Source organism: Zingiber officinale, chromosome 6B (genome assembly GCF_018446385.1).
Source record: "Zingiber officinale cultivar Zhangliang chromosome 6B, Zo_v1.1, whole genome shotgun sequence".
NCBI classification, from domain to species: Eukaryota; Viridiplantae; Streptophyta; class Magnoliopsida; order Zingiberales; family Zingiberaceae; genus Zingiber; species Zingiber officinale.
Genome location: NC_055996.1, coordinates 110,089,162 through 110,152,150, shown reverse-complemented (window position 1 = coordinate 110,152,150; position 62,989 = coordinate 110,089,162). Strand labels below are relative to the sequence as shown.

The following is a 62,989-nucleotide window of genomic DNA, read 5'->3' as shown; positions in this document are numbered from 1 at the left end:
ATAGCACTATTCCTCGATACAGAATGATTTTGTAAGTTTTATTTTGGGGGTGCAGTCGACTGCATGTTCCAACAGTCGACTAGTGCCCTCAATTCTATATATGGCGCGCTTGATTGGGCGGCGGCAGAAACCCTAGTTTTTCGTCGTCGCCCACTGTTCTTCGTCGATTACTCCTGTTCCCCGGCTCCTCCGACCTCATTTTGTCTCCTAAGCCTCTCCAAACCCTCAGATCTACTCTCCTTTCTCCTTTGTCACCCACCCCTCCTCTCCATTCTAGATTCACAGCCACTCTGAGTCTAGGGTCGAGTTTCGCACCGCCGTATCTTCACTCTGCTGATCAGAGGCATATGGAGTGACGGTAATGCATTCTTTCATCTTGAATCTTCAAAATTTTGGTTGATTCATGTCTATACTCTTATATGACTATTTTTTCTTCTTGTTTGGCTCAAAATGGGCACCTGTTTTACCCTTAAATGGTTTAGGGTTAGGCAAAGACGTCATGTCGGTGAGGGTACCTCTCGGCAGCCTCAACCACCACCTTTCGGGGGTCAGTTTCCATCCGAGACTAGCCGGCAACGCTTTGAGAATATCGATTTTCAGATGATGAGTTGTCGGTATTTCAATCGTGTGTATTTTACTAGGATTGCCCCCGACATCATAGATATTGGTGTGCATTATGGTTTAGACAAGTTGTTTTATTGCATGACTACGATTAATATTGATCTCTGTAAGGAATTCTATAATAATTTGAGTCCTTGTCAAATCGGTGGTCAAGCATATGTCACTACAGTTGGTGGGACATCCATTGAGTTCACACCTAATGTATTGAGGTCATTCTTAAGGTGTAGGCGGTCGACTAGCACATTCAAGTGTTTTCCTCAGATTGTTGAGCCCCTCACTGAGTCACTTTCTCATGTCTCCATAGATATGATTCATCAGCATTACTTTCATGCTCCAAGGGCTCCACTTAAATGCATTTTTGATGCGACATGTATGTCAGCCCCTAGTTACATTTTCTATAAGGTTGTCATTGTCTATCTCCTTCCTATCGTAAGTAAAGGGCAAGCCAAGATTAGACTCCCTCATTTAGTCATGATGTATGCCTTGGAGCAGCGTCTTGATATTGATATTGCCCTTCAGGTATATGAGTCCATCATCCACTTCTCTAGACTAGTTCAAGGGAAGTTATATATGTCATTCTGTCACGTCTTGATATCATTTTTCATAACCAAAGGGATAGGTGTCACTAGGGGTGCATTGCATCAGTTGTCAAAGGACTTTGGCTAGTTAGGGCCTCGACAGCTCTCCTTAGCCCAAATTGAGCAGCGTGAGGGTGTCATGGTGTGGCGTCGTCGACCTGGCCAGGATAATTCTGATTCGGATGATGATACGGAGGAGGTCCCTTCCCCTGCTCCAGAGGCAGTGCGTGCGTCCCTAAGGGAGCGAGTCTTTCACTTGGAGGAGTTTGTTTGTGAGGAGTTTCGAAGTGTCCACCGGCAGCATATAGAGATGTTTGACATGATGCGGCGCTGGGATCTTGCCTACAAGGGCCCTCCTCCTCCTCCTCCTCCTCCTCCTCCTCCTTCCCATGATGATGCTTCAGCGCAGTGTCTGTGTTCTGTTACTTAGTGTCGAGTGCATCTGTGGCTTCGACTTGTTTCTTATCTATCACCTCGAACACCGTTGATGTTGTTGTTGGCTGTTGTTGTCTCTTTTGGGTATATCTCTTGAGGACTTTGCATATCTATCTATGCATGACTGCTATGCTTCTTTATGTGACATTTAGTACTATTTCTTATATGCTTATGTTTTACTATCAGTCTATATTTGTGTGCGCATATGTTTTCATAGTCTTATGTCTATTTTGTACAGGGTTTATATGATTGATTATTTGGAAAGTATCCTGTGTTTTTAGGCACTAGTTTCACTTATTTTTGGATTAAAGGGCACAATGGAATTGTTGCTTTCTATTTTCTGATGTTTATCAAAGGGGGAGGATGAGACAAGTTTAAGTTAGAAGACAAGCTTAAGTTAGAACAAGTATGATAGAGCATAGGTTAAGGGGGAGTGTGGATCATGTGTTTCATGATTAAGTGATAGAGCTAAGGGGGAGTTTGGATTTCATGATTTCTACTTCATGATTACAATTCTCAAAGTTATGGATTTTATGCTTCATGATAATAATTCTCAAAGTTATGAATGTTATGGTTCATATTTACACTATGTTTATAATTTTCAAAGCTATTATTATGCCTAACTTAAACATATTGTCACACATCAAAAAAGGGGGAGATTGTTGATACAATCGACCTAGGATTAATTGGACGATCATGTTTTTGATGTGTGTGTCGAAGAATTTAAGTTAGGTTTTATATTGTTCTAATATGTACTTAAGTGGTGCAGGAATTGACAAAAGTACACAAGCTTGGAAAGTCTCATCTTATGGCTCAGGTCCTTCAAGATTGGTGAAGGATGGTGCATCTGAGGGACCACGGACAAGGAGCAACGGAGTGAAGGGAAGTAAACCTCAAGGCAACGTGAAGGATGGCACGAAGAAGAGCTGCAGGCTTGAGTGCATCTGAGGGACAAGGGCTGAGGAGGAAGACTTCAAGGAAAACTCCGGAGAGGATGACAAGGAGCAACGGAGTGAAGGGAAGTAAATCTCAAGGCAACATGAAGGATGGCACGAAGAAGAGCTGCAGGCTTGAGTGCATCTGAGGGACAAGGGCTGAGGAGAAAGGCTTCAAGGAAAACTCCGGAGAGGATGAGCGGGAGTGTGAAACATTATGTTCGCTCACAGATACCAGTCAACTGTATGTTTTACCAGCCGACTGGTATAATACCGTTAGGATGATGACGCACAGAATCCTCACAGATTTGAACACAGTAGCCGTTGCGTACTACCAGCCGATTGCATGTTTCATCAGTCGACTAGTATCGCGATTTTCAGCAACCTGTATATAAGATTAGAAGCTTGGAGAGACAAATGTAACTGATGCAAAAATACTGTTAAGCTCTCTAACCGACCCCAAGTCTTAAAAACATCCATTCTCTTCTTCCTAAACTCATTCTAAATCTTGTGAGAGGAAGAGATCATTTTGTAAAGGTTTCTTCACCTTCGTTCTTAGATCGAAAAGGAGAAGTTCTTAGTGAAGCTTGATTGGATTTGTGCGTGTCTTGAATTAGTCACCTTAAGGAGGTGGAGACCAAGTAAATCAAGGAGTTAGCCTTGTCTTCTTATTGTTTTTCAATTTCATTCCTATTGTGCTTCCACTAACAAATTGTAGGTCACAAATTGAAAGAAAGGCTATTCACCCCCCCTCTAGCCGAACGCAAAGGCCCTATCAGTTAAGTCATGATATGTTTACGTAATGACTTTTTGATAGTTCACACTTCACATTTATTATCAATATGCAGCATTATAATTACCTTTTCTCAAGCTTCATAGAGCCAAAAAAAAAAAAAAAAAGCCTCCGAGATAAGGTTGAATTGGCTAGTATAGAATAAACTTGCTATAATATGGCAAGAGTTCTAATCTCGGCAAAGTCGAGAAAAAAAACTCTCCTCCGCACTAGCCAATTACAACTTCTTGGTTTACCTCCTCACAAATGGTGGAGTAATACAATAAAAATGACTTCGACAAATTTAAATAATGGTGAAGTTAAAGAAAACATTTACTATATCACAGTTAAAATTTGTGAAGTTGTTCATATAAATTACTTCGTTAAATCAAAATTTTATTGCAGTAAAATATTATCAATTACTTCTACATTACAAATAAATGGTGTAGTAATACATTACAAATGACTTTGATCAATTTAAATAGTGATGAAGTTAAAGCAAATATTTACCACACCATAATTAAAAAAATTATGAAGTCGTATAGATAATTTACTTCATCAATTAATATAATATGTGAAGTCATATATGATCAACTACTTCAGCATATTTACAAGGTCGATGAACAAGGACAGATCCAAGAATTAGATATGGACTAGGATAATTTTGTGTTGATCGAGTCTGTCGTAAAATAAGTCTGAATTTACTTCGCACTAGCATGCTACCATCTCACCTTTTATATATATATATATATTTCATCTAATTTTAAATTTTTATTGAATGATTTTTTTATTATTTATAAAATTATTAAGTTGATTTACCGGTACTCATTTTTAATTTGTAAATGTTGAAAATATAGAAATCATGGCCAAAGGCCCAGCCGCTGACGCTGTAGATGTAAAGTAAGCGATACACAAACACAGCACGACACCATGACAAGGGAGCAGATCTCCTGGTCCGCAAATTGCGGACCAGGGGATGGTTCACTACATGTGGACCTTTGATTTGAATAAACCCCACTTATTCAAAGATGGGGTCCATTCAAATCAAAGGTCCAGATCAATGGACCATCCCCTGATCCGCAATTTGTGGACCAAGAGATCCCTGCTGCCATGACAACCTTAATCCAGGACAGCCTTGCCCAAAATTTGTCCCATATTCAAGTCAAAGGATCTCAACTACAGAGCATTTACGAATCTAGTACTCATTTATTAGATCATGTTTGGTATCTGATTAGATTATTTTTTACTTTAAAAAATCCAATGGCAATTATTACTCATGTTCGGCGGTGCTCCTCTTGCTTGGGAGCATGCATCGGCTGACGCAAGTGGTCGCGGCCATACAGGACTGCAAAAGGCAACGGTTCTTGTGGAGCCTCCGGAGCTTGTCTCCTCCAGCGTTGGACCCCTTTCCGTAGGGATTCGAGGAGCAGATGCATGACACAGGCTTAGTCTGCCAGATTGGGTGTCAAAGAAGGTAGTGTTGGCACACCTAGTGGTGGGTGGTTTCGTGCTGGACCAGAGGTGGAACTCGTGTGTGGAGAGCATGCGCAATGGCGTTCCAGAGGGGCACATGAATGCGTTTGAGCTGGTAAAGCAATTGAGCGTGGCTGCGGGCCTACGGAGATAAGGGTGGAGAGAAAATTTCGTGGCAAGTGAGGAGCGGAGAGAGGGCTGTTGTGCTTGACTTGGAGAGGATGAAGAGGGAAAAAGGGTGAGAGTAATGCTGCCGGAACTGAGCACGAAAGAAGGAAGGGTGTCATGGGTTAATCTGGCATCTAGCGAGGGCGACAAAGGAGATGGGCAGCACATGGATGCATAGAATAAAGGGCTGGGCTACAGCCCAGGACAGCTCCTACGTGCATCTGTCTCTGCCGATGAAGTAAACAAACTTTTTAACTTCATAAATGATTCAATTTCAAACTGGTTTAGACCGGACAAAGACTTCACCACAAAGTGATGAAGTAATAACCTGATCATTTTACTTCATGTTTCTATACTTCGATGATTATCAACTTATTACTTCGTTGAATATCTGAAGTCTATCATCAAAATTCACATAATGTACTCAATTTGCCCTTGTAACATTTTATAAGAGGCCAATGCATAAGTGTATAGTGGGCCACACATCTAGTGGATTAGTGCGATAATTAATCACTCTTTGTTTGATTCAACATTAATTACATTATCAAGAGAATCGCAAACAATCTAGTTTGCACAAAGATAAATTATTCTAGTTTGTTGCATTGGAGAGAAAGAGAGCTTCATGTACTAATTAGAGTGCACCGAAAGGAGATGTAGCGGAAGAGTTTTTTTTTAAACTATCAATTGATGTTTTTGTCCTTTAAATAATTTTCAAAATAGGACCCTTGTTAATAATCTGCATGAAAGAAGAAGAAAAAAAAAATACATTGCTATAATTTTTTTGTAAATATTTTTTAATTGCAAAATGCATATTTTTTTTATGCTTGGTAAAGTATGGTAAACGTCACTTTTCCTTCTGTTTTTCCAAGTGGTTTAAGTTAAATCAAACAGATTGATACAGCAAGATCAGATCAGTGTATCTTAAAAAAGTGACAGTGATGAAAGGGACTGCACTGAAATGCACATGAAAGGAAAATTACACTTCCTCTTTTTTTTTTTTGGTTTTTTTAATAAAGTGCTATCATAGTTTCAATACTGTCGAACACAAAAACTATAAAATCTGGATCCGGACAGCATCTTACAAAATTGAAAACTATGAGAAATACTAATTTGCAAACAAAGAGTCATCAATCTAAGCAGTCGATTCAGACAACCTCAAATTAATGCTCTCTGAAGATTAGGGCAGTTGTACCTCATTGGATCTTTGCAGTTGGAAGAACATATGCACTGACTTCTTCTCATCACATCTCTTGCTCCCGCCATTGCCATGATGAAAGAGAGCTCGGACGTCGAGCACGAGAAGAGCAGTGGCTTATTTTCACTTCAATTCCAGTAGTAAAAAGATGAGAGCTTTAGCCTTTACCACCTAAGAAAATCGCTTCTTTTGGGCCTGCAAATTGCAATCGTAAATCGTAATATGGTAAAAATCAAAAGTAACCTTATGTGGAAAGATAAAAATCAAAAAGCTGCTTTTTGGACAAGTCTCGTTTGCCATAGGATCTCCTGGTCCCTTACAATCAATCTTCTCGATGAAGTAAAAAAGAAAGTTGTCAGAGGTCAAAACGACAACTACGTTGCAATAATGAACTCTCCTTCTCAGTAAAATAACCAGCAAATTATCTGTCACTCCCCTGTTTTGAAGACACTGATTCATGAGCACGAAGTACACGGCCTAATTACTCATGAATGCCTCCAGCATTCTCTAGCTCAGTGACATAGAGACGCCAAACACGGTAGATATTTGCTCTGCGGAGCTGCAAAGGCTTCACGGCAGTGCAGCTCAATCCTCTGTTCTGCTGAATCAAGCTAGGCCTACCAGGGAGGAACACTGCTTGCAGCAGGTCTGAGAAAAGAGAAGATGACTCGAAGGAGAAAACGCAGAAGCAAGCAGAAGATCAATCTAAAAATCTCCAAGTCATGGACTAAGTAAATTTATAATCCTTTAACACTTGTTTAAATCCAATAATACTGGGTGTTAATGATCCAATCCCAACATAAACCAAACCAATATCTAAAATTACACATACACCAAAAATACATGGATTTCAACTTTGCAAGCCAAAACCTCACTAACAATTCCAATCCATTTTTTCTTCCTTCTTTTTTTTTCTGAGGAAAAAAAAACTTATTCACTAAAAGTTAAAACGTACTTTTCCAAAACCGAACAGTCAATACACAAATTAAGGTTTCAAAGTTGAAGAGCTCCGCTTGGAGTTGACAAGCTTTCATGTTTAATTTGACTCATTCTGCTGATCATGATCCATAGATTGTGCCTGTATATATACAAGAACAAAGAGCTGTTATTACTTCATAGAAATTAATTTAAACCTCTTGAAATCTACTAATTGATTTTTCGTTTTTGTAGAATTATTATTAAACAGAATTAATGATGGATATTCCATACATACTGACTTATACATTAATTTTCTTAATAATTACCATACAGCTAAAATTACCTGACTTAATTCTTGAGTTAGAATATTATGGAATTTGGAATTTTGTTGAAACCAGTAAGGTAGCTTGCCACTGCCTTCTCCATATGGATGCTGTTCTCTGCATAATATGATTGAACAAAAAATAAAATTTACATCGAGAGTTAAATGTCGATAACATATATAATGCAATTAATCATAGTTCTAGATTAAAGAAACGCATGCCAGGATTCAGAAAATAATTAATTAATTATAAAAGATAACTACAAAATATAATTCGTGCTTAATTAATTTACTATGATATTTATGCAAACGGGTTTTCGTCCACCAACAAACTCTATGTAATCCCAAATCTTCCATTATACTTTATTTGAAAACCATAATATATTAGTTACATGTAGTCATTTAGTATGGTTATATATAACAATGTATCCATTCAAGTACTGTAGTTTGGAGTTCTATTATCCTCTGTGAAGTGAAGTGAGAGTTTTAAGAACGTAATCTGTGTTAGTAACTATATAATTAATCCCTCTTTCTAATATATAATTAGCATATATACTCATACTGTTCGCAGTTGCAGACAATAATAATCCTCCAGGACCAAGACCACGGCTATGATTTCTTGCCCTGACACGGCTGTGCGTGCACTGCATGCATGCACGAAGGTTTCGGCTTACACCCAAGCACAAATTTCAAGGTATAACACATGATAACTCTGCATCCTGGAACAGGAAGGAAAGAGAAGACACAGACCTAGAAGAGTTGTTTGGTGCTGCTACTGCAGTTGCACTCGATGGCCATGGTGGTGGGGTTGTTGATGAGATGTGAGAAACATAAGGAGTAGGGTTCAGGAAGTCATGATCTCCAGCTTTATCACCTGCTGCCACCAGTACCACTCCTCCTTCCTCCACTTCCCCACTCTTGCAATTCATGAGTACCCCTGCAAATCTCAATTCAATTTTAATTTATTGATGCAATTGAAGTTTGGCTAGCTTCATGCAGTGTGCTAATTAGTTAATTAGATAGTTTATCTGTATAAAGAAAGTCCAAATCCCAACCTGCTCCTCTGTTATTGCTGTTCTTCACTGTCCTATACATCTGCGTCGTAGAAAAAATAATTAATCTTAAAACTTTTCTAGCTAACAAAACGCTAACCCTAGCTAGCAGACGAGTGTCAATTAATTATTGTTATTATTACCTGCAGATGACTCTTGACATGAGCTAGAGTGAGATCCTTCACGTTCATCAGTTCCAAGACAGATTTGGGTGTTGCTCCTGCAGAATCCAAACCCAGATCCGAGAAGAATCTTTAGTTTGAGTGTTCACTAGCTACTGGTCAAAGAATCTGCGACGAGTTAATTCATCGATCGCTTACTCTCATGCCCACCGAGGAGCTCCACGGCATGGACAAAATGGGCGTGGAGGCTGGAAGTCCACCGCATTCTCGGGGCCCGGAGGCTCCTCCTCCCGCTGCTCAGCCGCGAGATCCTACGCTTGGCTCTCTGCTCCTTACCAGCTGTAGCCACCGGGACAGCGTCGGTTCCCAATCTCAACGAAGGTTCGACGAGCTCCTCCTTGCCATGGTGCTCACAGCTCATTTGGCCTATGTCACTGCTGTTGACTTGTGCCCATGGCCGTGATGAGGGTTTGGGGATGGGGGGCGTTCTGATATGGAGGGAGAGATCAGGAAATGGGGCTTCCATGCATTTGGCTTGATTGATCTCAATATTGTGACAAAATGGTAATCATAAATGCCTAATCAATCGTGCTGAATGACACAAGCTCTAGGGTTTCATCGACAGGAGCCCTTGTGAGATGATGAAGAGCGACAAGAAACATACATATAAAAAAAAAGGCAGTGACAAGTTGTTGGGAGAGAGAAGCAGTGGGAGAAAGTGATGGATGATAAGGGAGAGAGTCTGATTGGCGAATAAATTGAAGTGAGTTCGTGATTAGGTCATGAAATTGTTTAATATATATCAATGATGATAACCATAAAGGAATGAGAATCTTTGCCTATATATTTTCTATTTTTTCTCCTTGTCTATCTTGGTGATAATGAGATCATGTATGCTTGGTGGAGACAGTGAAAAGAAGAAAGGAGTGATGCGGGAGAGACATGGTGTAGAGAGGATGCACGGCATCTATGGAAATGTGAGCATATTGTTCATAAGGTAGATATATTAATTTTCTAGATATACGAAGAAGACTCGAGCATTACTTAGCTTAAAAATGTCCATGAAGTAGGAGACTATTAATTAACCTCATTTAATAGGTTATTAGTGATATGTTTCCCATACTAAATATGAAATAACCATTCTAAGTTCAAATATAAATTACTCGGGTAGAAATTGAGAAGAAGAAAATGAAAAATACTAAATTGTCTAAAAGCTATAAACAAATAAATATATATAATCTAACATTCCTTCAAACTCACGATGCTATAGTTAAAACATTAAAAGTTTGTTAAACAAAAAACGTAAGCGTGAAATGGAATGTGCCTTAGTAAACATTTCAACAATATGTAAATTTTAAGGAATGAATGAAAATGTAATGGTGTCAAGCTGAAGATGATGACGAGTAATGTAACAATCAATTTCAATATGTTTTATTCGCTCATAAAAAACTGAATTGCGTGCAATTTAAATAACACTCTGATTATGAATATATAACGGAGTAAATTGATAAAGAGATACACATATCCGCAAATAATTAGCACAACCAAACTATCTCACAAGTAGTTAAAGTCATGGCATGGTAATCGGTTTCTGTAGAAGATCTAGAAATAACATCTTATTTCTTCCAAGAAATGAGGAAATCATCAAGAAAAACGCAGAAGACAGTGGTAGATTTATGACCCATAGGATCACTAGCCCAATCAATATCAGAGTATGCATGCAGCTGTAGAGATGAAATAGAAGAAAATAAAAAGCTTTGAAATTGAGTGCCCGAAGATATTTGAGAATACGAATAACAATAACCCAATGAACTATAATTGGTACAATAACACATTGATTAACCACATGAACAACATGCACATTATCTAACCAAGTCATGATGAGATAAATCAAACACCTAATAATAGTTCAGTACAAACTAGGATTCAACAAATGTGGGTCATCAGATGGAGAATGCCTACTATTAGTTTCAATAGGAGTATCAACGACTTATTACAAGTAAGATGTGCATGCTCAAATAAATTAAATATATACTTTGACTTGCATAAAAAATAATCTTTTGAGGAATAGGTAACCTCAATGTCGAAAAAATAGTGTAGTATACTGATTAGAATACTTCTAATTGTATCCAATGGCACAAATTTCTCCTACAAGATAAAATGCACAATTTTAAGTAAAAAACCATACAGATAGGATGAATTATAATAAAGCACATAATATGAATTCAAATCAATAAACATGTAAGAATCAACAATTAATCATATGAGAGGATTAAAACATGAAAATTAAGGGCTAAAATTATGCGACAAAATGATAGATCAATTCTCCCACACTTATTCTTGCACGTCTCGGCCAAGTAAAGAAAAACTCAAATAAAGCATAAGTCATCTCCAAATTAATTTTCTCGTAATACTTAAAAGATAGTAAAAGGTAATTAACTAATATCATCTAAAAAGATTGAAACAATCATGAAAACAATCCTACATTGATCAATTAGCATAGTGATCTCATCCATTTGAAAAATCAAGAATGGTGCAACCTCACAAGATAGGTGTACCTATTCTAACTCTCACACTCAAATATGGAAGTAGGGGTTCACTTAATGTCATTCACAATATTTTATTACTATATGTTTGCTTGTTTTCTAATTCTCCATCACCATAAAAGCATAGTATGCATCAATCAAAAGGATTTATTCAAGAATTGAAATAGAGTTAAAAAGTACTAAGTGAAGTGAGCAAAATGGACAAAAGAAAGAGAATAAATGAAGAAGAGTTTGGAAGAATAAACCTGATAAATTTATCAATTTATTTATGTAGGGGAATGTTTCCGTATAAACTTCACTATGAATCAATGATGAATGATGTTTTTTCAACATTTCTTGTTTCAAAATCACAGCAATCCGAACTTGTTAAATGTTGAAAATTACAGCTTCCAACTAGTTTAAAACATGACACTTGCACCACATACTTCAAACATTCAGAGATCAATTTCAGACTCAAATATGTCATACGTGAAAACAGATTTAGGATTCAAGTTCAGTGTTAGTTCTGTGCACTCTGATAGCTCTTGCCTTAAGCTAATTTAGCATTCAGATTCACCCTCACTGCCTAAGGAAATCAAGTTGAGCTACCCCCGATTTTAAAGTTATCAGAAACTTGAGCAAATCAATCAGATTTGGATAAGTACCAGAGAATTATGGTGCTTTACAGATTCGTAAATTCTATGAATCATTTCCATATTAGCATTTGTACTACTCTGAACTTGTTTTTTTTATTTAGATTAGGATTCAATCATGCAATTCAGATTCTAAGTTGAGACAAATCTGCATTTATGGAAGCAAATAAAAAATTATAACTTTCCAAATTCATCCGGATCATATGGACTTTTCTCCTTAACAGGTCTTTCAATTTTGTCTTCAAAAATTCACTTCCAATACTTTCATTAGTTAGGGAGCTTTTTCAGATGGAATTCCTATTTGCATTTCAACAGCTCAACAATAAGGCTCAGAAACCAGTTTCATAAATCAGATTCTAAAACAACAGATGTTCAAAAAATCAGTTCAAGGATTCAGGAATTCGATTCAAGGTAGTTGCAGATCTTGAATCTTGACAAGATTAGAAATGTTGAATACCAATCGACAACGAAAAATAGGAACTTCTCTTGATGTCGTCCCTGATTAGTAACCTGCCACCAAGATTGACACGCAACAATTTCAGACATCAAGTTCAAAAATTAGATTCAATAGTCATGCCAAGAAGAAAGTCTTGAAATAAAATTGATTTCAGAACTATGGATATCCAGATTTCAGTCCCATACTTTATAATTCAATGTGATTCAACTCAACTTTTCAACAGCACAAATTCCAGTGTTCAAGAGTTGAAGTGAATTCAGCTTTACCAAAGGATAGTAATTAGTCTCAGAAACTTGGATTTCAGAGGTCTGTATGCCTGATTATTCCCTTGAATCTGCTGAATGATTACAGGACTCTCCAAAGTCTCTCATATTCAACTTCAGGAATTCTATTCCAATACTTCTGACAACCAAGGAACTCTCTAAAATGGAATTAGTTCCTGTATTTGTCAATTCAGAATTCAGCTCAGGGATTAAGATTGACACTCTGATTTCTAGATATTCCAGATTTTTATTCACTAGAGACTTGGGAAGAGGGAATACCAAATAGCAATGAGAGATCAAAACTTCACTTGGACTTCTCACTTATCAGATATCTGCAAACAAACTTAGCAACCAAACAGATTCCTTCAGATTTTTTTTCTTCTTTTTATTTTCTTTAATGTAATTCTCTGCATTCACAATTTCCGGTATCTAATGACTCCATTGTCTATCACGTTCACTTCGTTGGAAAGAAGATTTAAAGCTCATCATAGATGTTAGGCGCACAACTAATATTTCAAAACTCTCTTATCAACAGCAGCAGCCATTATTTCCAATTTTATTATATGAATTCATTAACCTTGGGTAACTAATATAAGTTTGTTATTTCTCTTGACTTCAGTGTCAAAGTCTCAACTGAAGCAAGAGCCGATGGAAGTTAATGAGCTAAGATAATTTCCCAAAGTCCACCATTCCTTAATTTTTTTTTTTCTTTCAATGCACTCAGAAATTCTAGTTCTTGTGAAAATTTCTTGTTTCCAAATTCAGAGTCCTCAACTTCTCTCAACAGAATGGTAAAACAACACACGATTCTTTTGAACTTATTTCTGGTCAAAGTTCTGCAGATTGAATCTGTGTGTTTCTAGCAACTCATGAACTAAGGACTGATGAAATGGTGCAACTATGGTTTCAATGGTAGTACATCTCAATTCCCATTATCTTCAAATAGCAACAAAGCTAACACACTACAATTTGACAGTAGCAACAATATCTTGATCAACACTTAATCAAGTCTATCACTCAACCAGTCACAAAGAAATCCAAAGAATGTCCTTTTACTCCATTTGCATAATATCATAAACATGACTGAAATTTCTGTTAGTTAGAGCCCTAGAGTCAATCATTTGATGATTGTTGTATGGACTCATTGTATCATATTTCTTATATATATAAAGACATTTGTTTATGGTTATTATGCTTATTTGTATTGGTGCCAAATAACTAAGTATAATAGCGTCCTTGAGTAGAAGGTTCTTACCTATATCAATCGATTGGTTGAATCGATAGTGAGATGATATAGGGAACACTACTCTTAATCATTCCTAGTCAAGTATTAACATTCAGGGACAATGTTAATGCGACGAGACTAGCATGTAGGTCAACTCGATGACTTGATCTCACAAGTCATGGATATAGAGATATCAAATTGACACATGGGTATGCATTGGAGAATGTATACTGAATGACCCGCCATGAGAAAGTATCATGGATCGTTATATGAGTGTCATATACTTTCTCATGTGGCTATTAGTATGACTATTAGTCCTTGGACCTGAAGTCACCATGGTTCCCTACATAATGAGTTACATACTTTGGCTTCGTCAAATGTCATCCGTAACTGGGTGGACTATAAAGGCGATTATTGGGTATGTAACAAATTATACGGAGGGATGTGAGTGATGTAGATGAGATCTATCCCTCCTATATGACAGAAGTGACATTATTATTCTTGATAGAGTACTGAGACCACTAAGTGCATGGCCATGCCCAAATGAGTCAATATGAGATGTTGAGCTTATTTGATTGAGTGAGTCTACTTGGGATTCAAGATTTAGATTTATTAAAGGATGACACGGTCTATGCCTCATATTGATCAATCTAGATGTCAAGGATAGAAGGACACTTGTCATATATTGTAAAGAGTCACAATTAGTAGTCACAAGGTGATGTTGGATCTCAACATTCTTGTAACTTGGGTAGTAATGATGTGTTGCTAGATACCGCTCATTACTTATGCTTCTAAAAGGGTTTAGGAGCATTGCCAACATTACAAGAACCTATAGGGTCACACACAAAGGGCAATTAGATGAAGATTATGTTCATTTGATGAACCAAGAGGATTAGGTTCATGTGATGAACCAAATTGGATTAAGAGTAATCCAAAGTAAACTAATTGAGTTGGACTCAATTTGGTTCATGTGTTAAATGATTCTAATTTGGACTTAGACTCATTGAGCCAATTTAATTCAATGAATAGATATTCATTAAATTAAAATTGACTTGAACCAATGGTTAGATTTGATAAACCATGGAAGAGAAGTGGTCAAGTTTGACTTGACTAGAGCGGAAGATGAAAGGTCAAGTTTGACTTGACCATTGCCACCTCATTTGTGAGTTGGCATTAAGTGGGCCAATGATGATGTTCCACATCATCAAGGTTGGCTTATGTGTGTGCCACATCATGAGGGAGATCAAGAGTTGTGACTCTTGATATCCCATGGGGTTTAAAAGCCCCTTCTTGAAGTGGCCGGCCACTTTAACACAAGTGAGAGTTTCATTTTTGTTTTGTGTAACCTCCATCTTCTTCCTTGCTTCTTCTCTCCCTCTCCTCCTCCTTGGCCGAGACCTTCAAAGGTGCTAGCACACCTTTTGTTTGATTTCTCCATCTTTTGTTCGTGTAGATACACATAAAGGGTTGTACACTTGACAACCTTGAGATCCGGCGAACCTTGGACGAGCGGGATACGCGAAGGGTTTCGCTACAAAGGTATAAGTCTCTTCCTTGTAGATTTAGTGTAGATCTAGGCTAGAAAACATGTACACGAAGTTTTTACGAAATTTTATAACTTCGCACGGATCCGGTGGCATGGGATTCGGGGTTTCCGCAACGCAAAAAGCGGTTTTTGCGGCCCGAAAATCCCAACAGTGGTATCAGAGCCACGTGCGAAGCGTGTACGTGTTTTATTTGTATTTTTATGAAAAATATCAGTTCTGTAACTTTCTGTAAATTTATGATTTTTATGTATTTTATGGGTATTTTTCTCGTAGAAGCGAAGCAACAAGTGTTTGAACACTTGTAGACTTCGGCTACCGAGAAACACCTTCCGAATCTGCAAGGTCTCGTCCAAAATGATTTGGGACAGCGGGCTAAGGCGCTGTAGAATTGCTAAAGAACACTTGCGATGATTATATTGCAAGTAGGGGTGCTGCCCCTAACCCCGCAAGGGGCTTCGTTCCGCGATTGCGCCCGAAAATCACTAATTGGGACCGCTAGGAAGTTGTGATTCATAAAATCGTAAAAATATTAGAAAAATTACAGAAATTTATGGAAATCACATAATTTAGAATTATGTATCATTTTGTGATAGTCATGGCCCAAAGAACCCAATTTGATTGGAAATATGTGTTGTAATTCATAATATGGCCTGCGCGTCATTTTGTGTGTTTGTGCGTGTTGTACTTGATTCACGACCTGCGCGTCGTGCCCTTCTATTTATATTCTTGTTGTAAAATAGTTTTTAGACTCGAATGTAACTCGAGTTTCACCTTTTGTAATGTACAAAATTGGAGCAGTGGAAGGTCCACTCGAGACGGAGTTACAAGGAGGGTGCGAGCAACACATGACGGTCAAAGGGAGGAGCTTGAGGAAGCATTTGACCCTAGGTTGACCAACCGATCTTCTCATTGGCTTGAGAAGATAGTAGTAGGGCCATGACTAATCACAAAATTTAATTAATTGCTTGTGTGTGTGTATGTGATGCATGTTAGATTAGTAATTAATTAATGTCTTAACGATTAGATTAGATCTAAATCGCGCACTTGATGGACCTCCACGATTAGATTAGATCTAAATCGCGTATATGATACACATCGTCGATTAGATTAGATCTCAATCGCGTCAACTCGAAATGCCTACCATGCCGTGATACCCATCACTACCTCGATCACATGTTGTTGTTGAATCTGCCAAAGCAGATCAACGCATATTATCTTGGTAGGGTGCGGAGGGACAATCTTGGTTCCGCCTATCAACGCATGGGTGAGTACAACTCAATTAGATTGAGTAACTAGTTAGCTCAATTGGATCGAGTTTAACTATAGACATTTTCTAATGGTTGGTAGATAGGTCAAAATCACATTTATATTAATTCTTGGGTGATTTAGCCAAAGCTAACTCAAGTTTTAATATATATGCGGATCTTGATCCTATAAACAAGAGTTGCATAGAGATGTAATTGGTAATTAGTTACCTACTGATCATACTAAGTCTTGGGCGATTTAGCCAAAGCTAACTCAAGGCGTAGTATGATGTGGATCTTGTCCCACTTGAATTATAGAATTCAGTGGGAGCATCATTTAATTAAAGGCCTAATTAGATGATTAATTGGAATATGATATTTATTTTTCTGCATTTTTCTGTTGTAGATTACCATGTCGTTAAACTCCTTCTCCCTGCGTTCTGTCCTCGATAAGGACAAGATCAGTGGAGCACTACAACAAAATCGCTCATAGACATCAGTGGAACAACAACGGTTTTAGGCTAAAACCGATGTCTTTGAGTATTTTACACCGGTTTTTCTAAAAACCGATGTCTATGAGGGCAGATTTTAGCTCATAGACATCGGTTTTTTAGGCGATGTCTATGAGCGCCCTTTTTTTGGTTAATAGACACCGATTTTAACATCGGTTTTTAAAATCCGATGTTAATGAACCCAAATAATATTTTAATTTTTCCCCACAAGCCAAAATCTGCACACTGTGAATTCCCTCCAAACCTAAATCTTTATCCCGCCCTTCCTCCGCGTGACATCTCTCTCGCAATAACCTAAACCTCCGACCATCCGACCATCCGACCATCCGACCATCTCTCTCAGCCTAAACCTAAACCTCCGACCATCTCTCTCAACCTCATCTCCCTCTTCCCCCCTTCCTAGATCCTCTCCCGATCAGGATCAAGACACGACGAACTTGCTTCTCCGTCCAACCACACCGCATCTCCTCCAACTCCTCCATTTGGTTGAGAAGAGGAGGCCTTGGTAGCGTACAACATTCCCACCCGCGCGTCCAGAGCCACCGGCACCACCTCCTCCGCCACCTCCGCGAACAGCGGGCTGAACCGCAGCAGGTACGGCTCCTGGCACGTCGTCCCCTCCGGGCACACCGCCAGGCCCCCCTCCACCGCCAGCAGCCGCCGCATTGTCGCCGCGTCTCGTCCCCTGTCCCGGGTCAGCCGCACAGTCCGCATCGACGCCAACGCCTCCGACACCCGGCTCAGGCTGTACGTCACGGCCGGCACCGTCCTCTCCAGCGCCGAGCACAGCATCACCGGGTCCAACAGCGTCCGGTGCGTGCACACGTACACCACCCCCTTCTTCTCCCCGTTTGCTTTCCCATCTCCGGCCCTCCGGAATCGGATTCCGGTGACGGCGGCGATGAAGATGGATATTTTATAAGGGAAAACGATCCCCATCGCGATCCTGAACACGGCCAAAGGGATTGCCACGGGTATCCACATGAAGAACGCCATCATCTCGCATGGCGTCGGGAGAAAAGCCAGTCTTCCGTCATGGAACACAAGTGGCTTCGGGTACTTGTTTCTCGGCATTTTGCTGCTCTCACTCCTTGATTCCTCCTCTCCCATGACATAAATTTTCTGAAAAATAAAACAATCACTTTTAACTCATATCTTTGATTGACTAACGTGGAATCGAAAGAAATGCAGGTCCAACCTTGGCCGAGAGTTGGTGGTGGTGGACGTTGGAGAGGTTCACAATGGCCACACCGGCCTTGACCATGTCCCTGAGAGCTCTCTGTTTGTCAGGCCAAGAGATGACCCCCGTGAAGTAGCAGCCCTTCACCACCTGCAGCTCCGCCCCCACCACCTCCCCCACCTCTAAGTACTCCTTCAAGAATCCCTCCACCATGAGCCTCGGCAAGGTGGTGAGCACAACAGCTCGCCTCCCTTTCAGCACCTCGCATGCATGCAGATGGAGGTTCTCCAAGAAAATTTTCGGCAGCACAGTCCTAGCGATCAGCCGCAGGTCCCCCGTCCTCAGCCCACAGAAGGTCACGAAGGCCATGATCCTCATCCCAAACTCGTGCTTCCCCAAGAGACACAAGGCAGGGGAGAGCGCGAGGAGGAGGAATTAGTATAGCCAATCCTCTCGTTTCAGAGTAATATGATTATAACTTTCTTTTTGTTTGAGGTTCACATCCTTACTGTATAAATAATTTTTTGATGATATTGTATATTTATGACTTATCTGATTATTTCTTTCAACTTGCTACTGTGGACCAGGTATGTTCCTTCTCATTTGCACCTAATGGTCTTTGAGTTAGTAAAAAACTCTCTGCGTGCGGTTCAAGAATGTTTTATGAATTCTGATAAGAATGCCCCTCCTGTTAGAATTATTGTCGCTGATGGGATTGAAGATGTTACAATAAAGGTATGATACCAATAAATACTTAATCTTCAATTACTGTTATTCTGCTTGGTAAGCAAGATTGCAATACTTCAAGAATAAGAAAGGATTAGTTAAAAATTCATGCTGTCTTGGCAAGTTGCAGAATTTGAATTTAACACAGAATACTAGGTACTCTAGAAAATAGAAACTAGATGTAGTGAAGATGAAAAATATGAATTTAAATTATATTTTCTTTGGGAATTCTTGACAGTTACTAATGTCTTGCAGGCATTTTTTATTTCTTGAAAAGTGTTGATACTGCAGAACCACCAGATGTAGATTTGCAAGACAGAGAACAATTATACATTGAAGAACATAATTGGACTAACTCCTCACTCTTTAAAGTGGTTAATCAGATTTATCAGAAAACTATTACAAATGAAAGTTAGGGAAATTCTCAAATATTTCATGAATTTGGGGCTCATTGCTACTGGTTATTTTTAAACCAGACAATGATTATGTGAAATCCAAGAGTCTTCCACTTTGTCTATATCTGACTATATGCATACAAGAATACGTCAGAGCCTGTTGAAAATCTTTTACTGCCAACATGTATATCAACATCTGCTGTTGATACAAGTATAACACCTGGATAAATGCAAAAAAATTCTAATTTTTGTAATTTATCTTCTTCTTAATATCATTAAATTATATCTTATGGCATTTCTCTGTTTGTTAATACTCATGGTTCGAGGAATTTCTTGTTACATATCAATCATCTAGTTTTTCTAGCTTTGGAATACTGATCTTGATATGCTATCAATTATTTCAGATATCAGATGAAGGGGGTGGCATACCAAGAAGTGGTCTTCCAAAGATTTCCACATATCTCTATAGCACTGCTAAAAATCCACTCGAGGAAAACGATGAAGGAAGCTCAGATGGAGTAATTATGGCCGGTTATGGTTATGGGCTTCCAATTAGTCGTCTCTATGCTCACTATTTTGGTGGTGATTTACAAATTATCTCTATGGAAGGATATGGTAAATCCAATTCTGTCTTTATGCAATACTTAATCTCAAGTTCAATTTGTCCTGCTTGAATTCCAATATGGCTCATTCATTGCCTATTATGTTGCCAATACTTATTCGTGATTTACAAACTCGTGCTTGCTATGATTTTTTGATACAAACCGGATGCTATGCTTTTGTTACAATGATTTTTTTTATACAAACCGAATGCTATGCTTTTGTTACAAACCATATACTAGTTGGAGACTAAATGATTGCCTAAGAAGAAAGGAATTAGAGATTAGGAGATGCAGTGAGTAGAGTGGCTGGATAAGCTATCTTAAATGGTAACCTTAGGATTAAAGGATTGATACTCGAATTTAACCTAACCTATTAAGATAAATGGGTAATCAATACTAATCCTTATTTTGATTGTTTAAATGTTGGGCTCCTGTTTCATAGCAAAAGGTTCATTTTGTGACTCTAAACTAAGTTTTTTTTTATTGTTTAAGTGTATTTTCTGAATTTTGAGAACCAATTTTTTTTTGTACATCTACCATCAAGTATGACCCTACTTAACCAGATATACACTTTTAGACCCCCATCTTCATGCACATGGCTAACTGTAACCCGCGAGGTCTTCTGACTTTGTGTTTTTCAGTTCAGGGTCTACTAGTTTACTTATCTCTTGTGGGTTTTGAAGATACTTTGTGGCCTGTATAACATAGAAGAACAATGAGCCGTGGATATATAGCATGAATCTACTAATATGAATCACAAACTGTTGGATCAAGAAGGATATATCTTGAGACTAGCGAACCCAAAGGGCAAACAATGTTATGTCTTTTCCAACTAATGAATCTCCAAAGGGAAGATAATGTTGAAAGAAACTTGTGATTTGCAGCGAGGCTATGGTTTCCTCAGTTGGGATGTGATAAGGTAGCTAAATAGAGGTAATACAACCTTTAACTTACCCTGACTATTGTATGAACTGATTAGAGGGCTTGTTGAGAATTAAGCTTCTAAACTACATGGAACAAATGATTATCGGAAGTTTGTAGGAAATAAGAACAAATTTTGGTTTATGCCCTCAGTATCTGTTACAAGAAGCTGATGCTGTTTTTGAGTATCAAATATTTTCAAATATGCATCTTACCCAATTTATCAGACACCCTCTTTCCTTGCAATATGGAGGTCTTCCACTGATTATTTCCAGTAAAACTACTCCAAAAGCAAAGATGTTAGCTTGAATTTCCATTTCTTGTTGCTCTCGAGGAACATGGGCGGCCGATTTAACCCTAAGAAAGGCATGGCGTTTGAGGGTTCTATCTTCGACGCCGGGCCGATTTTTGAGTCCTATGGCGTAGCTCACGGATAGGCAGGTCGATTGCTCGATTTTTGAGTTGGCCATCATCATCATCTCCCTGTTGCTGGAGAAGGGACTTCATCATGTCCGGGAGGTGAGTCAGAGTTTCACTTTGTCTGATATGTGTTTGGGTATTTTTCTTGACAGGAAAGTTGTCCGGGAGGTGATTCTTTGTTTTTTTGTCCCAGATTTGCATCCTTGGATCCTAGTTTGAGTGGTAAAAGTGCAGAACCAATATATCGTGATGCAAAAGGTTTGAGTTCTCTGACACAGCATTGAATTTGAAATTTTTTCATGTACATTTGGAAGCCCAGATTCTACCGGTTTTGTAGTTTTATATTTGCATGTTTCTGACTGCTGAGTGACTGAATTATTTTCTGCAGGGAAAGCTATTTCAAAGGAAGAGCTACTGAAACCAAAGGAGGAAGAGAAACCAAAGGTATTTTTCACACACTTCATCTTTGATTTGGTGGTCATGTTTACCATACGTGTCAGTTAATTCCCAAGAGCTATATTTTTTTGTTTCACTTTTATTGTTAGCTATATGAGCACAACATGCTATGCTTTTGATTTATTATTACAGCTATTTATCAGAAAGGAGAATTATTGGTACACTTTTGATTGTTTAATTATAGGCTCTCTTAGTTGGAAGCAAGTGTAGTGCTGATTGTGTAGGAGTGATTTGTAACCCTTATTATTATTTATTAGTTTTTGCACAATTTTTTATGTTGGATCCATTGCTGTCTAGTTGATTTTTATTTGCTCTTTTTGTTTCTTTAAGTTCACTTCCATTTGCAATCTCTTCATATATTAGTGACTAATGGTTGGTTGCTGTTCCTGGATTTGTTATAGCGCTATTGGTTGTTTCTACTAAAGAAAGTTAACTTTTATCAGGAATATTCTTCTGTGATCTTCCTACACAATTGGGAGACTTTGTAAAACCAAAGTAACTAATTTATTAGGTTGAAATGATAGATAGATGAGTGATCTCAGTTTTGGCATGACTAACATTTTTTTTTTTATGTTGAAAACCTTTCATTTTGTTTTGTATGGTTCTCTCTAAGAGCATGGACCTAGTTATCTTTTGACAGCTAAATATGATTCTTTTACTTCATTTGTAACTGCAAATTCAACTTTCTGATACCTTGTGAATCACTGAAGATCCTTATTGCAAGCATTGAAGTAAGCATTGATGTGGTTGAGATAAATGATGAATAGGTCTATTTTTAAGCATTCAAATTAGTCATCTTGTTACCTGGTGCTCTTACTACTTTTTCAACTATGATTTTTGGTCTTGATTTACTAATATATTATTTATGTGTTTTTACAGTTTACAAATCTCAAGTACTCTAGAGTTGAAATTGATGAAGTGCGGTTCGAGTGGGCTGAATGCATGCTAGATTACATTTGAGACAGTTGTACCTTGATGTGTTAACAGAATGTTATACTTTGATTTTGATATCTATTAGCTAGCTTTTGATGTAAAAAGAATGTTTGGGTATTTTATGGATATTGTTGTAAGAAGATTATTTATATAATTTGTGAATATTTGTGTATTTTATGGATATTATTGAATGAAGAATATTTGTACAATTTGTGAATATTTGTGTATTTTTTTTTTTATTGTCGGTTTTAAAATCAAATCTGTGCTGTTAAAAAATATACATATTACATCGGTTTTCCACCGATGTAAAACCGGTGTTATAAAGTAATATTACATCGGTCATTTACCGCTGCCAAAACTGGTGTTATTAACATACAATATTACATCAGTTTTACACCGTTGATGAAACGGTGTCGTTAAGTGATACTACACCGGTTAATAACCGATTCGAAGACCGGTGTCGTTAAGTGATACTACACCGGTTTTAACCCGATGTCTAAAATGGCAGACTTTTAACATCGACTTCATAGACATCGGTCGAAAATCAAATAGACACCGGTGGAAAACCGATGTCTATGAGCGATTTTGTTGTAGTGGAGCTAACTTCCTGGACTGGTACAGAAATATGAGAATAATTCTCACTCAGGAAAGAAAACTGTACGTCCTGGAGCAGCCCATTCCCGAGGCACCTCCTGCCACTGCCACGCGAGCTGATCGAGATGCTTACAAGAAGCATCAAGATGACGCATTAGATGTGTCATGTCTTATGCTCGCGACCATGAACTCTAAGCTTCAGAAGCAATACGAGTTGATGGGCGCTTATGATATGGTTGAACATCTTCATCAACTATATCAAGGAAAAGCGAGGCACGAGAGATTCGAGATCTCTAAGGCACTATTTCAGTGCAAGATGCAAGATGGGACTCCCGTAGGCCCATATGTACTCAAAATGATTGGGTACATAGAAAAACTATAGAGGTTGGGATTCTCCCTTGGCCAAGAGCTGGCCACTGATTTGGTCTTGCAATCCTTGCCAGAGAGCTACAGTCAATTCGTCATGAACTACAACATGAATGAAATTGACAAGCCACTGCCTGAGCTTCTGAGTATGTTGAGAACTGCTGAGATCAACCTTAAGAAGGTTAAGCCCAACTCCATTTTGATGGTGCAAAAGGGCAAAGGTAAGGGCAAGCCTAAAGGTAAGGGAAAGTCCCAAGCCAAGGGTAAAGGCAAGGCACTGAAACCCAAAAGAGGGATTGCCAAGGATGCTACCTGATTCCACTGCGGTCAGATCGGGCACTAGAAGAGGAACTACAAAGTGTACCTAGAAGATCTTAAGAAGAAGAGAAGTGAGACTTCCACTTAAGGTATATATGTTATAGAAGTCAATCTATCAATTTCTTCATCATGAGTATTAGATATCGGATGTGCTTCTCACATTTGTACTAATGTGTAGGCGCTGAGAAATAGCAGGACATTGACAAAGGGCGAGGTGGACCTACGCGTAGGCAATGGAGCACGGGTTGTTGCTGTTGCTGTAGGAACTTATTCTCTATCTCTGCCCTCTGGGCTTGTACTAGAATTGGATGATTGTTGTTATGTGCCTGTTCTGACTAAGAACATTATATCAGTTTCTTGTTTAGACAAGAAAGGTTTTTCATTTATAATAAAGAATAAATGTTGTTCAGTTTATTTAAATGATATGTTCTATTGTAGTGCACCTCTGATGAACGGACTCTATATTCTAGACCTTGAGAACTCTATCTATAATATAAGTACCAAGAGGTTCAGGTCAAATGACACGAACCAAACCTATATCTGGCGCTGTCGCTTAGGTCATATAAATGACAAATGCTTATCCCAGCTCCATAAAGATGGTTTGCTGGACTCATTTGATTTTGAATCTTATGAGACATGCGAGTCATGCCTACTGGGCAAGATGACCAAGACTCCCTTTAGTGGACACAGTGAGAGAGCGACTGACTTGTTAGGACTTATACATAGTGATGTATGTGAACCTTTCAATGTCGCTGCTAGGGGTGGTTAGAGGTACTTCATTACATTTACTGATGATTTCAGTAGATATGGTTATGTGTATATGATGACACATAAGTCAGAATCCTTTGAAAAGTTCAAGGAATTCAAGAATGAAGTACAAAACCAGCTTAGCAAGAGTATTAAGATACTTCGATCAGATCGAGGTGGAGAATACCTTAGCCATGAGTTTCGTGACTATCTAGCTGAGTGTGGGATCCTATCCCAACTCACTCCTCCTAGAACACCACAGTGGAATGGTGTATCCGAAAGGAGAAATCATACCTTATTAGATATGGTACGGTCTATGATAAGTCACACAGATCTTCCTATGTATCTTTGGGGCTATGCTCTAGACACAGCAGCATTCATTCTCAACCGAGTTTCATCTAAGGCTGTAATAAAGACACCATATAGGATATGAACTGAGAGAGATGCTCAGGTGTCTTTTATGAGGATTTGGGGTTGTGAGGCTTACGTTCGACGTCAAGTCTCGGACAAATTGGGACCCAAATCCGATAAGTGCTATTTTATTGGATATCCCAAGGAAACAAAGGGTTAAACACAACATGACCTAACTTAACTTGTTGATCACATCAAAACAACCTTGGGGTGCCAATAATCTTCCTCTTTTTAATGTGAGCAACCCAAGTTTAGTTAGGGTAAACTAACATAAAGTAAAAGCTTTAAATTTGCAATTAAAATGCAAAAATTTAAAAAGGTTAAACTACCTCCCCCTAGACTTAATCTTCCCTTCTCCCCCTTTGATCACATAAAAAATGGGGTACCCAAAAAAAATATAAGGGTTAAATTTTAAAAAAATAGGAAAGTTTTTAGTTTGTTAAAAAAAACTGATTTTCAATATTCTGAAGAACTTATCAAAAAAACTCTGAAACTTTTGAAACATATTTTGATAGCACTTAAAACAATTTTAGAAAAAAAAAATTAAAATTTTTTGATATCAATAATTTCCTAAGTTAAACAAAAACTAATTTTGTAGAAATCATTTTAGAAAAGTAAAGCTGATACTTCCAAAAAAACTTTAAGTTAAAATTTTTAAGTTTAAAAAGATAAAAAAAAGAGTAACTATTTAAAGTATTTTTAATTATAATTAAATACTTTATCAGTTAGTCAATTGAAGATTTTATTTCATTAATCGACTTCCATGTTGTGGCGAGGCACTAGGCCTTCTTGGTTATTGGAGTAACAATCACTTTCTAGACAAAACCTCTTAAGGAAATCAGACATTTAATTTTCTCGCTGAAAACCCTAAGTTTAAATAAAGTTCAAGTTAGACAAGACTTTGGAACTCAATATAGGTTCCAGTCAACTAGATTAATTAAGAATTTTTTTAGGAACATATTTATTTGAAAATTTTCTAATTTATCCCTTATGAAATCTAAGATGTCAACTTAGTCTATTATAATTTTGAGCTTTAACATTTAAGCATGCATGATTTTTCAAGTTTTTTATTTCATTTTGTAAATTGTCATTTTTCTAATTTTATTTTATCAAATTCTTCTAATGGACAAGATTTATCTAAAATCAATTTTAATTCATTGTTTTCTTTTTCTAGAATGCAACAAGTTTTTGATAGCAATTTAACAAATTTGAACATCTAATCAGGTGGAAGAGATTGTACTTGACTTACTTGGTCGATCCTGTTATCCGTAGCTCTCCTGAACTGCTGCTTTCTTCTGAAGACTCTCCCCTTCATCGATACTCATCTGGGATGAGCTTTCTATGTCTTCAGGAAAGAATTTGGCTACAAAGGTTGTCTCGGTAATTTCCTCGGTCTCGGATTCTTCTAACGACGACTAGGTGTCCATCGAGGAGTTGGTTTCGGCTTCAATTGGTTCTTCGTAGAGCTTCAAGAATATTTTCCAAAGTTCTTTCGCACTTTGGTAGTTGCTGATTTTGTCGAGATCATCCACCGGTAGTATGCTTATTAAATGATATTCAACCTTACCGTTTGACGTGAAGTCGTCGCACTGCTTTTTGGTCCAGAGGTGTTTTTCAATTTCATCTCCATTTGTGTTCTTTAGTGCTTCTTAACCATATTTCATTATTAATAAAATATTAAAATATATTTTAAGAAATACCTCCATGCGACGTTTCCAAAAATCGAACTCCCCCTCAAATACTGGTGGGTAGATGCTAGCTCCGGTCATTTTCTTTTGCTTCGATCGGCGGTTAGTCCTCTTGAAGCGTCCTTAATCTGATACCACTTGTTAGGACCCTTGGCGGCTGGCTAGAGGGGGGATGAATAGCCCCTACACAAATCAAAATAAAAAATACCTTTCTCGGCTTATAACTTAAACAAACACTTGCATAAAAAATGATAAGGAAACCAAAAAGACAGAGGCACAGAAGTTTTTACTTGGTTATAACTGGGGAGGTTGTTAATCCAAGGAAGTAGAGCGAACTAATATCTCCTTCAGGCGGAGAAGCCTCTTTACAGCAATGATCGCAAAAAAATAGAAAGCTAAATGGAAAACTGGAAGCGTACAAGTGTTGTTACAAGAATGCTTGTTGTTCTTAGCTTCTTGGACCAAGGTTATATTTATATAGCCTTGGTCGGGGCGCCTGGAAGGGTTCAAGGTGCTTGGAGTGGGATAAAAACTTATCCCCGATGCAACGATCAAATATCATGTCGAAATGGCTAAAACTTGGGTTCCAGGCGCCTCGAAGGGGAAAGTCAACATTTTGTTGACTTTCTCTCTAGGCCTCCAGCTTCGGCTCCTCTTGCTTCGGTCCGGGTATTTTCGCTCACTTGGGTGATTTCGATCATCCGAAATATGGCTCACCCGAATCCAACTTCCAACCTTCTCGAGCAAGCTTCCGCTCCGGCTTCTCGTCCCTCGAAATCATCGGGCGCTTCCTTCTCGTGCACCAGTATACTCTTCTGCAGCTCTCCATCCCTCGGACACACCGAGCCCGTCGGATCTCTCCCGTGCCGACCTTTTCGCTAGCTGCGTCTTTTGCTCCTCAAGCAATCTTTCGCTTCGGCTTCTCGTCCCCCGGAAACACCGCATGCTCCCTTCTAATCCGCCGGTGTACTCTTCCGCAACACCTCGTCCCTCAGATGCACCGAGTCTGTCGGCTCTCTCCCGTGTCGTCCTTCTTGCTAGTTGCGTCTTTTGCTCTACTTCCTGTGCTCCTAAGTTCCTACACATTTAGACACAGGGTTAAACACAATAGGACCTAACTTAACTTGTTTGATCACATCAAAATAACCTTGGGGTACCAACAAAAAAAATAAAGCAAGTTTTAGAGTTTATTAGTCATGAGTGCATATCACACAGAAATGAATAAAGTGTAGGTTTGTAGTAGTCCTCACTAGGTGATTTAGCAATCAAACTCAAGTAATCAAAAAAAAATTCATCACCACACTAACCTATGTTTTGTAAGTAGAGCATTTAATCATGTCAAATGACCAAAAATATGACGGTGAAACTTAAATGTTTTTTACCATTTCAAGGTATCACTAAGAAACACGCTTGGAGAATTTTATTTAAAACCAAATGAACTATAGACTCAACAACATGTAAAGTACGGAAGCAAAATGTGAAAGCAAAGTATGAAGGTAAAGAAAATTATGAAGTAAAAAATAAAAGAAAAGAATGGACTCTCCTTTATTCAAGGTGGTTGCAACCGATTTACAAGTAGCATCCACATCAAAAATGGGGTGGTCCGAATAGAATTCATCCCTAGTGGTCGAAGAAGATTTAGCTTTAATTTCCACATCGGAGGTGGAATGATTAGGATGGAGGTGAGCACCATCTTCATAAAGTCAACATCATGTAAGATTGTTCCCTTAGTTATTTTTCCTTTAAAGTTTCCTCTGGAGGTCGAAGACCGTTTATTTGAAGTATCCAACTCGGAAGTGAAACAAATGCAATCAAAGTAAACTTCACTTCCTCCATCAATGTTCCTTCAGGTGGTTGAAGGAAATTCAGTTGGAGTATCCAATGTCGAAGCTCGATTGTTGCATGTGTTGGTCCCTTGGCTACCGGCTAAAGGGGTGTGAATAACCCTACATATTAAAAATAAACACCTTTCTCGAAACTTTGGAAATAAAGCACTTGTATAAAAAGAAACTGATTAATAGACAAGAAAAAGAGGCACAACAATATATTTGGTTTGCAATCAGGGGATTGCTAATCCAAGATATTTGAAAGCTCACTAATGTCCCCTTCAGGTGGAGAAATCTCTTACAGCAGTCAAAGCTCACAACTACAAAACTAAACTCAATTAAGATCGATTACAAGTGTTGTTTTTGGCTTTTGGGAATAGCTTCGAGCGCCCAGCGCACAGCCAACCTCCGGTTGACTTTTTCTCTAGGTCTTCCGCTCTAACTCCGCTTGTTTGAGTGATTTCGGTCATCTGGAATAGGGCTCACCTTTCCGGCCTTCTCGAGCGTCCTTCCACTCCAGCTTCTCGTCCCTCGAAAACATCGCGCGCCTCCTTCTCGTCTGCCAGCGTACTCTTCTGCAGCGCCTCATCCCTCAGGACGCAATGAGCCCGTTGACTCTCTCCCATGTCATCCTTCTCTCTGGCTGCGTCTTTCGCTCGACTTCCTGTGCTCCTAAGTTCTTATACACTTAGACACAAGGATATCAAAACACAACAGGACCTAACTTGAATTAGTTGATCACATCAAAACTATCACGGGAAACTTACAATCTCCCCCTTTTTGATATGAGCAACCTAAGTTAAGTTATGGTAAATCAACCATAAATAACAGCAAGGTAATAAGTATAAATTTTATAATTTTTAATAATATGCAAAAAAAAATAATTAATGTTACCCTCCTCTAGACTTAACCTTCAATCCCTCTTTGATCACATTAAAAATAGGGATAAAGCAAGAATATAACTTTGAAAAAGTAGCGTCGAAGGGATAAAAAAATGTGGACTAATATCCAAAAAATAAACTTTAAAATTCTAGATAAAGACATATAATTTTTTTTTAAAAAAAGATGATTTTAAAAAGTGTTTTTATACTTTTGAAAGTTTTATAACGGTTGAACAAACATATTTAAGGTAGATAAATTTTTATTTTACAAAAGATTGAAATTATTTTAAGCGAAAATAAATTTTTTTTTGGCATAAATACATATTTTCTAAAATAATTCATTAAAAATAGTTATTAACTTCGAAAAATCATGAAATATTTTCTAAGAATGTATAATAGTAAGTAATTTTCTAAAAAAAATAAATTTTAAAGATTTAAATTTTTAATATTAAAATTTTGCATTTACATAAATAATTCATAGAGAATTCACCAACGGTTAAAATATTTCAAGAGAATCTTCTTAGATAGAAAAAGGATAAAGTTTCACAAAAAAAAATAAATTTTGTAAGAAAATAGCACTGCAAGATTTTTTTTAAATTGAAGAATACAAATTTTGTTAAAAAGTTTATAGAAAAATAATACAATGGTAAAAAAAAATTAAAAATTTTTCTATAAATGAGTAATGAAATTTTATTTCTCAGAAAAATTTAATTTTAATTAATTTATAATAGAAATTATGCAAAACAATTTATTTGATAATTCTAAGCAAGAGTACGATGTCAAATTAAAAATAAAACATGCATAATGAATTTTCAATTTAAGCATGATCTTGGAACCCAATATAAGTTCCTTCCAACTGGGTTAATTAAAAAAAATTTAGGGATATATTTTGTTGATAATTTTTTAATTTGGCCCTTATGATATCTAAAGTGACATGGAAACAACTTCTTGCAAAAAGCAGGGTAAGACTGCATATAATGGATCCTTCCCCGGGACCCGGCATGGCGGGAGGTTCGTGCACCGGGCTGCCCTTTTTTTTATGATATCTAAAGTGACAGTTTAGTCCTTGATAATTTTTGAAGTTAGAAATAGCTATATTCGAACATGCAGACTTCTTTAGATTCTTTATTTCTATTTTTAATTTTTCATTTTCAATTTTTATCTTATCGAAATCCTCTAGTTGACAAGATATTGATAAGGTTAATTTTAACTCTTCATTTTATTTTTCTAATTTATAGGTATTTTTTGATAATTTTTTTATAAACTAAAATAGCTTATCAGGAGGTAGAGACCATACCCGACTTACATTGTCGATCTCGTAATCTGAAGCTCCCCTTGAAGTGTTGCTTCTTTCTAATGTTGCTCCCCCTTCATCGATGCTCTCGATACTCATTTCGGATGGGCTTGCTCCGTCTTCATCTTCTTGGTGACTTGCCACTAGCGCAAGTTCGGCAATGGCTTCGATCTCTGACTCGGGCGACGTTTCATCCCACGTCGCCTTTAGATTTTGATGCTTTGTCTGGACTGGTCTTTTGTCCTTGCTATTATCCTTGTCTTTGACCTTGTCCTTGCTTTTTAATTTAGGGCAGTTATCTTTCACGTGCTCTTCTTCATTGCAGTGGTAGTTGTTGCCGTAGCCGGGCCGGCAAGAGGAGGTGAATTGCTTGTAAAATGAAATGTTTTTCTCGATCTTTCAACTAAGATTAGTAGCAGCAGTATAATTATTACAAGTAAATTAAACAACTACAAAATGAAAGAAGAGGTAGAATATTTACTTGGTTACAACCTAAATGGTTGTTAATCCAAGATAAATGAAAAGCACGGGGCTTATCCATGACTTCGGCCAAAATTTATTTTAAGGAAGGTGTCTTCCATAGTCATAGAAGACGCCTTCTATGAATAGTACGAAGACACCTTCCATCAAGTTTGAAGGTGCCTTCGGACACTGTTAATCTGAAGGCAAATGCACTCTTTTTTCCTACAAAATAACATTAGTCCAATAAAGAAAATAATAACCTGCAAGATAAATGTTAATACAATAATAATGAGCAGTATTAATTAGTTCCTGTCCTCCCAGGACTAGGAACTAATCAAGGTCTCAGCTTAGGGATCCCAAATGAATCTAAACTGGACCGACGCCTACTGCCCTTCAACCAGGATGCACCCTCACTTGGTCACTCTCCTCCAGTGACTTACCTTAACTTACCAGTTTGCCAGACATCCGATCAGCCCATCAACCTATTTGGACTTCATGCTAGCTATCCGCTCAGCCTGTTGGCCTAGCTAGACTTCTTGCCAAATATCCGGTCGGCCCGTTAACTTATCTGGACTTCGTACCAGTTATTCGGTCAGCCCGTCGACCTAGCTGGATTTCGTATCAGCTATCCGATTGGCCTATTAACCTAGTTGGATTTCCTTCACACTTAATCAAGTGGTTAGATCACAACAAAATCTAACTTAACTTACTTATTATTCATCAAAATCTGAGTTAGACCGTTAGTGCAAACTACACCAACAATACCTTATCCGTCCGCAATAGGATCTATCATGTATGCTATGTTTTGTACAAGACCCGATGTATCATATGCTCTGAGTGTTACGAGCAGATACCAATCTGATCCAGGAATGGATCATTGGATGGTTGTCAAGATGATCCTTAAGTACTTAAAAAAAACTAAGGATATGTTCTTAGTTTATGGAGATGGTGATATGACTATACGCGGATATACAAATGTTAGTTTCTAGATGGATAAGGATGTCTCCAAGTCCTAGTCAGGATTCATATTCATATTAAATGGAGGCACAGTTAGTTGGAAAAGTTCCAAGAAAGATATTATTACAGATTCTACTTGTGAGGTGGAATACATTGCAGCTTCGAAAGCAGCAAAGTAAGCAGTTTGGATCAAGAAATTCGTTACTGAACTTGGAGTGGTTCCATCAAAATATGTGCTTCGCCATTATCATCTGATCAGGGATGTCGTTAGTAGGAAAGAAATACAACTCGAGAAAATTTCCACTGAAAGGAATCTAGCGGATTATTTGACAAAGGCTCTATCACAAGGCAAGTTTGAGAGTTATGTCCGTGCTTACGGTTTAGGACATCATGGTGATTGGCTTTAGGCCAAGTGGGAGTGTTAGAATTTGAGGGATGCCCTAAGGTAATCGCCTTATGATTTTTCTATTTATTTGATAAGTATAGATTCACTATTTGAGTGCATATTATATGTTTGATTGTCTTAAACTCATTTACTGAATGTTCATAATATAATTCATAACATGAGAGAATTTGTGATTGGATCGCAACTAATGATTATCTCTACATGTGCAATTATAAATATATTGAAATTTTCCTAGTCGTCGAATTGATGTATTTGGACACCATCAATTCTATAAGACCAACATGGGTTATACTCCTTAGTTTAGCCAAGCAGCTGTTTTCTCACTGGCTGAAAACATTGGGATGTCGAGAGTTAAACGTGGATGTTGGTTATGGTAACTAGTTCATTGGAGACTTCATATGGTAACTAGTTCGTTGTAAGACTTCATATGATTCTCTACATATATATAGATATGTTTGTGAAGTTCTTATTGCAGCACGAGTGTAAGTTTCCTTCGACTTGAGGTATACAAGTCATCTTGGTCATGGAGACTTATACTTTGACATCTTAAGCAAGCATCTCATTGAGGTTTGGACTCGGGATGATTGAGTATAAGTTGAAGTGCCCGAAGGTGTTTGGATAGCCCACAGAGGATTCACGTCTCCTTGCGAGGAGACGTATACCCTATGGCCACTCGTTAGGATTATTACTCAAAGTCTTTCGCCAAAGCATCACATGTTAAGAGTGTGAGACTCTTGTACACATGTATGAGTAATTTGAATCCGTAGAACGAGAAAGTATTACTTAGGTCAGATGTGACGTAGTCAGCCTAGTGGGGACGAGACACATAGACCATGTCCTAAACCAAGTGGGTATAAGACGAGTGAAAGGAACGATGCATGACTCACTGTAGCTGCTGAAGGGTTTAGAATTAATTATAAGATCAATTATTATTTTTCAACTAATTAGGGATCATGATGTACTAATAGGTGTCACTCATGATTGCTCTATAATTAAGTAGTTAATTATGGATGGCTAAGATAAACTGGGAACCTATTAGGTTACACGCACTAACAAGTCTTTAAAAGACGTAAAATAAGTTAAATAATAAGATTCTTAGATCAAGAGATAAATGTTTGGTTGGACCATACATAAGACAAATATGGAAATATTTATCGCAATGGAAGTGTGGATGGTTCACATCTCTTATAAAAGAGTTGGATCATATTTTGTTTAATCATGAATTATTCATAAACCAACTTGATTTAGTTGTGAACCAAACCAAGAGGTTAATGAGCTAATTTTTTATTAAAGGATAATAAGTTGGATTTGAACTTTCTAATCCAACTCATTAATGAGGGACATATATTGATATGATTGAGAGAAAATTATATACATGAGATCATTAATTGGCTTATAAGGTTTTTGGAAAAACTAAACTCAATTTCTCTTCTCCTCTCCCTCTCCCCCTCCCCTCTCTCTTTGCTGCTGCCAACAAGGGGAACCCCTTCCCCTTGTTGTCGTGACCACCACATGGAAGAAATCTCTTCCTTGTGTGCTTCTCTTCCTCTTCCTCTTGATCCCTCTTCTTCGCTCGTGGCTAGCAACTTCCAAAGGAGAGGCTTATACTCAAGGAGTTATCTTGAGGAGCTCAGCGTGGATACAAATAGAGGCGAGGTTCGACAACATCACTACGGTTAATTCCCTTCTCATTACAGATCATTCGTAAGATTCACCTAGCGTAAATTTACTTTCCTTAAAAATTTAATTATGCGATCATGTTTGGCATGTTGTATCCTTATATGCATGTGGTGCGTGTGATGTAATAATTTAGGAATTATTATTATTTTATTTTTCACTGCACATATTTATGAAACGTGTTTTAGCACACACCGCATCGGGCATATCTCAACAAAAGACTCCTCCAATGCTCAATAAAAGTGTGTTTCGACCAGCCTTCAAGGACAACTCAAAAACATCTCTCATATAAGCTTCTACATGTCCGATTAGCATTCTGACTACTCTGGTTTTCTGTTACTGTTTTGCTACGACGCTGTTGCGCCCTACTATTGTTGAGGAGCCATCCAACACCGAGCAATTCGATCATCTTCGAAAGTGTTGGGTAACAAAGTTAAATTCTGTAGATACTTTTTGTAAAAGGAAAATTGCAGCGTGTTACACTTATTCCTATTCTTTTTGTACTCGATCCCCTCTTCCAGCGGTTCTGAAAGAAGTATTTAGTAGATTATGTAAGTACCCTGGGTTAGTTTTGATGTGATCAACCAGATTAAGTTAGGTCCTATGTATTTGATCCTTGTGTCTAAGTGTGCATGAACTTAGGAACACAAGAAGTCAAGAAGAAGACATAGCTAGCAAGAAGGATGGCATGGGTAGGGAGTCGACGAGCTCGGTGCATTCAAAGGACAAGGTACTACGAAAGAGTAAATCAACGGACGAGAAGGACGCGTGCGGCGGTCCAAGGGACGAGAAGCCGGGGAGGAAGACTGCTCGAGGAGAAGGTTGGAGTTGGGTTCGTGAGCTCAACTCCGGATAACCGGAGCATCACCCACACGAAGAAGCGAAGAAGATGAGTCTGGTCTACCTTGCAGAAGGCGCCTTCCACCTCCTGAAAGGTGCCTTCAAGTTATGGATAACATTTTCCATGAGTTATAAAAAGACCCCTGGACCTAGGAATTCAACAACAATTTGGACAACAAGTCTTGTACTATTTCCTAGTCTTTCTTTTGAGATGTCAACTTCTATAAGAGGCTTCTCTGCCTACAACAAAGGAAAATTCTAGTGGAGCACATTCAGAGTCTTGGATTAACAACCACCTAGGTTGTAGCCAAGTTAATTTTTGACCTTCTTACATCTTTCTTTTAGTTGTTCATTTTTATGTTTATTTTAATTGTGCCTACTAATCTAAGTTGAAAGAACAAGAAGGGATAATTTTATTTTGTAGGCAATTCATCCCCCTCTTACCGGCCCCCACTATACCAACAAGTGGTATCAGAGCCAGAATTCCTCAAAAGGATTAATCGTCGACTGAAGCACTAAGACGATGGTCGGATCGAGCATCTACCTGCTGAAGTTCAAGGAAGAATTTACGTTATGGAAGAAATGCATGGAGGTATTTTTTAAAACTAATTTTTAATTACTTTTAATAATTAAATATGGTTTTGTAGCCCCCAAAGACCAACAAGGAGCTGAAAAGGAAAAAATACCAATGGATCAAAAAAGAACAAGTCGACTTCCTAGCGAACGATGAGTCGAGTTCCACCTGTTGAGCATACTTCTACCCCAGGAAGTTAGTCGAATCGGAGCTTAAAAATTAACAAAAAATCTTTAGGAGAAGTTCCTGAAACTACATGAAGGTATCTCCAAAGCCAAACTTGTAAAACGAGACCTACTCTGGAATAAACTGACCAACTTTCGGCTAAAAGAAGGAGAGTTAGTAGCACAACTGTAGGCCAAGCTGAAGGAGTTAATCACTAGACTTACAAATCTCAGAGAACAGGTAATAAACTGAGATTCTTTAAGGTATGCATTAAATGCTTTTCCTAGGACCCAATAATAGATGTCTATAATAGACTCCTATTATATTTCAAAAGATCTAGAGGAAAGTTCTTTAGAGAGTTTATTTTCCACTTTAGAACTTCATAAATATAGATGTGCAGAATTGAAAAAGGAGCCCAGTCAAAATGTTGCCCTGAAGGCAAGAATGGGCGATCCAGACTCCGAAGCGTTAATCGATGAAGATAAAGCGACCCTAATGGTAAGAAAATTTAGTAAGTTTATTAAATCTAATAAATTTAATAAAGCACATATTAAGAAACATTCTCGGAGCAAAAGGAAGATTTGATACTACAACTACAATGAAGAATGTCACATCAAGGATGATTATCCAAAGCTGAAGACGAAGAAGAAGAAGAAGAAAGAGCTAGCCAAATCAAGGCACAAAAATTTAAAAGCAACATGCGAAGAGTCATCATCAGAATCAAAAGTTAAAGATTACGTCAGACTAGCCCTATTGGTGGACCACCAAGCAGAAGATGAAAGCAGCTCAGAGATAAGCATCAATGAAGGGGAAGGATTCACATAAGAAAGCTACGATGAAGGGGGAGTATCATAACACGAGGTAAGTGAGATACGTACCCTACCTCCTAAAAAGTCATTTCAATTTATCAAGATGCTTTCTAAGAATATAGTAAAACTATACAAAGAAAATGCTAAGATAAAAATGACCTTAGCCAATTCATGCCCTTTAAAAATGTATGATAGCCAATAGTAGAAAATGAAAAATTAAAAGCACAAATAGAAAAAAGTAGAAAATGACAATGCATGTTTGAGTTCAAATATGTTTTGAAAATCAGAATTAAAAAATTATGGAAGCATTAACTACTACGTCAGAAATCACCAAGGATAAATTAGGAAAATCTCTAAAAATTATTTACCAATAAAATTTTTAATAAATCCAGTAGGTAGAAACCTATATTAGGTTCCTAAAACTTCTTTAGATTAAATTCCTAAAATTTTAAATTATTAGGATAGAAATTGTTTTAATTAAAAAATATATTTCAAGTAAATTTTTTTATTCGAATTCCTTATTCAAAATTTTTATACTTATAGAACAGTAGTATTTTTATTAAAGAATTTATTTTAAAATTTGTTTTCAGATGAAATGGTAGACTTATTTTTGAAATATTTTATTTTTCTATGATAAAACATAATATTTTCTATCTTAACTAAATGTTTTAATTATTTCGAATATTATCTGAATTATTACAAATTATTTTGTGAAAAGTAAATTTTTAATATTAAAAACTCAAGAAAATATAAATTTGGAAAATTTTATTTTTCTACTATTAAACAATGTGTTTTACATATTCGAGGAAATTAGAAGAATTTTTAGAGTTGAAATGGGGGGGGGGTTATTTTTGAAAATCAGTTGCTTTAATAAAATAAATATTTTTCTACTGGTCTAATTTATTCTTCTTAAACTCAACAAAACTTTTTCGGATTTTTTGAAACAGAAAAGTAATTTTTTAATTATTTTTTGTCAAAATATAAGATTAATTATTAAAAATACAATATGTTTGAAAATTATTTTTTAAAAATATTAGCCTACTTTTAATTATTGTTATGTATCCCTAGAAAATTATTTCAAAATTTTCTAACTATTTATTTTATTTTTCCTGATTTTTTTATGTGATTAAAGAGGGAGAAATAGGTAAAAGTAAAGAGGGATTAAGGGGGAATTAGGATAGGATAATTTTTTTTATACTTAGTTTGGAATTTTATTAACTTATTTAAATCATTGCATTGTAATTTTTTAGTTCTAATTATAATTTACTATGTTATTTCATTTTGGTTTAATCCTAACTTAACTTGAATTGATGCACATCAAAAAAGGGGAGATTGTAAGTATCCCGAATTAATTTTGATGTGATCAACTTGGTTAAATTAGGCCCTGTATATTTGATCCTTATGTCTAAATGTACAGGCATTTTAGAACACAAGAAGTCAAGCGGAAGACGAGCTAGCGAGAATGATGACATGGGAAGGGAGCCGACGGACTTGATGCATCCGAAGGACGAGATACTGCAGAAGAGTATATCAGCAGATGAGAAGGACACGAGTTGTGGTCTGAGGGACGAGAAGACAGGGAGAAAGGCTGCTCGAGAAAAAAATTGGAGTTGGGTTCGGGTGAGCTCAATTCGAGATAATTGGAGCATCACCCACGTGAAGAAGCGAAGAAGACCAATCTGGTTTGCCATGGGCTGGAAGGCACCTTCAATGTCTTATTAAAGGTGTCTTCCAGCCTATGGAAGGTGCCTTCACTAGCCTTTAGCCGAGGATAAAATTTTATCCTCAGCAGATAAAATCTATCCAATAAGAGGCGCCTTAGACCACTTTAAAGGCGCCTTCAAGTTGTGAATACCATTTTTCAGGAACTATAAAAAGACTCCTGGACCTAGGAATTCAACAACAACTTGAACAACAAATCTTATACTATTTCCTAGTCTTTCTTTTGAGTTGTTAACTTCTGTAAGCGGTTTCTCTGTCTACAACGAAGGAGAATTCTAGTGGAGCACTTTTAGAGCCTTGGATTAACAACCACGTAAGTTGTAACCAAGTTAATTTTTTGCCTTCTTACTTCTTTCTTTTAGTTGTTTATTTTTATGTTTAATTTAATTGTGCCTACTAATCTAAGTTGAAAGAACGAGAAGGGATAATTTTATTTTGTAGGAAATTCCCCCCCCCCCCCTCCTCTTGCCAGCCCTCGCTGCTCCAATAGATTACCCGTTGATAGGTTCATGGGACTGGGTCTTGGAGTAGAAATCGCCAAAGGCTACTAACCAAGTAAAACCGTGTTTTCTTATTTACTATTTTTGTGTTTAAATATTCCATTACGTATACTTTGATTTCGAAGATAAAAAGATTAGTTTTAAACCCACATGATTCTGATAAGTTTTAAAACTACGTGATTCACCCCCTCTCACCTGCATTTCGATCCAACATATTACTAGGTTTCCATGAAACATTCTAATGTAGTAATAGTGGTTGTTGAGATTGTTGCTACTGATACTATTACTCCGGTGATTGTTTCTGCTATTGTTGTGGTTTACCTTTGTTCAACAATAATGGACACTAAGACTTTCAGAGTTTCAGTGTCCCTTGCTTTTGCAATAAGCACACTCATCATTAGAAACCTTTGAAGTTGATCGATTTTGGTTATGAGGCGAAGGCCGCTGTGGAGCTGTAAAAACAGATGGCGTAAACAGTGCAATAGTCTTCTTATCAACCTGAGACTTAAGATGAATCTCCTTAGCTATCAATTCATGTACCACTGAATCAACGGAAGAGAGATGACTACAATACAAAATTATCCTACGTAATCCTTCAAAATCATCATGAAGAGCCATTAAGAATTGGACCAAATGTTGTTCTTCTCTATGAGTGATATAAGCTGGGAATGCTTGCAGTTCTGAGGATTCTATGAGTGTCAACTGATCCCATAGTTCTAATATGGAAGAATAAAAATCTTGGGCGCTCATATCTTTCTGCAGAAGTGCGTGGATATCTACTTCCATTTGTTATTATTTGGAAAAGTTGGACTGCGTGTATAATCTTGCCAAATGATATAAACCTCTTTGGTAGTCTCATACTTGACCAATGAGCACCAATGGAGTATGAAATAGAATTATTGAAACACTTAATAATCTTCGCATTATCGATCTCTCAAACATCCAACGACTTTGCATAACAATCAACGTTATTATCTGTAGATTTAACTCGCATACCTGAAACATATCCCCACATAGATTTTCCCCTCAAGAAGTTTTTCATAACATATCCCCGATAAAAATAAGTTCTTTCCATCCTATCGGGCATTAATCAATTGACGTAAATCATCTGTATGACCACTCATGATGACAGAACGAATAATACTCATGAATAATCGAACAGTAAATAAAACCAAATTGATGCAAAAATAAAAGAAAATTAATCAAAATTGTAATGCTCAGAATAAAAAACTATAAGGGCGCATAAATCTTTTTTAACTAAGTTAAGAAATCTTAAAGTTGTTGCTTTGTGACTAAAAGGTCAGTGTTCAAATCCTAGAAACAGTCTCTTGCAAAAAAAATAGGGTAAGGCTGCATACAATGGATCCATTCCCGTAACCCATATAACGGGAGTTTCATGCACTGAACTGTCTTTTTTTTTAAGAAAAAATATTAAATTATCCTAAAAACTATAAGTAAATAAATATGTAACCCAAAAAACTAAAATAAAATATTGGTATTAAAATCATACCAATTTGAAAATTAGCTTAAGAATCATTCTATTCTTTGCCAAATAGATTAATAAAATTGTGGCAATCACTTATAAGTATGACTATTAAGATGTTAATGGCTTTTAATAAACTAACATTACGAGCTGACCTATTTGTACCATTATATGTTAAATATCTTATGTTACTTGTTCATGAAAGTAGTTATTTAGAAATTCTAAACTTATATTTTTCATATACTTATCTCAAACTCATTATTTAAATCTTTAGTCTCAAATCCTTATAATAATTATCCCTCTACTTCCCCACTTCTACAACACATGGCATCACATGGTCTATTAATAAAACTAATGAGGTGATTAGGAGGGATCCCATCCTGTTGCCATGGTAGAGGCCAAAGGAAGTCAAAGTCAAGACAGTCAATAGGTGAATGGTGTTGGTCGGTCGGGTGAGACATACTCCAACCGGGGATTAAGCACCGACCCACCATCTTTGACACAAGGAGTAATCAAATCGACGCTCAAGGGGCGCCAGAACCCGAGCCGAGCGGCTCCTCTGCTCGGCCTAGCAGCAGACTCGACATCAGACGAGCACGCGGATAGTGAACTACTCGCCGAGTGGCTATCCCGCTCGGTCCGACAATGGACGACACTTGGACAATGGACTTTTAGCCGAACGGCTATCCCGCTCGATGTGACAACAAAGATAGCAGAATTTCGGCCGAGTGGTCATTCCACTTGACCGAGCAACAGACACAGTAGGATATCTTTTGATATCCTTTTGGGAGCTAGTGTCGCTGATAGGCGACATGGTCAGACAGAAGATCGTACGGCGGAAGCTTCCACTATCACTTCAGAGATATGCTCGGCTCGTTAAGGTATTGTGTCAGGGACACTTTACTGACACGTCTTTTCAAGGAAAGTTTTGAGATGCATGTTCGCCTTGATAAACATGCACGCATGCTTCCGGGGCTCTATATAAAGGGGGTCCAAACATCAGCGGAGGTATGCTTTACACACGATTTCTACTGTTGCACTACAGTTCTTGTTGCTTCTTCTTGTTTCTCGCTTCGCTCGACAGGCCATCGCCAGGGACCCCTTACCTGGCTCGGCACTGACGTTGCTTGTGTTACAGGTGGGAGCGAATTTCACAGGAGGTCAGCTGGAGCACCACGTCCCTAGCATCCATCTCATCGACTTCCGGACAAGATCATATTTGGCACTGTCTGTAGGAGCGTCACCTGAATCCGAGCCGAGAAGATGGAAGATGCTGGACGACTAACCACTGTGACGCTCACTCAAGAGGAGCTAGAGATGCTCGTGTAAGCACGAGCAGCGAAAATAATCGAGCAACAACAACAGCAGGCTCTAGTCGATCGGCTAGCGCCACTGCCTACAACATCGGTGGTCGACAGGCGAGCGGAGCAACCCTCCGTATGGGGTTAGAATCGAAGGCCGACCGGCATAACCCCATTCCAGTTGGTGTACGGCAATGAGGCAGTGGTCCCCGTGGAGGTCGGAGTAGAATCCAATCGGGTGCAGCTCTACAACGGGGGGAACATCAAACGGAGGCTGATAGAACTCGACTTGGTGGATGAAGCGCGCGCTTAAGCAGTCGTTTGGCTAACGGCATACCGATAGCGAATGAAGCAAAACTACAACCTGCGAGTGATCTCGAGGTCCTTCTAGGTCAGCGACCTCGTCTGAAAGAAAATGAAGCTGATCGACGACGTTGCCAAGCTCGAGGCACCATGGGCAGGACCGTTTAAGGTTGTGCAGAAGCTCCGTTCAGGCACCTACTATCTGGAGGATGAAGAGGGGAGACAGCTCGAGATGTCATGGAGCACGAATCATCTATAACCCTACAGGGCTAGATGAGAGGTGCACAAGTGAATCCTGTACTTTGTATCTATTGTATGTTTGTCGAACGCAAGGTAAACTTTGAATAAAAAAAGAAAAAGGCCACTTAAGTGCATCTCCCTCAGCGGTCGAACGACGACCTTAAACCCAGGTGCATAAGTTTATATCAACAGTCGAGCGACGACCTTAAACATGAGTCAGCACCAAATCGTCGAACGGTAACATTAAACGCGGGTCTACGACAAATCGTCGAGCAGGGACGTTAAACGTGGGTCTACAACAAATCGTCGAGCGGTGACGTTAAAACCTTGTCTCCACCGACCGTCGAGTAGTGACGTTAAAGCCTTGTCTCCACCGACCATCGAGCGACAACGTTAAAACCTTGTCACCACCGACCATCGAGCGACGACGTTAAAACTTTTTTTTTTTGATGAAAGGTAAATTATATATCATCAAAGAAATGTGTACAATCTACATGTCCTAGGATATCCAGTCAGATCTGACGAAGTGTCAGATCCGGATGGGTATCTGCGGGACGGCCTCGAAGAAGCCCCTGTACATGCAATGTACTCTCACTGTACCATCCTCTCAAAATACATCCTGTCTCACAGGTGCTCACTCCACCTACCGTCGAGCGGCGACGTTAAAATCTTGTCTCCATCAGCAGTCGAGTGTCACGTTAAAACCTTATCTCCATCAGCGGTTGAGCGACGACCTTAAACCCAAGTCTTCGTCAGACCGTCGAGCAACGACGTTAAAATCATATCTCCATCAGCGATCGAGCGACAACCTTAAATCCAAATCTTTGACAAATCGTCGAGCGACGACGTTAAACTCTTATCCCCCTCAGCGGTCGAGCAGCGACCTTAAACTCGAGTCTTCGTCAAATCGTCGAGCGACGACATTAAACTTTGGTCCCCCTCAGCGGTCGAGCGACGACCTTAAACCTGAGTCTTTGTCAAATCATCGAGCGGCGACCTTAAACTCTGGTCCCCCTCAGCGGTCGAGTGACGATATTAAACCCGAGTCAGTGTCAAACTGTCGTTTGTCGAGCGACGACATTAAATGCGAGCCCACAACAAATCATCGAGCGGCGACATTAAACCCCTACCTTCGCCAACGGTTGATCAGCGACCGTAAACACTTGGCTCAGTGAGACGACAAGCATCGGCTACTCAAAGGTCCAAGTCTGCAAAATACAGTGACCGTTCAGCACTGCTCGTCAAAGTGTCCCCGGGACCGAGCGACGACACATAGAACTAGTGCGCCATTGAATTTGAAGTGGGTCGGTCATCTAAGAGGACCAACTGTGGACGAGCGGGGTCACAAGGCCACGAGTTCGTTTCAAAATCAAAGGAGTCGAAGAAACATGCAAGAAAATAAAAGTCGTCCGAACGAACGAGCGTTCATTAAAGCTTTAGAGGGTTACAAATTACAGGGCTCTGCCTCACTCGAGATAATCCAGAGTGTCATCGGGCAGTGCGGCTATAAGCTTGTCTCGACTTATGACCTTACTAATCAGATCGGCCGGCAAGTGGCCTCCCTTGCGAAGCTAATCGATGGTCCCCTCGATCGCCACGTCGAATAGTCGGAGGGCCCGATCCGTGTCTTTATCGCAGAATGCATCCGAGCGGATGTAGGCTTGCTTCATGGCATCGAACCTACTCCCCTCGACATCCTGATAGATCCTTAATGCCGCTCGGGAGCCCTTCAGCTCATCCTTGGTGGTGGCTAGTGCAACATCCCTGGAGGCAATTTGGCCGCGAAGGGCCTTTTCTTCGGCCGAACGACTGTTCCGCTTGATGACCAGGAAATCTTCGGCCTCTTTCAGCTTCTGGGCGAGAGCCCGGGCCTCCTTATTCTTCTCATCCAGGTCGGCGATGGCCCAGTTCTTCCTCACGTTCACCGACTTGATCTTATTATTGAAAGTGATGACCTGCTTATTCAGTCGCTCCAGCATGGTGGCCTGCCCGTCGCTCTTGGCCCGTTCGACCTCGAGAAGCTTATCGCTCTTCTCCTGAGCGACTTGGAGTCTGGCGACCTCGGTGTCTGTCTTTTCCTGAGCAACGGAGGATTGGTCGCTCAACGCCTTAAGTTGTTTTACCTCCTCCTCCAAAAACGCGAGCCTGTGGTACATGGCCAGGCTCTCCACCCAGTACTACGGACAAGCAAAAAAGAGTTGTGAGGGCCGATCGGAGGTAAATTGAAGGATCGTTGTGATATGACGTTAGCCGCTCGTGGCCGATTGCACCAAAGTTGCCCGGCTGGACGGTCGGGAGACGGATGCCGGACATATGCCGAACTTTTTTACCTTCAATGGCTTCGAAGGTGGTGGCATGAAAGCCACTGGCGGAGCATCGAGGGTCCCTTATGGCAGCTCGGCTAGAGAAGGCGTGCGATTAGACGATGTCGCCGCCACAATCTCTGGGATGGGAGTAGGGGTCGAAGTCTCAACTGACTTGGCAGACTAGGCTCCCGAAGTAGCAGAACACGGGGAGGGCTCTGCTTGGCGGCTCTTGCACCTGTTCAGTGGTACGTCGGAGGAGGTCGAACCTGATGGCTCCTCCACCGGGATGGTCGGACATCGCCTAGAGGGAGGCTGTGAGCTCGTGGCAGCTCCTCCACTCGACGCGTAGATAGCCTCGCCTTCGCCCACCACCATAGGTGTCTCCTCGCACAGGCCAAACGGATCTTCGTGGGAGCCGACCGGCTGCAGGCCTCGGCTCACCAGCTCTTCAATGGCCACCGCATTGATCGTGGCATCCTTGAGCTTCGTCTTGCCAGCTACACGTGCTCGCATCATGACTTCGACTGCAAAAAAGAAGGAAAAATCAGTTAGTATCAAAGGAGGAATTAAAGAAGCTTCATACCTAGGCTAGCATCAAAGGAGGCTGAAGATGTACAAGACACCCTCCAGCAGCAGTTTATAGATATCATATTTCTGACCGGCTAGCATGGAGGTTGCGTTCAAGTAGTCTGATCGGCTCTTGTAGCTTTTCAGAGGAGGTCGAGGCGCCACTTTGAGCTGCCAGCTGGTCTGGAAGTCTGGCCGCTCAGGAAGATGTATAAAGAAAAAAAATACTCTTTCCAATGCTTGTTGGAGGTCGGCATCTTGTCGAAGAATACCAAGTCGACCCGAGACTGGAAGAGGAAGGTCCCCGGATCAGACAGTTTGGGGTAGTAAAAATAATGAAAGATCCGGGGAATGAGAGGAATGTCGTGCAGACGGAATAGGATGATGACTCCGCACAGCAGTTGAAAGGAGTTCGGCACAAGGTGAGAAAGTGAAATGCGAAAATATTTACAAACCGCTGGAATAAAAGGATGGAGGGGAAACCGCAGACCGGCGACAAATTGATCTCAGAAAAAATAAAGGCAGCCAGTCGGTGGGGAATTGGGTCGATTGGACAAAGTGTTGGATCGATGAGTTTCGCTAGAGGGGGTGAATAGTGATTTAAAACTTTCGGCGTATAGAGTAGGCAGCGGAAAAATGAAAAGACAATGCTAACAAGGTCGTTTTACTTGGTTCAGAGCCTTTATCGACTCCTACTCCAAGGTCCGCACTCATTGAGTGCTTTCGTTGGGCAATCACTAATAATTCGAAAGGTTTTTACAAATGCAGTACAGGAATTATTTAGTAAAAGAAAAGAAACCGACAATAAGAGAATAAGACCAAAAACAAAACTTGTCGGAGAGCCTTCGTAGCATCGCAGGAGCATAGAAGCGTAGATCGTGAGTTGTTCCTTTGCAATTCATCCTTCACCCTCCTTATATAGGAGGTTCGGGGCGCCCGAATCCCTTCAGGGCACCTTGAATGTGACATAGCCGAGCTAGTCAGCGATCTCCACGTGGCGAAGCGACGATATGAATAAAAATTGCCTCCGGGCGCTCGGACCCTTGTTTTCTGCAATCTCTTTCCTGTAAGAAAACGTTAGTCCGAGGCAAGTATAAATCATATCCTATAAAATATAATGTTAGCACAATTTATATATAAGCAGAATAGTAATTAAATTTCGTCTCCTCGAGACCGGAATCTAGTCACGATTTCGACTTAGATATCCGAAATAGATCTAAGTCGGATCGACACCTAATGTTCCCTTCCCTGGAACGCATCCTCATAGTCACTCCCCTCCAGTGACTTACCTTCACTTACCTGCCAGACGTCCGATCAGCCCTTCGACCCATCTGGGCTTCGTGCCAACTATTCGGTCAGCCCGTCGGCCTAACTGGACTTCGTGCCAAACATCCGGTCAGCCCATCAACCCGTTTGGACTTCGTGCCAGCTATCCAATTGGCCCGTCGACCTAGCTGGACTTCATGCCAAACATCTGGTCAGCCCATCGACCCGTTTGGACTTCGTGCCAGCTATCCAATCGGCACGTCGACCTAGCTAGGCTTCGTGCTAAACATCAGGTCAGCCCGTCGACCTGTCTAGGTTTCTCCTACACACTCGGTCAGAGTGTTAGATAACAATGAAACTAAGTTAACCTATTTTGCCATTCATCAAAACTTGAGTTAGACCATTAGTGCTAACCGCACCAATACAAAGAAGGCAGAATGATTTGATGGTCAGGAGGGATTTCAAAAACATCTCACTAGCTATCAGCGTCATCCCCATCAAACATGGACTCCATAGAGGTATACCAGGGTCCAGGGATAGGAGCAAGCAGCTGTGAAGAGCTTGCCATTGTAAAAACAGATGGAAAGAGGAAGAAATACGATCAAAAAGAAAGAAAAAGGTCGCTGAAACAAAGAGAAACGTCGAAAAAAGATCAAAGGCAGACGCGAGGAGGAGAAGGCTTACGGGAGAAGGGGCACTGGGAAAATTGAGATCGCTGGAGGAGAAGCGCCGAAGATCGCCAGAGATCGAAGGAAGCAGTGCAGTGGGCTTATAATGCCCGGGCTCGGCCAACCGGAGCCGTCCGATTTAGGTCGCGGAAACCCGGGCCAAGATCTCACCGTTGAATTCAAACTGCCAAACGTCACATCAGGCGTGCGGCGACAACAGGTGCGACACATGGCGTACTGCCATGGGTCGGCATTTAATGGCGGAACGGAAGCGCGTTCAGCCTTAATGCGCAGGGATTTGCATGATTTTCAAAAAATCTGGGTTGCGTCAGCCAAATCACGCTCGTCCGAGACAGCTCAAGAAGAACTTTTACAAGTGCAAACCTTCATCATGCAAATCGGATCGAGGGAGCGTACTTATGCCCGTTCGACAAGCTTCAACAGGTTGATCGACGAGGATCGGGCTTATCCCGATCGGAGGGCACACAGTAACGAAGGCTAATCGGGAGGGAAACTGCTCACACAATTATTCAGTCATTCGGACTGCAACCTCCTTCGACTAGACTTGAAGGGGAGACTTGTGATGCAGTGATTAGGAGGAGTCCCACCCTGATGCCACGATAGAGGTTAAAGGAGATCAAAGTTAAGATGGTCAATGGGTGAACGGTGTTGGTCGGTCGGGGGAGACATACTCCGACTGAGGATTAAGCATCGACCCACCGTCTTCAACAAAAGGTGTAATCAAACCGATGCTCAAGGGACGCGCAGAAGTCGAGCCGAGCGGCTCCTCCGCTCGGCCTAGCAGCAGACTCGACATTAGACGAGCACGCGGGCAGTGAACTACTCGTCAAACAGCTATCCTGCTCGGCCCAGCAATAGAGCATGTGGATAGTGGGCTTTCTACCGAGCGGCTATCTCACTTGGTCCGACAATGGACGACACTTGGACAGTGGACTTTTAACTGAGCGGCTATCCCGCTCAGCGTGACAGCAGACAACGCAAGGGCAATAGAATTTCAGCCGAGCGGTCATTCCGCTCGGCCGAGCAACAGACACAACAGGATATCTTTTGATATTCTTTTGGGAGCTAGTGTCGCTGACAGGCGGCATGGTCAGACAGAAGATCGTACAGTGGAAGCTTCCATTGTCACTTCAGAGATATGCTCGACCCGTTAAGGTATTATGTCAGGGATACTTTACTGACGCGTCTTTTTAGGGAAAGTTTTGAGATGCGTGCTCGTCTTGGGAAGCATGCACACGTACTTCCGGGGCTCCATATAAAGGAGGTCCAATAATCGGCGGAGGTATGCTTTACACGCGATTTCTACTGTTGCGCTACAGTTCTCGTTGTTTTTTCTTGTTTCTTGCTTCGTCGAAGACTGACTTGAGCATCGGAGGGCCAACGTCGGGACCTCTTCCCTGGCTCGGCATTGACGTTACTTGTGTTGCAGGTGGAAGCGAAGTCCACAGGAGTCAGCAGGAGCGTCACGTCTCTAATATCCATCTCATTCGGACAGGATAAAAATAAAAAAAATGAAATATCTATAACAGTCTTTTTTTTTTTTTTCTTCTTTAATCTTATTTGACTTTTGACTTCTTGACTTCTGGACTTCTTGACTAGGTATTGCAATTCAATTAATTATGAAATTTGAAGTCTTTCTTATTATTAAAACAAACTGGGTACCTCATCTTTTGCTACATTTATTTATTGTATTGATTTATTTTCATCACTCTTGTTATCGATCAGGATCTAATACAATTAAGGATGATTTTTATGAAGGAAAAAAAAAATCTAACAAAATATCGTGAGAGGAAATGGAGGTGTGAGTTTTGGACCATTTTGTGTGACTCGTGGCCTTGACTTAGAGACAGGTGTGGGGCCATTTGCCGATTGGAAGATTAAGCAACGTAGGAACTGGTTCGGACTACAGTAAACGTGTGACGATTTGCCATTTGAACTACATAAGGCATCACAATCACTCTACTGTTTACGAGAAGAAATTTAATTAAATACATATGTGAATATAATTTTATTAAATAAATTTCAATCTCTCAGTCGTTATCATTTATCAACAATAAACGCAATCGCTGTGCCAAGTCTGCGATTAAGACTGTGTTATTTGCGACACACATGCCAGCGTAAGACGAACATGAGAGGGAAAGGACGACAGAGACCTTATCGTTTCAACGATTAGTGAGCAACCAAATTTGATTTGAATTCTTTGATGGTGTCAGCCATGGATTGGCTAGGGCTGAGATTGATCAATTCGCTAAGATGTGGATGTGTGGCCTCTGATATAAGAAAGTCCCATTTGCGATCGGATTCGCTCGAGCATTGAATGTGTGTTACATCGGTAGGAATAGTTTGGATGCTCCACCTTTAAGTCATTTTCAGAGAGCTTAAATTGATCGAAAAGATAAATGGGCAAATATAAATTTTATTTTAAATTATCAATTATTCAACTGTGTTCCATCTAAATTTTAATCTCATTATAACAACTAATACGGTGCATGATAGTAGGGTCGGACAACAGACATGATCGGAAGTCAAGTCCATGTAGCGGTCAGAAGTCAAGCCCACATGGCGGTCAGAAGTCAAGCCCCGCATGGTGGTCAAAAGTCAAGCCCGCGTGGTGGTCAAGAGTCTGGCCTACATGGGGGGTCAAGAATCCGGCCTACGTGGAGATCAAAGGGTCAGAATTACAAGATGGTCCTGGTCAGGCACAAGTGGCAATCCGAGGTTAGACCTACGCGTCGAGTAGGAACTTATAGCCTTGCGGCATGGAACACAAGGACCGAAGCATACAGGTCGGGATGTGCTAACCAAGGATACAGGTCAGAACTTATAGCCTTGCGGCACGGAACACAGGGACCGAAGCGTACATGTCGGGATGTGCTAACCAAGGATACAGGTCAAGACTTATAGCCTTGTAGCACGGAATACGGGGACCAAAGCGTACAGGTCGGGATGTGCAAACCAAGGATACAGGTTATGACTTATAGTCTTGCGGCACGGAACACAGGGACCAAAGCGTACAGGTCGGGATGTGTCAACCAAGGATACAGGTCAGGATTTATAGCCTTATGACACAAGATACCTGGATCAAAGTGTGTAGGTCGGGATGTGCAAGCTAAGGATACAAGTCAGGATTTATAGCCTTATGGCACAGGATACCTGGATCAAAGCGTACAGGTCGGGATGTGCAAGCTAAGGATACAGGTCAGGATTTATAGTCTTATGACATAGGATACCTGGATCAAAGCGTGCAGGTCGGGATGTGCAAGCTAAGGCTACAGGTCAGGACTTCTGGCACATAACACAGGGACCAAAACGTGCAGGGCGAAATATGCCAACTATGGATATGGGTCAGGGCTTCTGGCACAGAACACAGGGACCAAAATGTGCAGGTCGAGATGGGTCGGCTAAGGGTACAGGTCAGGATTTCTGACATAGGATACATGGATTAAGACGTACAGATCGGGACAGACAGAATCGGACGAAGGTGTACAGGTCGGAACGGACGGAATCAGGCTAAGGCGTACAGGTCGGGACAGACGGAATCGGACTAAGGCGTACAGGTCGGGACAGACGGAATCGGACGGAGGCGTACAGGTCGGGACGCAGGATAAGCGGAACCAAACCAAGGCATACAGGTCATGATACAAGGTAAGGCAGGTCAGGAGTTCACAAGACAAGATACGCAGGACAGGGCTGGATGTACAGATCTGGATTTGTGAAGCGGTAAACGCATGTTAGGAAATATAGGTCTACACCCCACAGAACGAGGCCGACAAGCAAAGGGATCCAGTCCAAGGTTAACAGATCGGGGAAAGCATACACTACATGACAAGCAAGCCAAGAAATCGAGTCAGGGAATCGTAACAACCTGTCAGGAAATAATCACTGCCTGTCAGAGAATATGCTAACGGTCTGGTGCTCACCACCCGCTGATTCCTTCCTAGACCTATAGGGGGACACCACGTGTCATTCACCGCCAAACAAAATCTGACATCCGATATTCCCTGACATCCGTCAGGCTCCAAAAACATCCATTGCAGTATAAAAAGGGAAGATTTGTCCCTTACACATGTACGCTCACTCGTCATTTCATTCTCGTCTTTTACTTTTTGTCCTTTTCACTGTGTTTTTGAGGAAAAAGTACCTGACTTGAGTGTCGGAGGGCTTGACCCGGGGACTTTTTCCCTGGTTCTTGGTCTCTAACGCAAAGGCGGCTTGTCTGAGTGTACGCGTCATCCGCGCGTGTGAGCCCTTCCGACGGGTGCCAGATCGACCAGGCTTCGCAACGACTTTCCGCCAACCAGGAGGACAGCGCGGCCCGCTTCCATCCGATTCAACTTCCGGACGGGATCAACAACTATAATTTTATTACTGCTATATGTCAACAAATCATTCGGAATAATGAACTTTTTAATAAATTAATTAATTATATCTATCAAATTTGTTAATGTACGAATGGACACAATCGAGTATAACTATATATATATGCTAGTGGATTTGTCACATTTCTCTATCGTATATCTAAGTACTAATATCATATAAGGATTTCACCTAATGTAATAGATTTAATTTTATAGACCTAATATATTAAATGAGATTTAGTTAAGAGTTAGGTTATAATTTGGGTCGAACCAGGCGGTTGGATGTCGTCGACGGTGGATAGGCCGCTCCTGGTCAGTGCCATATAGTTTGCTCAACTGCCGGTAGTTTCTGAGCATCTGGCTTGATCCAAACTATAACCTAAATGGGAAGATGAATCTAGGAGAAAGGTGAACTCAAAGGAAATTATAGTCAATTTTGGTCAAATTCTAACTATGATTCAACATGCGAATTATGGAAGGGATTGGGAGGGGACTAGCAAAAAACATTGATAATCTCAGTTAGTCTCATTGACTATCCCTGTAGGTGATCGGTCCGATCCCATGAAAATTTTCCACCAACTACTAAGATAAATCGAAAAGTGCACATGGTGGCCAGCTCAGAAGCGTAACATCCTTTGATTGTGCTCATCATTTTTTTAAAAAAAAATCCTATAATAAATATATCGTAATTAGAATTTGAATCACGAGTACCTAGGTGATAATTTAAATATTTTATCATGACATTATATAATTAGGGATTGAAAAGGAGATTAGAGATCGCGGATAAGAACATCTCAACTCTTAAATAGTAGAGTGGTAAAAATTCGAAGTAAAGTGATTTAAAATAAAAAATTGCCCAAGTTTTGTTATAAAATAAAAAATTGCCCAAGTTTTGTTAAAATTTTATAACCTAAATGTCTTGATTTTATCTAATTATTTTTAAAAATAGATGATTTTTTTAATTCGTTTATCGAATAAATCTGGAATACGGTTGACTAAGAAAGACGAGTGATACTGAAATGACAAGCATACCTTTCATCCCGCACTATATTATTCGCTCTACTTCCTTCCTCTTTCCACAACCTTCGTCGGAATCTGAATGTGGTCAGGCGGCGATGGAGACATTCTTCGCTGGTGATATTGCAAAAGAATTGATAAAGGAACTCTTGAATGTGGTCAGGCAGACCTATCTTTGCCGGCCGGCCGCCGAGCAGCTGAAGCGCTCCGTCGATTCTTTGCTTCCCATCATCCAGGAGATCCGCCTCTCCGGCGTCGAGCTCCCGCAGCACCGACAGAAGCAGCTCTCCGAGCTCGCGGACAACCTCCGCCTCGCCCTCGACCTCGCCCGCAAGGCCGCCGCCTCCCCCCGCTGGAATGTCTACCGGTCCATGCAGCTCGCTCGCAAAATGGAGCGAATCGATCACTGGATTACCCGCTGGCTTGAGCGCCAGGTGCCCGCCCACCTCCTGGCCGACGTCCATCACATCCGCGTCGACTACACCGCTCGCCTCGACCGCATCGAGAGGACCCTCGACCTCACGGCCGCCTCCGCGGTCGCGAGAGGCCCGGTAGCGTTTGGGACTGCGCCATTCTCGGTGTTCCCCGAAACGATAGAGGGATTTGTGCCCATTAGGGCACCGATTGCGATGTGGAGCCCGCCTGCAACGTCGTGCTTCCCGATGCCGGAGATGATGGAGGGGTTGATGATGCCCACCGAAGCAGCTGCGGAAGCACCGGTGGCGATGGGGAAGTCGCCGTCGTCAAGGTTCCCGGTTGCTGAAATTATGGAGGGGCTGATGCTGGCGGGAGAAGGGGTGAAACCCGTGGGGGTCGGAATCAGGGTCGGAAAGGAGAAGGTGAAGGAGATGTTGATGGAAGGCATTAATAGAATAGCCGTGGTGGGAATCTCCGGCATCGGAGGGAGCGGCAAGACGACTCTCGCCAGAGAGATTTGTAGAGATCCAGAGATTAGAAGTAAGCGCCTTTTAGCTCTGTGTTTTCGCCTTTTCTTTCCTTCCTTTTGCAGAGATCCAGATTATGCTTCAGGAAGTTTGGATTTTTTTTAACACATTTCTAACAAATATAAGGTCATAAAAACCTAATAACTTCTTATCCGATTGACTTCGAGATTTTATTATAGTCACTCTTGAATTAGATTCTCAAACAAGCAATTCCTTCTTATGGTTTTCTTGGATTGACTAAAGAGTTTTGACATTCTTTTATACCAAAGCTTAGTCTAGATAATTGATTTCCGGAAGGCACTTTATTCTGCAAACTATAAATCATTAGGCCGGATTCTTTGCTGGGGGAAGAAGTTTATTGTAGTGATAAATACTTAAACATTTGGTTAGAATTGGCACAAAACTCTACCATAGATTTTTAGATGAATAAGAGATAGTCTTCATTATGTTCTTATATATATATATTTAACCTCATTTGGTTCTTGTTCTTCTTTAGGTTACTTTGAAGATAGAATTTACTTTGAGACTTTATCACAATCTCAAAATTTGGAGAGTTTGAAGTTGAGGCTGTGGGAACAAATTAGTGGCAATATAGTTCTTGGTGTATATAATCAGATTCCACAGTGGCAGATGGAGTTGGTGCCTAAAGATAAAGGACCATTTCTTCTGGTATTAGATGATGTGTGGTCAGTCTCAGAGCTCGAAGAACTTATTTTCAGAGTGCCAGGATGCAAGATTCTTGTGGTGTCACGGTTCAAATTCCCGGCGATTGTCAAGAGCACTTATGAGATGGAATTACTGGGAGAAGAGGATGCTTTGTCTCTCTTCTGCCATGCAGCTTTTGAGCAGACATATATACCATCCACTGTTGACCAGAAGTTAATCAAGCAGGTAGAACTATCGTTTGTATGCTTATTTCAGTAGCTTGACTTTAGTTGCCGTGAATATTTCACACGCTTCCACAATTTTTCAGTGATAAGAAAGACACGTAAATATGTTTGTCAAAACTTTTGAGTTTCTGATAGGGATTTGATTTTTTCAATATTCTTCTGGTGCGCCATTCTTTCAGGTTCTATCTAAAGTTGCATCATATCTTATTTTGTACTGTTTTGACAGTGACCAATTATCAATTAGTTTTTTATGATTACAACAGTTCAATGGGAATTGTTTAATTAAAACTTTTAAATCATAGGCTGAATTTTCTTTGAAGTGGTTTCACTGTTAATACAGGTTGTTGAAGAGTGCAAAGGGCTTCCTCTAGCTCTAAAGGTCATTGGTGCTTCTTTAAGAGACCAACCTCCAAAATTTTGGCTAAGAGCCAAAAATAAACTTGCCCGTGGAGAAACTATATCTGAATCCCATGAAAATAAAGTGCTAGAAAGAATGGCATCATCCATAGATTTTCTATCAGGGAAAGCGAGGGAGTGTTTCCTAGATCTTGGATCTTTTCCGGAAGACAAGAGGATCCCTTTGGATGTGCTAATCAACTTGTGGATGGAGCTCCATGATCTTGATGAGGAAGATGCTTTTGCTATTTTAGTGGAGCTTTCTAATAAGAACCTTTTAACTCTATTGAAAGATGCACAGTAAGCACTGTAATAATTTCCCTTAGAATCGATGTTGTTCTTACGTTCACAGTTTAACCTTGACTCGATTTTATGCATACTACAGGAATAGGGCTGGAGATATCTACAGCAGTTACACAGAGCTTTGTGTTACTCAACATGATTTGTTGAGGGACCTCGCACTCCATGTGAATAATCAAGAGCCTCTAAATACTCGAAGGAGGTTGATCATGCCGAGGAGGGAAAAAGAACTTCCAAAGGAATGGGAGAGATTCAAGGATCAGCAGTTGGAGGCGCAGATTGTTTCCTTTAATACAGGTATTCAACTTCGTGCTAAAAAGAAGCATGTGACTTGTTCTTGGTTGATATTTTAGCATCACTTGCGGTATTTCCAGAATGAACAAAGTCTATGTAGAGTGTTTAAAATTAGATTTTGGCATTGTTTGGCCATTTCATATTCCTGGCAATGAAACCACTAACCATGTAGGGATATTTAGAGAATTCCATTACATGGTTGATGATCTGAAATGTGCTTCACAAATTAAATAATCTCTCGCTTTTGCAGGTGAAATGAATGAATCTGATTGGTTTCAGATGCATTTTCCCAAGACTGAGGTACTAATTTTGAATTTTGCTGCCGATGCATACTTCTTGCCACCTTTTCTGAGTGTTATGCCCAAGCTGAAGACTCTCATCTTGATCAATTATGGTGCTTCATGTACAACATTACAAAATCTCTCTGTATTCACATCTTTAAGTAACTTGAGAAGCCTCTGGCTCGAGAAAATAGCCGTCCCGCCTTTGCCAAGGACCACAGTCCCCCTGCAGAACTTGCGGAAAGTATCTCTTGTTTTATGTGAATTAACCAACAGCCTCAGATGTTCTAAGGTGGAGCTCTCCTTGACATTTCCACGCCTGTCGCATCTAGCAATAGATCATTGCATTGACATAACCAAACTTCCTTCTGCCATTTGCGACATCAACTCGCTCGAATGCTTAAGTATATCCAACTGTCATGATTTGTCTGAGTTGCCATGTGAATTTGGCAAGCTAAGTTCTCTAGGGATTTTAAGGGTTTATGCTTGCCCTGCTCTGAAGAGACTACCTCAGTCAATCTGCTTGTTGAAAGGATTAAAGTATCTCGACATTTCTCAGTCTTTTAATCTCCAAGAGTTGCCAGAAGAACTTGGCCACATGACGAGTTTGGAGAAGATTGACATGCGAGAATGTTCCCAATTGAAGACTCTACCAAGATCCTCATCATCCTTGAAGTCTCTTGGGCATGTGATTTGTGACGAAGACATTGCATCCTTATGGAAAGAAGCGGAAAAAGATATACCAGATCTCCGCATTCAAGTAGCTGAGGAAAGTTTCAACTTGGACTGGCTGGTAGAATAAAACTAGTACTAGTTGTTTCGTATATAGTGTACATAACTGTAAGTATAACTTGTATATATGTAGCCGACTCCAGAATAGCATGTCTGGTGTTTAGGTGGAGTCACATGAAACCTAAAGGTTCCTTTTCTTTAGTATTGTCTTTCAGTGACCTTACTTTCAAACCTATTGTACAGAAAAAATCTGTCTGATGCTAGTATTTGTTTATCATCAACCACAATCAAGTCTTATCCAAATTTAAAAGACTCAAATGAAAGAATCAAAAAGAAAATGATTAAAGAACCAATGAAAATATGATAGAATAGGTTCTGATCTATCAGTAACATCATGGCTTCACAAACAAAACATTTAAACAGTAGCATCATTGATAGTTTACATTAACTAATGAAAGTTTTTCTTATCAACCATTGAAAATGTTCATATCCTAAGTCCCTTGCAGATCACAATTACGTTCAGGGCAGTCCAATTTTCCCCATCTCGCATTTACTCTATTACATGGAAATGTCACCTTCCCCAGGCTGACAAAAGAATCAATAAGAAATTGTCAGATTATTAGATCTGAAACCAGTGAAAACTTAGTCTTAACGAAGTAATGAGAAGCACATTCACAGAAAAGGGATAATAAAATCCAAAGCGCCCAGTACCTCCTATTTACAACATTATGTATATGGCATAAATACTGAGAAAATTCCTCTTGTGACCCAGCTTGTACAGGACTTGCTCTGAAATACAATCAAACAATAAGGAGCATGCATATTGGGTCATCTTTATCAAGTTTCAACTGGCCTTTCACTCATTAAGAGATCCAGCAAATGTTTTAAATGTCAGAGGAAGAATTTGTATTGGTTACACCATTACAATTTAAGGTTGTCACTTTTGAGACTGTTAACTTACTTCAAAACCTCCTTAAAATGATCGGCGCATTCCTTGCAAGGATAAAGTCGAGAAATGATGGCCATCTAAAACAAAAAAGGAAATGAAACAACTTAGTCTGCATAACAACTAACAAACCATTGTCCAAATAAAGATATCTTATAGACATGAAATACTCTTTAAGAAACATGGTTATCTGCTATGCTTATAAATAGGGATCCTTAGAAGTCTACCAAATCTCCTAAGTAATCTATTCATCATTCTTGGGGGTCCAGAAATCGTCAGAGATAGTGAAACAATGCAAAATTTCCACTTAATTATCCAATTCAACAGGATGTTTTTGAAAACCAATATCTGCATAAAAATAAACTTCCATGTTGTATAATTTTACCAGTTCCTTCGCATCATGCTTTTGCTGTCTTGTTGGATGATCTGGATACTGTAAAGGTCAAAGAAATCTCACATTAATTAGCTCATAATTTTATTCATTATTTAAAGAATAACCAAAAAAAAAGTGTCTAACATTCATGTTGGAAACTATTTAATCTCCCAAACATAGAATAAATTTAACCACCCAAAGCGAAAATTGTAACTATAAATAAACAAAAAAGAAATATTAAGATTTGTTATTCAGTAAACTTAAAATTTCCAACTTGAAAGCATCCGACTAAAAAATGAATCATATCCAGTTCGAAACATGAATGTGTTCTAATAAGCCGATCAAACGAAAACCGCAGAATATTCCCAAATATCAAGCAAATAAAAAAAATCATCAACGTTCCTGAGAGAAACAAGGCTTTAGAATTTAAAACGAACCAAACCAGAGCAGAGGAAATTGATCGAACACCTGTGCAGCAATAGAGTGTAGCAGAGTCCAAGTCGCCCTCCCAAGTTCTTCCTTGGTCAAAGGGCCCGCAGGCTTGATCTGAAAGAAATGAAGATATATCAGCAAAGCAACCCCCATCGGCTTTTCCAACTAGAGCTTGATGTCAATATTAAAAAAAAAAAAACCTCTTTCTTTGGTCGGAAAAGTTCGCTTCCTTCATCGACTTCAGAGAAAGGAATCGATATGAGGGAGGATAGAGGTCGGCGCGTATCGCCGGAAAGAGAATGCTGGTCGCGACGGTCGGATTGCGGCGGAAGGAAAAAGCGAGAGAGATGGACTTGGACGCTGCGCGAGATGGATTCGTACGCCCGAAAAAAGGACTCCAAGGGATTCTCCGGCATGATCCAACTCCAACTGCAGCGTAGAAGAGGAAGTGGATGATTCACAAAGATAAGTGCGGAGATTGAAGCAGAGATTTACACTGTTCCTTAGAAGGATTAGTCGACGACGACGACGAAGACGACGAGCACTAAGAAGAAACAAACGACGGATTTGGGCCTAAAAGCCCATGTCATCCATCTTCACCAATTGAACTAAAGCTCTGTTACTTGGGTTGGCAGAAAATAAAATTTTCCTAATTTACTTAGTAAAAAAGAATGATTTTTTTCTTTTAACCGGATAGACATAGACCTATGTAATTATGAATATGCAAGAAAATTAATTTTTGACCATTTTTTTTTTGTCCGAGCAGAAAGAGCAGAAAGTGATGGCCTCATTTCCAGAAAGCTTAGATCCGCCTTTTAACTTATGAGATCTGATATCCTAAGGTGTAATATAGATTAAGTTTGGGTTGCTTGTCGATACTAAGTCAGATACATATTAGAAAAAGAAGAAGACGATGATTAAAAAAAAAAAAAAAAAAAAAAAAAAGGAAAACTTAAAGGAGGAGAGTTGTCTTTCCTTACCAGAATCAGAAAAGTCAACATATCTATACCTTACCTCTCATAGTGCTTATATAGATATCTAAAAAGAATCTCCATGTCATTCACTGATATCGATTATAATGAGTTGATCGTAAAGATGATGTAGTAGTTAAAGTCAAAATAAGGTGAGGGTCGAAGGCAGAATAGGGGAGCGTCTCCCATATGACTTGTTGATCGTACCGTGTTAAAACTCTAGGGTCCTACCCGAGTAGTTATAAAGTAGGATGCTCAAATAAAGTCGATCAGACGTAAAAGTCGATCGGATATAAAAATTCTAATATTTGACTCTGGAAGTCAAGAAATAATGTATTTGATTAGTTGAGTAGTCAACCAAGTACAAGGGAGTCTGACCAAGTAAAAAATCTAACTGAGCTATAAGAGTTTAGGCATTCTGAAAACCTTTCAGTATAAGATCGACCGGAGGAAGGATGATCGGACACAAGACTCTCCGTGTACGCTTAACCAAATAAAGATCGGGTAGGCTTAAAGACACTTGGCCTTATAAAACTCTTAATATAAGATCAGTCGGACGAGGGATGATCAAACACAATACTCTCTGTGTATGCCCGTCCAGGTAAAAATCGAGCGAATTTAAAGACACTTGGCCTCATAAAGTTCTTAGCATAAGGTCGACCTGATAGAGGTCGATCGAGCATAAGGATATCTGTGTATACCCGGTCAGGCATGAAAAGATCGGATGAGCTTAAAGATACTTATCCTTAGGAAACTTTACATATCTGCTCGATCAGGCACAGGTCGACTGAGTTTAAGTTACTTAATATCATCTTGTCCTTACAATAAAGCTCTAACATACATAATCTATCATATGACTACTTGAATGAAGCTTTAGCATACTATGACCACTATATTAGAATAGATCTTGCAGTATTTAACATATAACAGAGCAAATTGATACAATGACAAGCAATACGGCTGACCTTGTGGACTGACAGAGATATATTCAGTAGGCAAACAACCGATAATATTTTAACAGCCTGGCATAATTATCGGAAAATATTCTTTTGAAAGCTCCTTCGGAGTCTATCTGGTTTCCCATTAGTGATTTATCTATAACAACATCCTCTTCTAACGACTTCAGAAAAGGTTTAAGTTATAAATGACAAAAGAGGTACATCTATTGGTAAAAAAAGATTCCTCGGAAACTCTTCGAGGAACTACCTAACAAACTCTGATGCATGAAGTCATCTCATGGTCATGGAGATCGTGAGAGGTGGTATAAAAAGGGGGTTTTTTCCGTTGGCAAGGTACGCAATTTTCGCATATGAGAACTTCATTAACACATCCACTACTATTCTTCTTCCTCGGTATTGACTTGAGCATCGGAGGGCCTTGTCAGGGATCCTTTCCCTGGTCTTTAGTCACTAACGCTTCATTAGATCGTTTGATTGTATGCAGTGTTGGGATTCAATAAAAGCCCCAGATTGAAAAGATTTGGGAAAAATCATGGGGTTAAAAGGATGTAGAATATCTCCATTGATATGAGACCTTTTAGGGAGAACCCAAAAGCAAAGTTATGAGGGCTTATGCCTAAAGTAGACAATATCATGTCATTGTGAAGATATGTGGATATTCTTTGGGTACAACAATTGGTATCAGAGCTACAGTTTTTGACAGATTTCTTCAACATGTCAGGGACGACTTCTACGAAGTTTAATATGGTGAAGTTTGGCGGAACCGAAAACTTCAGATTATGGCATAGAAGAGTTAAGGATTTGTTGGTACAACAAGGCATGGTGAAGGCGCTAGGAGAAAGGAAACCAGAATGCATTGAGAGATCAAATTGGGAAGAACTTTAGGCAAAGGCAGTGATAATAATCAGGCTTTGTCTTATAGATGATGTGATGTACCATGTCATGGACGAGGAGTTATCGGTGGCAGTTTGACAAAAGTTGAAAAATCGATACATGTCAAAGTCATTGACAAACAAGTTATTACTCAAGAAGAAATTATTCGGGCTAAAGATGACAGAAGGAGCTGATCTGAGTCAGCACATCAACGTATTCAAATAGATTGTGAGCGATCTGAAGCGGTTTGATGTGAAGATCGAAGACGAGGACAAAGCGCTGATGTTGTTGAATTCTCTACCTTCATCTCCTACGTACGAGAATTTGGTTACTACCTTGATGTGGGGTAAGGAAAATCATATATTGGAGGAGATCACAGGTGTGTTGCTAGGTTTTCACCAAAGGAAGAAAACAAGTGATGAAGTTTCTCAAGGAGAAAGACTTTTGATAAATAGCAACCAAGAGTGTGGTAGGAGAAAATCTCGACATGGATCAAGTAACAACAATAAGACTCGTTCTAAATCGAGAAGGAAGAAAGTGATCAAGTGCTATAAATATGGAGGCAAAGGTCATATCAAGAGAGATTGTCCGAAGATAAAGAAACATGTTGCAGAGAACAAAGGTAATTCGACAAAGTCTACAAATATAGTTGAAGAAGAAAATTCAGAGAGAGGTGTTGGAGATATGCTATCAGTTATATTGAGTTCAGAGCAGTTGACAGATGCATGGATTTTATACTCTGTATGTTCATATCATATGACTCCAAACAAGGATTGGTTTGACACCTATAGGGCAGTTGATTCTGTTCAGTGTTGATGGGAAATGATGCGTCATGCAAAGTTATTGGCATAGAGAACGTCAGAATCAAGATGTTTGATGGTGTGATCAGAACTTTATGTGATGTCAGAGATATACCAGAGTTAAGGAAGAACTTGATCTCACTAGGCACATTGGATGGTATTGGTTGTAATTACAAATCAGTAAGCGGGGTGATGATGGTTAACAAGAGAGCTCTGATGGTAATAAAAGGATAAAAGGTAGCAGGAAATATCTATAAGTTGATGGGGACTACAATTGTAGGTGGAATCGCCTCGATGGAGTCTGAATCAGACAGTACAGACTTGTGGCATATGTGGCTAGTGTTGGGACTTTCGAGCCGTAAAAACCACTTTTTGCGTTGCGGAAACCTCGAAGTCTTGCCACAAATCCGTGCAAAGATATATAAAATAAATCATGTACATGTTTCTAACCTAGATCTACCTTAGATCTACATGAACAAGAAGTGTTACCCTTGTTGTGAAGCCCTTCGCTTATCCCGCTCGTCCAAAAGGTTGTCAGATCTCGAGAGTGTCAAGCGTACATTCCTCTATATGTATCCACACGAACAAGAAAATGGAGAAAACACCTTAGAGTGTGCTAGCACCCCAAAGGAGTCACGGCAATGGAGGAGAGGGGGATCAAGAAAGAAGAGAGGAGGAAGAAGAAAGAGTGAATGCAACACTTGTTAGAGTTATACTAAAAGCCTAGCTTTTGTATAAACATTTATAAGAATCACATTGGTCAAGTGTCTACATTTATATATACCAAATGTAGATGTTCGATTAATTTATATTGTAGATAACATAGTGTGTGGTATCGCACACAGAAGATCGTGTTATCGGTTCTTTATAAATTATAAACAATAGCTCACAACCAAGATGGAAAAGAACAAACCATTGGAAGGTCGTAGTGTAATTAGGTATTAGTTTATCTTAACTATATAATTACATTAGTACACTTAGAGTGTATTAAGTAGGACCATTAGAGGTCATTTCTTTTTATACTGACTTTATAAAGGAACAAAGAGCTCAGTTATTATGGAAGTGTGTGCTCTTAAGCCTAATATAATAACAAGCATATATATTTGATATTTATTTCTTTAATTTATCAATGGGTGAGATTTAGTTCGATAAATCAATAAGCCCGATAAGTTGAGAAATGATATCACTTATAGTGTGTGTTGTTGATTATAGAAGGAAACTGTGTCCTAGTGATCTAGGTTGATAATGTCCCCAAGAGGAGCTCATAAGGATTATCATGTTAAACCTTGCAGGTGGACTTAGTCCGACATGATGATAAGGTTGAGTGGTACTACTCTTGGAACTAAGATATTAATTAAATGAGTTGTCAGTAAGTTACTTA

At 39.5% G+C, this 62,989-nt stretch overlaps 5 protein-coding genes across 7 annotated transcripts; 2 read left to right on the top strand and 3 right to left on the bottom strand.

Moving 5' to 3' along the window:
- Nucleotides 1-6,964: 6,964 nt before the first annotated feature.
- Nucleotides 6,965-9,308, bottom strand: LOC121990522 (probable transcription factor KAN4). Its single transcript, XM_042544638.1, has 6 exons — nt 8,790-9,308; nt 8,613-8,689; nt 8,473-8,512; nt 8,168-8,354; nt 7,439-7,535; nt 6,965-7,255 (listed from the first exon to the last, which is right to left on the bottom strand). Exons 1-6 carry the CDS (start codon nt 9,115-9,117, stop codon nt 7,214-7,216), a joined length of 771 nt encoding a protein of 256 aa, XP_042400572.1. The 5' UTR covers nt 9,118-9,308; the 3' UTR covers nt 6,965-7,213.
- Nucleotides 9,309-12,546: 3,238 nt separating this feature from the next.
- On the bottom strand, nt 12,547-18,581 carry LOC121991364 (glycerol-3-phosphate acyltransferase 1-like). The gene is made up of 3 exons (XM_042545374.1): nt 18,216-18,581; nt 17,479-18,139; nt 12,547-12,665 (listed from the first exon to the last, which is right to left on the bottom strand). The coding sequence occupies exons 1-3, from the start codon at nt 18,573-18,575 to the stop codon at nt 12,547-12,549; spliced, it is 1,140 nt and encodes a 379-aa protein (XP_042401308.1). The 5' UTR covers nt 18,576-18,581.
- Nucleotides 18,582-18,794: 213 nt separating this feature from the next.
- Nucleotides 18,795-19,992, top strand: LOC121991363 (pyruvate dehydrogenase (acetyl-transferring) kinase, mitochondrial-like). Its single transcript, XM_042545373.1, has 2 exons — nt 18,795-18,932; nt 19,723-19,992. Exons 1-2 carry the CDS (start codon nt 18,810-18,812, stop codon nt 19,990-19,992), a joined length of 393 nt encoding a protein of 130 aa, XP_042401307.1. The 5' UTR covers nt 18,795-18,809.
- A 32,478-nt stretch (nt 19,993-52,470) lies between these two features.
- On the top strand, nt 52,471-56,455 carry LOC121988875 (probable disease resistance protein At4g33300). Its single transcript, XM_042542570.1, has 5 exons — nt 52,471-53,374; nt 53,858-54,252; nt 54,592-54,947; nt 55,033-55,244; nt 55,492-56,455. Exons 1-5 carry the CDS (start codon nt 52,516-52,518, stop codon nt 56,322-56,324), a joined length of 2,655 nt encoding a protein of 884 aa, XP_042398504.1. The 5' UTR covers nt 52,471-52,515; the 3' UTR covers nt 56,325-56,455.
- A 119-nt stretch (nt 56,456-56,574) lies between these two features.
- On the bottom strand, nt 56,575-58,626 carry LOC121988876 (FAD-linked sulfhydryl oxidase ERV1-like). 3 transcript variants are annotated; one of them, XM_042542572.1, is made up of 7 exons: nt 58,501-58,626; nt 58,206-58,434; nt 58,042-58,119; nt 57,586-57,633; nt 57,216-57,280; nt 56,966-57,043; nt 56,575-56,839 (listed from the first exon to the last, which is right to left on the bottom strand). In XM_042542572.1, exons 2-7 carry the CDS (start codon nt 58,419-58,421, stop codon nt 56,746-56,748), a joined length of 579 nt encoding a protein of 192 aa, XP_042398506.1. In that variant the 5' UTR covers nt 58,422-58,434; nt 58,501-58,626; the 3' UTR covers nt 56,575-56,745. The 3 variants fall into 3 exon arrangements, with proteins under 3 accessions (XP_042398506.1, XP_042398505.1, XP_042398508.1); XM_042542571.1 differs by having other exon boundaries at nt 58,206-58,587; XM_042542574.1 differs by lacking the exon at nt 56,966-57,043 and having other exon boundaries at nt 58,206-58,591.
- Between the last annotated feature and the right edge of the window lie 4,363 nt (nt 58,627-62,989).

What these genes read in the sequence shown, in the direction of transcription:
- LOC121988875 (XM_042542570.1), top strand. Translation starts at nt 52,516, where the DNA reads ATGGAGACATTCTTCGCTGGTGATATTGCAAAAGAATTGATAAAGGAA. An exon ending in ACCAGAAGTTAATCAAGCAG is followed by an intron (nt 54,253 to 54,591) that starts GTAGAACTATCG and finishes CTGTTAATACAG; the next exon opens with GTTGTTGAAGAGTGCAAAGG. An exon ending in GATTGTTTCCTTTAATACAG is followed by an intron (nt 55,245 to 55,491) that starts GTATTCAACTTC and finishes TCGCTTTTGCAG; the next exon opens with GTGAAATGAATGAATCTGAT.
- LOC121990522 (XM_042544638.1), bottom strand. Translation starts at nt 9,117, where the DNA reads ATGGAAGCCCCATTTCCTGATCTCTCCCTCCATATCAGAACGCCCCCC. An exon ending in GCACCAAACAACTCTTCTAG is followed by an intron (nt 7,536 to 8,167) that starts GTCTGTGTCTTC and finishes CATATTATGCAG; the next exon opens with AGAACAGCATCCATATGGAG. An exon ending in TAACTCAAGAATTAAGTCAG is followed by an intron (nt 7,256 to 7,438) that starts GTAATTTTAGCT and finishes GTATATATACAG; the next exon opens with GCACAATCTATGGATCATGA.
- LOC121988876 (XM_042542572.1), bottom strand. Translation starts at nt 58,421, where the DNA reads ATGCCGGAGAATCCCTTGGAGTCCTTTTTTCGGGCGTACGAATCCATC. An exon ending in TTTTCCGACCAAAGAAAGAG is followed by an intron (nt 58,120 to 58,205) that starts GTTTTTTTTTTT and finishes CATTTCTTTCAG; the next exon opens with ATCAAGCCTGCGGGCCCTTT. An exon ending in CATAATGTTGTAAATAGGAG is followed by an intron (nt 56,840 to 56,965) that starts GTACTGGGCGCT and finishes TTCTTTTGTCAG; the next exon opens with CCTGGGGAAGGTGACATTTC.
- LOC121991364 (XM_042545374.1), bottom strand. Translation starts at nt 18,575, where the DNA reads ATGAGGATCATGGCCTTCGTGACCTTCTGTGGGCTGAGGACGGGGGAC. An exon ending in ACCACCAACTCTCGGCCAAG is followed by an intron (nt 18,140 to 18,215) that starts GTTGGACCTGCA and finishes TTTATTTTTCAG; the next exon opens with AAAATTTATGTCATGGGAGA. An exon ending in TGGAGGAGTTGGAGGAGATG is followed by an intron (nt 12,666 to 17,478) that starts CGGTGTGGTTGG and finishes TGACAAATACAG; the next exon opens with GAACTAATTCCATTTTAGAG.
- LOC121991363 (XM_042545373.1), top strand. Translation starts at nt 18,810, where the DNA reads ATGGTCTTTGAGTTAGTAAAAAACTCTCTGCGTGCGGTTCAAGAATGT. An exon ending in TTGAAGATGTTACAATAAAG is followed by an intron (nt 18,933 to 19,722) that starts GTATGATACCAA and finishes CAATTATTTCAG; the next exon opens with ATATCAGATGAAGGGGGTGG.